The sequence below is a fragment of the Meles meles genome, chromosome 9, assembly GCF_922984935.1.
Source record: "Meles meles chromosome 9, mMelMel3.1 paternal haplotype, whole genome shotgun sequence".
NCBI classification, from domain to species: Eukaryota; Metazoa; Chordata; class Mammalia; order Carnivora; family Mustelidae; genus Meles; species Meles meles.
Genome location: NC_060074.1, coordinates 69316817 through 69380290, shown reverse-complemented (window position 1 = coordinate 69380290; position 63474 = coordinate 69316817). Strand labels below are relative to the sequence as shown.

Genomic DNA, 63474 nt, shown 5'->3' with positions numbered 1-63474 from the left:
ATATACTGGAGATTTTAAGGGTGACATTTACTAGCAATGAGCAATTAGAGAACAAAAAGATTTTTAAAGAATATTTATATTAGCTCTCAAAAATAAAATATGTAGATTTAAATCTAACAAAGTGTGTGCAGGATCTGTATGCTCAAAGCTACAAAGCTGATGAAAGGAATAAAAGATGATCTAAATAAATTGAGATTTATCGATTGAAAGACTCAGTGTTGTCAAGATGTGAATTCTCAAACTGATCTGCAGATTTAACATACCCCAATCAAAATCTCAGGAGGATTTTTCCACATATCGATTTGAATATTTTTTGCCTATTAATAGTGACAAGGATATCCACTGTTCCAGCCAGGTTATAAACTAAATCTTCACTATACCCTCAGAAGTCACCCACTCACAGGACAGTCATGTAATAGATTGTGCTCAATTACTTCATCATCTGCTAAATTATTGCAAAACATTACTTTCACAGGTATAAGAGTTCTTATCGGCTATTTCTTATGTGCCCTGTCAAGATCTATACCCTGGAGACTAGATCCACATGATGGAAAACCATCACTTAGACCTTCCTGTAAGGGGCCATACCAAATCCCGCCTATCTCACACTGCCATCGGTGCCAGCTCTTTAGGTCTTGGGCCTGTGCTTCCTACTACCAGAAGACTTTGCTTATTGCCTAGAGCAGACAATAAGGAGGCTAGTGAAACTATCATTGTCCACCAAAGTTTGCTGTCATCACCCATAACCTCCCATGAAATGATGAATATTACACATGGGCATCACTTCCTTGCATTAACCAGGACTTCCACTAGTCACATGTTCCACTAGGTAAGATCCTTATAACCCAGATTTTACCAGAGTTAACTATTGAGTTTGGATCTCAAGGTCATGGGGACACCTGCCAAGTACTCTGAGTATCAGGAATGGATCCAACCTAGCCCTTCTATGTACTTTTAACATCTTACCAGATCTATCTGGCTCCCCACTCACACTGCAACTGGTTTAATCTCTTCAGTTAGTCTCTTGGGATACTGATAGCAATTTATCCCAAGGTCTCTAAACCCTTGCTATTCAAAGTGTGATCCATGGACCAGCAGCAACGGTATCACCTGGAGACTTGTTAGCAATGCAGAATCTCAAACCCCACTTCAGACTTGCTGAATCAGAATCTGTGCCTTCTCAAGATCCCTAGGTGTGTCTTGTGCACATGGATGTCTGAGAAGCATTGCTTACAAGGACTTAACTGTAACTTCCATTTGTTAACTAAGGCTTTGTGAAAACATACCCTGACCCAAGAGCAAAAATCAGGTCAGCTGGGCCCTACAGAAAAAGCGTAATTGCCTGATGGTTCCTCAGTGGTGATTGTTCCTGTTGGGTGCTTTTGTTGGTCACTGAAGGTTGATTTTGAGATGAAAGGGAGATTTTTCTCCAAAATGAAGGTTTGCTATTACAGATTGAGAAAGGTTAAGTTTTATCAAACAAAAGTGCTTGTCAAAAACACTAGGCCTTTTTATAAACTTTATGTTTGCCCAAACACAAAGACATTGGATGTTTCTTTCTTCCATACTTCAAAGTATTGGATCAGAGTTAGGAGGAGGAAGCCCCAGGCGAGAGCTTCTGCCTGGCAAACGGTGAAGCTCTGGACTTGGTACTAATTACATTGTCCATGGCAGGGCTGACACGGACCCAACAGACAATTCCAGGGTATGTCTTACATCTGACTACCACCATCCAGTTGATTGTAACATCCAGCAGTGGCCTGTATCATGAGTCAAGCCATTGTAATTATGACTAAACTCTAATTCAAAATAATAAAATGGTATTGAATTTTCTGTCTGAATATTGAATTTTAACTTGTATGATAAATTATACAAATTTTTCAGATACTGAAACATCTTTGAATTCCTGGGAAGTGCCCCACTTAGTTTGTGATGTATTATTTTTTATACACTATCATGTCAGTTGGCTCCTATTTTACTGGAAAACTTTTCCTCTATGTTCATAAGATTAGTGTATAAATTGACTTTCCATACTGTGCATGATGAGGTTTAGCTTTGAGATTTTACAAAATTTATGAAATGGATTAGGTGGCTTTCTTTTTCTATTCCCTAGAAGTTTCTTAACATAGGTATTATTGGGGGCACCTGCGTGTCTCAGTCGGTTAAGCATCTGCCCTTGGTTTAGGTCATAATCCCAGGTTCCTGGAACCAAGTCCCACATGAGGCTCCATGTTCAGAGGGAAACCTGCTTCTCCCTCTCCCTCTCCTACTCCCCCTGCTTGTGTTCTCTCTCTCACTGCGTCTCTATCAAATAAATAAAAAAAAAACTTAAAAAAAAAAGGAATTATCGGCTTCTTGACTTTTTTTTTTGGATGTCATTTCCTTTTTCCTTTTTTTTTCATTTTATTTCTTTCCAGTGTTCCAAAATTCATTGTTTATGCACCATACCCCCTGCTCCATGCAATACGTGTTCTTCCAGGCTCACCCAAACCCCCACCCCTTTCCCCTCCACAACCCTGTTTATTTCTCAGAGTCCACAGTCTCTCATGGTTTGTCTCCCTCTCTGATTTCCCCCATCTCACTTCTCTTTGGTGAGGTGTCGTTATGATCACTAATTCTATTTCCTTAGTAATTATTGGTTGATTTAAATTGCCAAAATCTCTTAGGTGAATCCATTCCTTTTACATTTTCAAAATTTTGATCATAAAGTTAATGGTATTCTCCCATCCAAGTACTAACCAGGCCCGACCCTGCTTAGCTTCCGAGATCAGACGAGATCAGGCGCGTTCAGGGTGGTATGGCCGTAGACAAGTTAATGGTATTCTTATAATTATTTTCAATCTCTACTTGTAGTTATATTTTCTTGTTTTTATCTAAATACTGTTCATTTGGGCCTTTTTTCCCGATTAGTCCTTGCTACTGATTTCTCTGCACCACCCCCCTTCGTTTTTTGCTTTTACACAGAATGTTCTTTACATTTATTTTATTTGGTTATTATGTTATGTGAGTCACCATACAGTACTTCCTTAGTTTTTGATGTAGCGTTCCATGACTCATTACTGGCAGTAGCCCTTTTGATGCAGCTTATAAAGGCTCCCCAGAGGTACCGCCTCCTGCTCTTTGCTGCCACACCTACCCTAACAATGTTCGCTCATTTACTTTTTAAATTTTTATTTTTATATATTTAAAAAATTTTTTCAAGGATAGTGTTTATTTTTTAAAATTTCATTATCATATACAATGTATTATTTGTTTCAGGGGTACAGATCTGTGATTCATCAGTCTTACACAATACACAGTGCTCACCATAGCACATACCCTCCCCAATGTCCATCACCCAGCCACCCTATCCCTCCCCCCACCCTCCAGCAACCCTGTTTGTTTACTGAGATTAAGAGTCTCTTGTGGTTTGTCTCCCTCTCTGGTTTCATCTTGTTTCATTTTCCCCTCCCTTCCCCTACAATCTTCTGCCTTGTTTCTCAAATTCTTCGTATCAGTGAGATCATATGGTAATTGTCTCTGATTCACTTATTTCGTTTAGCATGGTGCCCTTTAGTTCCATCCACCTAGTTGCAAATGGTATAACTTCATTTTTGATAGCTGCATAATATTCCAGTGTGTATGTGGCACGCACACGCACGTGTGTACCATATCTTTATCCATTCATCTGTTGATGGACATCTGGGCTCTTTCCATAGTTTGGCTATTGTGGACATTGCTGCTATAAACATTGGGATGCATGTTCCCCTTCGGATCACTACATTTGTATCTTTGAGGTAAATAGTAGCACAATTACTGGGTCGTAGGGTAGCTCTATTTTCAACTCATTTACTTCTTTATACTTTAAAAGAAACCCATAGCTTTAATAGTACAGCTTTGCTATTCCTTCAACTTCTTTTCTTCTGTATTTTATCCTTTGGCTAGGTTTCTTGTGCTGGTTACTACTTAGAGTTTTCTTTATTACACTGATTGCTTTTTGTGTGAGTTATCATTTTGAGAAATGGCACATGTTGAATTCATGATTCATTATGCATTCACAGAACATACAGTTGTAAGTGCCTCCTATGTACTGGGCATTATGGGAGATACTGAAAGTAAACGATGAAAAGAAATAGTCTGTATCAAATCAGATGATATTTATACTGTAATAGGGGAAAATAAATGACAATTACTATTTCATTCTATTTCAGTTATGTAATCAGATGGACTTTTTAAAGTTTTTAGACAAATAGATATTTTTATGCAGTATTATAATTCTATAACCATTGTATTTTGAATTCTATAATGGAAGACATCAAAGTACAAAATCAAGGCAAGAATACTGTGGCCTTTTACATTTGAGGTAAACTTTTAAAATGTCCTGGCTTCATAAACTGTTTCTGAAAGGAAATTTTCACCACTTCGAATTTATTATAAACAGATGTCAACATTTCCATTCAAAACTACAGAATTCCTCACAATATTCTATGTAACAACTGCAGGAAGTACACTTGTAGACTTTGAGAAAATAATTCCCAAATGAATGTAACATTCAAAGGAAAGTTTCTCTAGTTTAACTTCCTGGAAAGAAAATTGTCTATTTTTGCTCAAAAATCTGTAATTTAATAGAGTAAAAGATAGCTGTTTACCATTCCCTAATAAAAATAACAGCTTCTGCAAGGTAAGAAAAAAGGGCTAATGTTTTGCAGGCAAAATGGGCCATTTTACACCAGAATGAAGGGACCTAGAAACATATTCCAAACCCATTAAAACACAACCTCACTGCTGAAAAACTTTAAAATTAGTTGGACTGTGTATAACTATGTATAATACTGTCCCCAGCGAGGAAAGAGTATTAATAAGAATCATAATATACACCTATATTATGTTCACTAAGCGACAAGCACTGTTCTTTTAAGATTTTATTTATCAGAGAGAGAGAGAGCGAGCTAGCGTACAAGCAGGCAGAGTGCAAGCAGAGGCAGAGAGAGAAGCAGGCTCCCCGCTGAGCAGGGGCCTCGATCCCAGCACCCTGGGATCATGACCCGAGCCGAAGGCAGACACTTAACCAAATCAGGCACCCAGGTGGCTCATTTTATATATACATATATATATACATATATATATTTGTATATATATATGTGGTTGGTTTCCCCACTTTTTCACCTATGGAGTTGGTTATGGAGCTTGCTGGATTTAACAATGATGGGAAGTTGCCATCATGTTCCATTATTCGGGAATAAAGACAGGAATCTACCTTTGACTAGATTTAGTTCTGACTCTTCAATTGAGGGTACAGAGGGTAATGCTAGTCAAATAAAGGCTTTCCTACATTACTTATATTGTGAAAAGTTATTCAAAGAGCACATTAATACAACTTTTCAAAAATCACACAACAGAAGATCTTCACTTAAACCATACAAATTCTACCTATATTCTACATATATATATACATATATATGTATATATGAAATATATATATACATATATATGTATATATAAAATATATATATACATATATATATGTATATATAAAATGAGCCACCTGGGTGGTTTTACAACATGAAATTTAATCTGTATATATATATATATACACAGAACATGAAATTTAATCTGTATTACAAAATTTCATGTTGTAAATTAAAGAAACAAAACGGCAATCTTGTCTCTTCCTGCTAAAATCCTATGGTTAGCAATTGGTAAAGAAATGTGAAGACTCTAAAAAAAAGTGTGGTGTTGTCTAATTCTTTCCAAACACATAAATAGAACAAAAGGGCAGTCTAGTTTTAGAATGCCTAAACTCAGCAAACCAGCGTGTGTTCTTTTTTGACATATATAGAATCCTTCACACCTTATTATTTTTTCAAGCATTGGGCTTGGCTGTAAGAAGATTAATCATTGGGGCCAGAAGTTAATCACATAGGATGTAAAGTTCCTCCAGCAGAAGCCCTATTTGCAAACCAGCTAGCTCAATCCCAATTACCCATTTGTGAAAACTTTACATTTATGACAAAGCAATTGAAGACACAAACTGAAACTGGTTGACTGATTTCTGGCTTCCTCTCTGATGAACCACTCACGGGCCACAAAGGAACAGGAACACTAGTGGTTGGTTTCCCCACTTTTTCACCTATGGAGTTGGTTATGGAGCTTGCTGGATTTAACAATGATGGGAAGTTGCCATCATGTTCCATTATTCGGGAATAAAGACAGGCATCTACCTTTGACTAGATTTAGTTCTGACTCTTCAATTGAGGGTACAGAGGGTAATGCTAGTCAAATAAAGGCCTTTCCTACATTACTTATATTGTGAAAAGTTATTCAAAGAGCACATTAATACAACTTTTCAAAAATCACACAACAGAAGATCTTCACTTAAACCATACAAATTCTACCTCTTGCCTTCTCCATTAGAATATACACATTAGAGACCTAAGTTCCAAACACTTTGTCTACTGAAGACAGTGAGACTCAGTGTGAGCCATCTAGGTGCAACCATTTGAATGGTTATGGAACACTGACACTTGGTAATGGAAGAGATTTTAATTTTAAAAATATAATTATATTAGAAAACCCTAAATTGACCCAATTAATTTTCAAAGTAAGAGTTGGTCCATGTTTTCAGTTTATTGCCACACACAAAACATTTTATAAAATCATATGGTAGACTTCCACTTCAACATCTTCATGTAAAAACTTCACAGTGCAAGAAAGTGATCACTATTAAGTATGAAGATATCTAAAGTCAGCCAGTATTTTAAGGATAGGGCAGAATATTTTTGCGAATCTTCCTAAAAAAATGTTGGCACATTTATTAAATGCCCAGGTTATAAAAAGAAATCACTTAGTATCCACTTCTCATCCTTCTATATACTTCTCTATCTACATGGCATCACACTAAATGCTGGTGGAGAAAATAGGTTAAGAATCTAAAAACTTTCCAGGTAGCACAATGATTTGAAACCACAGAGGAGAATGCTACCCCTCAAACACTTTTTTATGTAATTTTCTGTCCATTGCTATATAACAAAGTAAAAAAGAGGCTATAGATTAAAAAGAAGCTAAAGGAAAACATTTCACTTTTGCTTTAAAAACATTATTACTTAGCTCATAAATAGAGAAAAACTTTAATTTGGGGGAGGGAGGGAAAGTGTTTTATAAGTAGAACATCAAGTTTCTGTCAGTTATACAAATGTCTCATTTAGGAAAGAAAGTATTTTGATTCAAAGAATTCTAAAATATTTCATCATTACCAAAAAAGTGTAATTTAAAGCTAATAAACTGTAACACCTTGAACTAATATGTCATCCATTAGCATATTCTATTATTTTTCACAAAATCCATAATTAAGGAACGATAGATTGGGTAAAAGATCTCTTTTTCCAACATTTGGTCAAATTGGCTAAGAAGGCCCAGGCAGACCACTCACCCTGAGTCTTGGGACTATCACCTCTCACATAACGGTCCCGGACTCACTGCCCTCTTCCATCCCTTCTGATTTACAAATTTATACAGAATTGTTAAACTCACATAATCCTTTTGAGAATGAGGTGTTTCAGCCCAATGCATTCTTCAGATAAAGTTCCCGCCTTTAAGTAGTAAAGCTGTTTTTTAAATATTTAACTTTAAAATTCATTTTCAATATAGTTCCCTGTCACCTTAAAACTCGAGGTCTGACTAATAACATAGTCTCCTAATTTCACGGTTTCCCAGACCTGGCAGCCGGCAGTGATCAGCAGAGGCACTCAGGCCCTGACTCCAATTCTGTGCAACCTGGGCCACACTCTGAGTCTCCTAACAAGGATGATACCACCTGCTCTACATCTGTTGTAAAGCCTAGCAGAGTTATCATATTACACCAACGTATTTGTAAACTAGAAATCACCATATGAATGCAAAGAACTGTTGATAAGCCCTGGTTGAATTTTTCCTGATAACAAAGTCTAAATATTTCTTTAAAAATACATGTTCTTCATCAATACTTGTGCTTGTATGGTTCTGATTCTTCGGTTACCTGACTTTTCTCATGTAGTCACTTTGTCTACCTGCTTTTAATTGCACCAGGCCTGAGGGTATTGGTCTCTCTCCTGGAGTCTAGAAGCCTGACCTTGCAGTAAGTGAAAATCAATACCTAAAGATCTCTGTTACTTTATAACATTCACTTTAAAAGGGTGGTTTCCTAACTAGGTGAGGCAACAGACTCACCTGGGAAGCATTCTAAAAATTCAGATTTCTGGGCTCCAGACTTAGTTGAGAGTCTGATTCTGTATGTCTGGAGTCAGACCCAAAAAAACTGTCTCTCAAAAGCTCCCCTAGGTAATCTCAATAATCAATAGCTCAATTTTGTGGACTCACTGCTTCAACCTCAATTTCTTCTCTAGAATTTTAGCAGCTGCTAATTTGTTTTTAGTATAAAAATTTCTCCCTGCATTAATCACAAGCACATTCAGAGTAGATTGCTTACGATCTTGGCTTAGCTCCACAGGGAACCTATTACAATCCTCTGCAATGGAATTAAAAAATGAAAAATCAACTTCAGAGTGAAGGTGATGCATGTAGATGCTGAAGGGTGGCTGGTGCTACATTTACATGGCAACTGTTTTCTACTTACTCACTGGTACATCTGAAGACCATCTTATTATGGCTGTCATTACAGAGTAAGAAAGGATGGCAGAATTCCAAAAAACAGGTGGATGGCTAACTAGCTAATCAGAATCATTAAGGAAAGGTTTCTCACACATATAAATGAAAAGTTCTTTAAAAACCACACAGCTTTCTGCAGAAACCCAAAGACTCCCATGCTTCTGAAGTCTACCATAAAGTGGAAAGTTGACCAAAACTGCAGTTGTTTAAAAATATGTTCAATTAACTGTGAAAATATAAGTGCAAAATAGGTACAATTTCATTCTTTAGGCGGTTTAACAGATATAAATGGAATTCACTTTCCATTTATTCTACCCAAATAGTTAATTTTGAAAAAAACATGTGAAGTATTTGGTATAATGTAGTTCTGAACGTCATCCCTTCCAAATTTAATACAAAAGCCACATCTGGATTTGCCAGGTGTCCCAAGCGTATCTAGGCACTGCGAAATGTTGTCATGTCTTTTGGTTCTCTGCTGGGGACACACCAGTCATCAGCTTCATGGTTGGTGTTGTAATGTTTCCAGGCAGCTTTGTTATACACCGGGAGTCTCTCTATCGATTCTGTTGACAAAGCCTGAAAGAAAAAGTGGGACCTAAGTCTGGCATTTTTTTTTTTTTTTTAGAATCCACTATTTGAGAAAATGTATAGTGGCAAAAAGTTACTCCAAATTAAACAGTGCTTTATTGAATTTGTATTTTACTAATCATTCACACCATCTATATACATTTTTAAACAGTATACATATTTGCAATGCATTATTTACTAAGTCTATGGTACTGCCTGGTGTGCACATTGATTGAGTTTTTTGTTTGCAGTAATTGTCCAAACAACCTGGAAGCTGCTGGATTGAAATTTTACACAGGTATAGGAGACGCCTCTTACAAAAACATGACCCAGAACAGAAGTTGGTTAACTGAAAAAGCCATTTAAGTGTAAATGCATAAAAACTGACATATGCACCTTAATATACATAATTGTAAAATCATTTCATGAAATCTATTTCAATTATTTCTTAGAAGAAATACTATTTTTTCCAGCATAGTCACGGACTTTGAAAAGTCATCTTAACAACATTATCAATAAATACAAAACAATGTCTAAGGCTTTTGACTGACAAATTCTTGGCCTTGGGTTTGACCCTGTGTCTTCTCCGCCTGCCGTTCGAGCCACCAATTTCAGTTACAGTGGATGTGATATCTGCATTGTGCATCATTTCACATTTCAAATATACCATTACCATTGATTCACACTGTTCTATTTCAGTTTCCTGCAAATTGCTGGAACCCGAGATAAACCATGTTCCTCCTTATCTTCTTCAAGTTATGATATTTCAGTAGGATTCTGACCTTAGGTCATGGGTATTCCCAAGACGTAGAAAATATTGAACAGGAAATTTCATTCCAATAATGGTAAGGAAAGTTTTTGACATTGATTTTAATGATTTTTTTTTTTTTTTTTTTAAGTAGGCTCCACATCCAGTGTGGAGCCCAATAGGGGCTTGAACTCATTACCTGAAGATCACAACCTGAGCTGGTATCAAGAGTCAGACTGAGCCACTGAGGAGGCCCCTGATTTTAATGATTTTATAAGATTCCTGTCTTCTGTTTTTTTCCAAAGTGGAATTAAAAATCTTTCACCTACATACGCTCTTCAAATATACCAGAACTACCAGAACTTGATTTATGGGCTAGATCAAAAATGTTATGTTTGGTGATAAAAATGTTACCTTCATGTTGCCCTTTTCAAGTTATTCACAATTAAGACGGTTTAAAAGAAAAGAGAGAGAATTATTATCTTGAAAGAATTTAACCTTTTTGGATAAACTTATTTTTTACATTATACAGTCTTCACCATTTCCTATAAAACAGGTGCCATCTAGTGGCCGGAACAAGAAACTTGAGTCACTAAGTTAGGTACCAACTGCCCACTGCTTAACCAATCCAGGGGGCTGGTGGGGCTCGGTGGCTCTCCAATCCTGTAAAATATGCTGAACTCAGATAAACACATGGAACATCACAGGCCAGCAGGTTAAGTGCTTCTGCTCCCACCAGGTGAGCTATATGCCTGACAAGCGTCCCCTGTGCTTGTTTCCAAATATGTTCATGCACTCACATCTGCAAAATTTAATCAAGTATTGCTTAAACAAAATGCAAAATAAATAAATGGATGGATGGATGGTAGAGGGAGATGCTTTGAAAACTAAGATGAATGCTTTGGAAAGACTCATGAAGTAAAAGTTACAGACAGATTGCTGTCAGATCTGAGTCAGAAGACATCTGTAAAGGACTACATATAAATAAAAAGACTATGCAGTTGGTTGTTTCTTTATTTAAAGAAATCAAAACAATACATGGTAAGTAGGCTTCTGCAGGAGAGACAACTGAAACGTGAATCTGCAGACTCATGTATGGAGAAAATACCCTGGCAGTACATCAAAAGATTGGGGGATCAATGTCCATTCATGTGTTCTGCATTAACATTAAATTTGTGTGATATGTAACTTGTGATTTCCCACTTCAGCCCTACTTTTTTTCTGTTAACAGCTATAGTCCAGATGATCACAAGTCAGAGTGTGCCCTTTCCCCCAGTCAAGAAGATCATTTGTGAAAATACATGGGATCCTATGTAAAAACCATATTCTTATATTTTAACAGTGATGAGGTAGAAGAAAATTTCATTACAGCTAAATACTGGCATCTTTTCTTATAACCAAAAGAATTATCATTAAATCAAAAAGACTACAATTATTACCTTAATGTAGATGACTGCATCTGTCCCATAACCCTCTAGAGAGTATAGCTTTAGGTCTCCTTGGAAGTATTGGGCATAAAGACGTGATATGGGCAATCCATAACCAAAACCAGCCTGTTTGATGAGAAAAGTGAAATTCTATTCAGAAAGCCACACAGTGAAATACTTTTCTAGTTAAAATGAATGCTTCTGAGTATCCTGAAGCTATCAGAGCCTGCATCTAAGCTCATTAATACCTAACCACTAATACAGATCAAGCTGAAGCCTAGTTGGGGCACTACATTAGATGGCTCCCCTCTGGTCATTCAAAACTCATTTTCCTTTTTTCTATAAAATGACTCATGTAGACCTAGATCAGCACATTGCTCTTCTTCGCTGCCTTGCTCTAGGGTATCCCAATACTGCTTTTGGCAATATCATATTAAACATGTTCTCTCTTTTAGGAGCAAGAGAAGAAAAATCTTTGTTGGCAGTCTCAGAGATACATCTCTTGATTTTATACCATGAATTTCCAGCCTGTTTTCTGAACCTGGATAGATCAATAGTAAGTCCACTTTGTCACTCACTGACAAATCACTCCTGTTTAAAAACCTACAAAGCACATCACCACTAACACCATGACTACCGCCTACCATCCCCAACCCCCTGCCTTGAGATAAAAATTCAAGCTTCTAAAAAGAACTTTCAAGACCTCAGGTCTCTGCCTCTCACTTTAGAGTCCAGCTGGACTAAATCTCCAGCTCTTAAGTTCCTCAAAAAAATGTTATTTTTCATTTCTGTGTCTTTGCTCATCCTGTCTCCAGTACCTGGAATGGCCTTCTTTACTTGAATAAATCTTACAAATTCTTTAATACAAAGCAAAACATTTGGACAAGTGTAAAGAGTTTTTATCACCAAGCCAGACGTTCAATGATATTCCATGTAACACTTTAGTTAAGAGCTTACGCGGATTCAGGAATCAGAGTGCTGTTAACAAATGTAGGCTCTGGCTTCATCTACCTTTCCCATTTGTTTATTCCTTGGCTTTTCCGACCAGAGTTTCTGTTTACCCTTCCAAATCAACTACCCATTCTCTACATGGCTCCTTGTCCTGGGAGGATGCTATCAACGATTCCCCTGCCCTCTGCTTCCAGTGCGTCCAGACAATGGGGAACCCAGGAGGAGCTCAGAGGGAGTCCAGTCACAGAAGTCATTCCTGTTTCCTTCCGGCTGAGGGTAGCTTCTCTTGGGATTAGACCCCTTGAGTGTAAGCAGCTGCTTGGTTACTATCCTTTCTTCTGGGTTCTGCTAACAACTTCTCCCTTCGATTCAGGGTGGTGACAGCTCTCCTGCTCCCAGCCCTGGATCCCTTACCATCCCTATCCACAGCTCTGTGATTTATACAACCCTCCCTCCCTTACTTCTTACAGTAAAATCAGAATCTAAGAAGGGGCTCATGTTTGTTATTTGTGTCTATCTGCCAGTGCATGGAGGCATACACACCTTAGTGTGAGCAGCAGAGTCCCGGTGTAATCATTTTAAAAGTATGGTAAGACATGAACTAGATTACAGCTGAGCTACAGAATCTGTGCTGTGTAACAGGTACAACTCTAAGTCCTTCTAGCAACTTCTTAGGAAGAATCTAAAATAGATCCATTTATTTTATACTCATTTATACTGCATTTCATCTGTTCTAGCCTAACTCTAGCACATATGCCAGAGAAGTTTCAAAGCCCGGAAGAATAGTTCTCCTCAAGTTACAGGTCAAATATTTGGCAAAGCACTTTTCTAGGGGTTAGAGAGCAAGGAAACCCTAAAAAAGGTGATTTCACAATAAAAAATACCACAACAATTATAATTTGAGCCTTTTCCAGGTGGGCAATTAAGTGATGAGAACTCTAGTCTTTTTTCTGAGTCTAGATTATGAGATTTTTTTCTAATTATAAGTACATGAGGAAAAAAAATCAACACTGAAGATTCAATCAGTGTTGACCAAATGCTAGCAAAACTGGTAACTCAGTCTTCCTATTAGACATAGTATATCAAAATGTGGTTAACCACATGAAACTACTGACATATCACTATCCAGCTTGGCAGTAAGAACTATAAAACAATATTCGCTGTCTTGTGCTCTTTTCAATCAAACGAAGAAATGAGCCACAGGCTGTTTAAATTCAGAGGAAAGTGTTTTTTTTCTAATAGCTTCCTTTCTCCCTCATGGATAACCTACACAATTGCTTAACTGACTTATTTGGTAATTTATTTGGTATTCATTTGATTTTTTTTTTTTTTCAATTCACAGAAACACACTTAATTCTTTCTTCTTTTTTTACACTTTATTATTTCTTGATCACATACCAGGGGCACTGCTCGGGACGTCTCAACACGAGGCCGGGGTGCAGTTGAATACATGTAGTTGAAGAGTCTGTCAATTTTCCTCAAAGGAACACCACCTCCTCGGTCACTCATCTAAGGTGAGAAAGGATCATGCCTTATGACCAAGTCCCATAAACAGCAAAACACTAAGACACACTCACAGTTTAACTGCTGATGGGAAGGTATTGCTCTTCCTTTCCTTCTTCTTTCCTTCTCTCTCTCTTTCAGGATTGTTTATTTATTTTATTGAGAGAAGCACACAAGCAAGAGTAGGGGCAGAGGGAGAGAGACAAGCAGAGACCCTGCTGAGCAAGGAGCCAGAGAGGGGCTTGATCCCAGGACCCTGAGATCATGACCTGAGTCGAAGGCAGCTGCTTAACCACCTGAGCCACACAGGTGCCCAAAGAAAGTACTGATTTTCAACGCAATCCAAGTTGTGAGTGTAAACGTTTTCCTCACTGGTAGACTTCACAGAACTCCTCCAATGTGCACAATTCTAATGCACAATAGGCTCCATCCTAATACAGAGTCAGTGCTGTGGCTCTGCCTCTTATTGGCCACACATCCACAGGGCAGCGAGTACAGAACGGGGCATAAACTAAGTCTATCCCGGCTGTAACACTGAATTTGTTATTCCTTTCTGGCGGGTGGTTTGGCAATCAGATTCAAAATGCATGAACCCTCTGACCCAACAGTGTTTATCCTAAAAAAATAATCAAAGAAGTATGCTAAGTATGTATGAGAATATCCACCACAGCACTATGCAGAATAGCTAAAACTGGATTATAACCTAAATAGGGGACTACTGAAGTAAACTAAAGCACATTCTAAAATAGAAAACCACTGAGCCATGAAATATTGTGTAGAACTGTAGGTACCAGTGTGAAAGAGGTCCACACAATACTATTCAGCAGCACAGACCCCCAGACAACTTCCTTTTGAGTTTAGAGTACACTGGTCTTTGGATTGTTCTAATGTCATTTCTCAACTCAAATCATATGTTAGGCTGATTTAGTAATTTACTTAGAGACTATTTTCATTCTGTTTTCCTTTACAGTTAACTTGGTCTTATTTTCCAAATTATTGTACATTTTCCTTTGTCACAAAATCTAAATTGAGTCTACTATCTGTAACATTAATATACAAACAAATCTGGTTTAACGTGTGTGTGTACATGGGTGTATGTGTGTGTGGTACACATATATGTGAATGAATTAATAAATAGGTAGATGGATAGATAGTGCTGAATAGTTAAAAAGTCAGTAGGCTGGGGGTGCCTGGCTGGTTTACTCTTAATCTTGGGGTCATGAATTTGAACCCCAGATAGGGTATAGAGACTACCCCCCCAAAAAAAGAAATAAAAAATCAAAGACTTGATCACAAATAAGTTTAAAAGAGCTTTATAAAAAAAAGGTCAAGCCTGGATAGCTTATAGCTGAGTTTTTATATGAATATTAAATATCTTTACAGTATGCATATATATTACTTTCATAATGAAAACGACAGATAATTTTTAAAATAAAAATACGCTTTGAAATACCAGTTGAGGGCTTGCCTCTGATACATCTGTAATTAGAAAATTACAGTATAAAAATATACAAAGACTTTAGTTAGAACTTGAACATAAGCATGCTTGAAATTGTTTTTGGCTATGAATTCAAAGTCCAGTGAAGAGATTATTTTCATAAGATTAATAAAGTGCTCTGGGTATTTTCTGGAATCCATCAATTTGTTAATTACTCATCCTTTAATGTTCTGCTGCACATTTACTGGTAACATGAGTAAGAAGTGTGGGTGTTCTGTAAATATTAAGTAAGTAAGCAATATATTAGATATTAAGGTAAAAAGCAGACTTCAGCAAACACTTCCTGGTTTTCCTTAACCTTTGGCCAGAAAGATGATAACAATCTTATATGAAACAAAAAGTAATTTCTCGCTAGAGGCCAGTATGAGAAAAGCAGAGAGCTGAGTAGAAAGGACAGAGGTGACTTTGAGAAGCATCTTCTTCTTACAGGTGAAGGGGGTAACTAAGCCATAAGAATGTAACTAAAAACTGATAAAGCTAACCTCCTTTGCTTTGCAGCCAAAGACACAATAAACTGGAACCAGATTTTTAAAGTGGTCAAACGAGTTTCTAAGGGAATTGTAACAGATGATATTATGCCAGAAGATGTGAGTTCTTTGGAAAAAGGGGAGAGGGACAGACAGTTGGTCTGTACATATTTAAGAAGAATGGCAGTCTGATGAGAAATACATTGAGAAAGATATGTGAAAATTAAACTTCTGATCAAGATAATTTGAAGAAAAAATTGAGAATCACCAGAAGAAGCCTATGCCAAGGAAATGTAAAGATATTACGAAAGAGATGGGTGATGCGCAGTAATGTCAACAGAAAATCTGAGAAAGAGAAGTTTGCCAAAATTTTTATTTTTGAAGTTGTTTTTTTTTTAAAGATTATTTATTTATTTATTTGACAGAGAGAGACCACAAGCAGGCAGAGAGAGAGAGAGAGAGAGGGAAGCAGGCTCCCTGCTGAGCAGAGAGCCCGATGCGGGACTTGATCCCAGGACCCTGAGATCATGACCCGAGCCAAAGGCAGAGGCTTAACCCACTGAGCCACCCAGGTGCCCCTATTTTTGAAGTTTTCTTTTTGGTGTATGAAATCACCACTTCGCAATGTCATCTAACCAAGAGCTGCCATCCCTAACTTCCTGTTCCCCATAACACTGGCCTCCCTGGGTAATTTGTGTGAATTCCAGATCCAAGGGAAATGAACCACTAACGTGATGACAGCTCTAAAAGGAGGAGATTTACTAATCCTGAACTCACCCAGAGCTCCTGAAGTCTCCTCCTCAACAGTTTTCTCAATGTCTAGTTTGTAAAATCACCAACAGGGAATGAACCAAGACACTGACATTTTAATTCAAAAGACATGTGGCTGTTAACACTTATTTTATTTACTGAGTATAGCACAAACACCAAATCTAAAAGAGCAGCTAGAGCCATCGGCCAGAAAAAACCAACTCTCTCACAGGATTTTTAGCTAACGGAAAAAAGGTGAAAAATATCAAAAATTTGAATAAGCTAAAAGAATGGGAAGAAAGACTATATAAAGACCATTTAAAAACTATAAGCCATCCTGTTGACTTCTAATATATATCATTTAGTACTAGTTTTCTATGTTTCTATAGACAGATTAAAAGCAGACCTTGATCCTGAATCCAGTACTAGTGATGGGGATGAAAATTCTACTGAAGAAATTAAAGTACGCATTTATTTAACAGGAGCAGATTTGGTCATGTGACCTTGGATGTGTGGAGGAAGAGCCTAATATGGGTGGGTCCTTTACAGGGGCTTCTAGAACAGCCTTTTCAAGACCCTTCTGAGTCTTCCTTTCTTTTTTTTTTTTTTAAACAGCTTTATTAAAGTAATTCATGTACCATAAAATTCACCTATTTAAACTGTGAAACTCGATAGTTTTTAATATATAAGTAGATATGTACAACATTCACCACAAATTTTAGAATATTTTTATTACTTCAAAAAGAAACCCTGGACTCTTTATTGGTCAGACTCCTAAGCAACTACTAATCTGTTTCTTGTCCCTATACATTTGCCAATTCTGGACATTTCATATAAATAGAATTGTATGATATGATTGGTTTCTTTCACTTAGTGTAATCTTTTCAGTATTGTAGCTAGCAACCACACTGTAGTAGGTACCCATACTTCATCTCTTTTTATGGCCCAACAATACTCCATTAGATGGCTGTACCACATTTTACTGATCTGTTCATCAGTTGATGGACCTCTGGGACATTTCCAGTTTTCCGCTATTATGAAAAATGCTGCTATTATGAAAAATGCTGCTATGAACCTTCCTGTAAAAATTTTTGCTTGAATACCTGTTCTCATTTCTTTGGGCATATACCTAGGAATGGAATCGCTGGGTCATTATGAAACCTTCTTGACACTAAAGAGACAGATTCCCCAAACAAATCCTGCCCACCAGCACAGGCCAAGTCTCTGCTAAGTGTCTAAGAATTCAGTGAATCTTAATCCACGCTGTGATGGATAACCACAAGTAAAAGCAAACAGCTACAGGGGCGCCTGGGTGGCTCAGCGGGTTAAAGCCTCTGCCTTCGGCTCAGGTCATGATCCCGGGGTCCTGGGATCGAGCCCCGTATCGGGCTCTCTGCTCGGCTGGGAGCCTGCTTCCTCCTCTCTCTCTCTCTCTGCCTACTTGTAATCTCTATCTGTCAAATAAATAAATCTTAAAAAAAAAAAAAAAAAAGCAAACAGCTACAGAACAACATGCAAAAGCACATGAAAGACAAAACACCAAAAGGTTATGAGAAAGGCAACGCTGTATGTAGCACAACTGAGGTCCCCAAGCAGAAGACATGTGGGATTTATTTTGAATCAAGTAAACCTTAACGAGCAAGTAGCTGACACATAACCAACCAAAAAATTGACATACATTAGCATCTGGGCTGAAAAAAAGTGATGCATTCACATTACTTTTTTAGCAAACAGATGGTATTTGCCATACATTTATGTGTGCATCACTCTTTTTAAATGAACAGCCAAGAGAGATAAAGAAAAAAGAAACTCAGAGGAAATAGTGTAGAGAGTTATGGCATATTAATTTTTTAGAAAAAACAGCTATTATTATCCTCAGAGTGATAAAAGAAGGTAAAACTAAACAGAATACTATAAAAAAGGAATAATAAAAAATAAAAAGTTCCTGGAAATTTATAAGATAATAGAAACAAAAATTCAATACAATAATTGGGAATTCAAAGTTGAGGGCATCTCACAGAGTAGAATGAAAAGTTTAAAGAGATAAAAAGCAGCAGAAAAAAGATAAGAAAAATCAGAGGATCATTTCATGAAGTCCAACATCCTCCAAACAGGACTATCGGAAAATGAAGCAGTAGGGAAGAAAGCACCAAGGAAACAGTGGAAATTCTAAAGGGCCCAGCTCAATGAGTAAGAAAAGACCCATACCAAGTCACATCATTAAGAAATTTCAGAAGAGAGCTGAAGAAAAGATCTTAAAAGCTTTAGTTAAAAGAGACAAAACAACAAAACCTGACACTTAAAACTGGTCGTATACAAAAGAACAGGAATTGGAATAAGCAGAAGTCTTCTCAAAAGGAATAGCAGGAGTTAACATCAGCAAAAATAGTGGAAAAGGGAAAAGTGTCTCATCCATCAAAGCACCAAGAAAAAGGCAAATACTGTCAGAGTCAACTTTGATCAGAACTCTAGAAATTAACCAAAGGCTTGCAGCAACCTGGGCAGAATTTAGTCAAGAAAAACAACGGATTCTGTGGTGTTTTAACTTGGCTTATTCCCACCCCCATCACCCATCAATAACATGGAATCAGAGTGAAACCGGCAGCCCAGCAGCCACTGGGAAGGCTATCGTTCTTTGGCCTGATTTTGCATTCGCCAATGCAGAAAGCCTTGTGTGCACTCACGTCCCATTCTCAGAAACATTTTTCAAAAACAGAGATAATTAATTAATCTGAAGGCTGCCTAGGGCAGAGTACAACAGTTAAGGCAAACAACAGACTAAAAAAAAACCGTAACAGGAAATGTTAGCAAATCAGATGTCCTTAGGGGCTTAGAAAAGTTTGAGGATATCCTGGGAATCTAAAAGGTCATATGTATACCCAGGGCTCTGTTCGTGTTCAGGAAAGTTTTCATCTCTGCCGGACTGAGGTTCTGTACACGCAGGATGTAAAGGTTAAGTCAGAGTTGTCAAGTGCCTGGCTGACTGTTGAAGGTGTGCCCCAATATGCAGATGGAGACCCTTTACAAAGGCTGGGTGATGGCAGGCATTTAAGGAACTTTTGGTCCAATCATTAGTTCACCACTAAGCTAACAAAGTAAATTTTAGTGGCCATACAATTTAAAAAATAAAGACTTTAGAGAAATAGCTTAAAGACTCACTAAACAAACAAGTAACAACTAATCTTGGGGAGAGGGTAAGTATCTGATCTTCAGAGTTGTCACACTGTATTATTTTAAATGTCTAATTTTCAACAGAAACTGTAAGAGATGAGAGGAAACAAGAAAGTATGGCCTATGCAAAGGGGAAAAGACAGAATCAATAGATACTGTATCTGAGGAAACTTAGATTTACTAAACAAAATCTATATATTATTTAAAGAATTATTTATTTGACAGAGAGAGCGGAAAAGTGAGAGAGCAAGAGAGAATGAGTGGAGGAGGGGCAGAGGGAGAAGCAGACTCCCTGCTGAGCAAGGAGCCCAATATAGGATTCAATCCCAGGACCTTGGGTCATGACCTGAGCTGAAGGCAAATGCTTAACCAACTCAAACACCCAGGAGTCCCTAAACAAAGACTTTAAATCAGCTATTTGAAATATTTTGAAAGAACTAAAGGAAACCATTTTTAAAGAACTAAAGTACAAGGTTGATGCTTTCCCAAATAGAGATCAGCAATAAAAAAATACATAGAAATTATGTAAGAGAACCAAACTGAAATTCTAGAGTTGAGAAGGATAATAAGTGAAATAGAAATTCAGAAGGGCTCAACAGCACATTTGAACATGTGGAAGAAAGAACCAGTGATAGTGGAAACAAGTTAATTGGAATTATCCTGAGATAATTTCAGAAGAAATTATCTGAGTCTGAGAAACAGAAAGAAAAAAAATGAAAGAAAATGAAAATGAAGAAAAATGGGAAAAAAAATGAAGAAAAAGAGTGTCAGAGACCTGTGGGACTCCAACAAGTGTACCGACAAGTACAAGCTGGGAATCCCAGAAGAGGAGAGGGAAAAGGGGGCAGAAAGGATATCTGAAGAAATGAAAGATAAAAGTTTCCCAGTTTTGTTTTGTTTTTTTTATTTGAAAGAGAGATCACAAGTAGGCAGAGAGGCAGGCAGAGAGAGAGGAGGAAGCAGGCTCCCTGCTAAGCAGAGAGCCCGATGCGGGACTCGATCCCAGGACCCTGAGATCATGACCTGAGCTGAAGGCAGCCGCTTAACCCACTGAGCCACCCAGGCGCCCCTCCCAGTTTTGATTTAAAAGATGATGTTAATCAAACTCCAGGTATAAGCTCAAAGAGATCCGTATCTGGACAAATCATAAACTGTCAAAACCCAAGAAAAAAATCTTGAAAGCAGTAAGAGAAATGATTCATTACATACAAAGGATTCTATTCTGTTTAGATTAACAATTGATTTCTCTTTAGAAACCATAGACAGCAGAGGTGGTAGGATTCACATTTTCAAAGTGCTGAAAGAAGGACAATCAACTAAGAATTCTGTATCTAGCTAAACTGTCCTTTAAAAACGAAAGAGAAACCAAGACATTCTCAAATAAGCAAAACTTTAGAGTTCATTGCTGGTAAACCTCCCTAATAAAGAAAAACTAAAGGGAATCCTTTAGCCTGGAATGAAAGAACACAAGAGAGTAAAATCCACATAAAGAAATAAAGAGCACCAGGAAAAGTAATTACATAGGTAGATATAAAGGATGCTGTAAGTGTATTTTTTGTATTTTTTTCTCCTATCTTATTGAAAAGGCAGTTTCAGAGGACATAATTATAAATCAGTGTAGCTGAATATACAATGTTTAAAAATGTAGGTTTCACAACAGTAACAGTACAAAGGATGGGAAGGGAGAGAGAATGAACCTATATAGAACAAAGCCTGTGTATACTATTGTAATTAAGTTGGTATTGATCTGAACTAGGTTGTTATAGATAAATTAATGTTAATTGTAATCCTGGGACAACCACTAAGAAAATAACTCAAAGAAATATATTAAATGAAAGAAGGAAATGAAAATGGTAGAAAACATCATTTTAAGAAAAAAGGCATCAGTAATAGAGAAATAATCAAAAGAGACATAAGATACATACACAACAAATGCTAGAATGGCAAATATAAATTCAACATTAACAATAATTATGTTAAATGAAACTGACTTGAACCCTCTAATTAAAAGTTGGACACTGGCCGTCTGGATTTAAAAAAAAAAACATTCTTTAACCATGTGTTGTCTATAAGAGACACACTTTAGATTCAAAGACACAAACAGGTTGAAAGTAAAATCTTGGGGGGGCACCTGGCTGGCTCAGTTAGAAAAAGCATGTGACTTTGGATCTCAGGGTTATGAATTCAAACCCCACACTGGGCCTACAGATTACTTAAAAAATAGTAAAATCTTTAAAAAAAAAGTAGAATCTTGGAAAAAGATACACTATGGAAACAGAAACCAAAAAAAAAAAAAAAAAGCTGGGATGGTAATATAAAAATCAGATAAAAACACACTTTAAGACAAAAATTATTATCAGAGACAAAGAAGAGCATTTTACAATGATGAAAGGCAATATATTAAAAACTTTTATATAGTTTAACAGAACTCCAAAATACATGAAGCAAAAATGGACAGAATTAGAGGGAGAAATAGACAAGTCAAAATAATAGAGATTTTAATATCCCACTTTCAAAAAACGGATATGACAACTAGAAAGAAGATTAACAAGAGAATAGAAGATTTCAACAACACTACAGACCAACTAGGCTTAAGTACTATCTATAGAACACTCTATCCAAAAACAGCAGAATACAGATTTTTCTCAAGTACACATGAAACATTCTCCAGGATATGTAACATTCTCCATAGACCATATGTTAGCCATAAAACAAGTCTCAATAAATGTAAAAGGACTGAAATCATACAAACTACATTTCTGACCACAACAGAATGAAATTAGGAATCAATAACAGAAAAAAAAATGTGGGAATTAACAAATACACACAAATTAAACAATATACTGCTGAAGAACAGATGGGTCAAAGAAGAAATCACAAGAGAAATTAGAAAATACTTTGAGATAAATGAAAATGCACCATAAAAAAACTAATGGGATAGAGAGAAAGCAGTAGAGGGAAATTTATAGCTATAAAAGGTCTTAAATCAATAACCTAAATTTCCACCTTAAGAAACTAAAAAAAGAGCTGACTAACTCCAAAGCAAGCAAAAGAAAGAAATAACAAACATTAGAGGGGTAATCAATAAAATAAAGAATAGAAAACAATGGCAAAAAATCAACAAAATTTGGGTTTTTTTTTAAAGATTAATAAAATTTACAAGATTTTAGCTAGACTGACCAACATAGAAGGGATAAGACTCAAACTGGTAAAGTCAAAATGAAAGTAAAAAAAAAAAAAAGTAAAAAAAAAAAATTACTAGCAATCCTACAAAAATAAGGATTATGAGGGAACATTATGAACAATTCTATGCCAAAAAAATTAAACAATCTAGGTAAAACATACAAATTCTTAGAAAGACACAAACTAGAGAAATGACATCAGGAAGAAACAGAAAATCTGGGGTGCTTGGGTAGTTCAGTTGGTTAAGTGCACAACTATTTTTTTCAGCTCAGGTCATGATCTCAGGGTCATGAGATCAAGCCCTGCGTCAGGCTCCGCTGAGCGTGGAGTCTGCTTGAGTTTCTCTCCTTCCCCCTCTACTCCTCCTTCCTGCCAGCATAGTCCTCCCTCTCTGTCTCTTTCAAATAAATAAATAAATAAATAAATAAATAAAATCTTTAAAAGAAAAACAGAAAATCTGAACAGACTGATAATGATTGAACTAGTTATCATAATTTTCTCACAACACAAACTCAGGCCCAGATGGCTTCACTGGTGGATTCTACCAAACATTTAAAGAACAAAACTGGGGTGCCTGGGTGGCTCAGTTGGTTAAGCATCTGCCTTTGGCTCAGGTCACGATCTCAAGGAACTGGGATCGAGACCCCCCATCAGGCTCTCCACTCAGCGGGAGTCTGCTTCTCCCTCTCCATCTGCTCTTCCCCCTGCTCATGCGCTCTGTCTCTCTCTCCCTCTCTCCCCTTGCAGGCGGGCGCACTCTCTTCCTTCCTTTGAAATAAATTCTTTAAAAAAAAAAAAAAAAGAAAGAAAGTGAAAAGATAAGCCACAGAATAGAACACTTTCAAATCATACATCTTATCAGGAACTAGTATCTATGATAAAAAAAAATACAGGAAGAGAACTCTTCGCAACAATGAAAAGACAATCCATTTAAAAACCGAATGAACAAAGGATCTTGACTGACACTTTTTCAAAGATATACAAATGGCCAATTAGCACATGAAAAGATGCTCAAATTAGGACCCACACAAACCAAAACCAGTGAGATATCACTCATATCCATTGTATGGCTTTAATCAAAAAGACTGATTCTAACAAATGTTGACAATGATGTGGAAAAACTGGAACTTCTATATGTTGCTGGTGGAAATGTAAAATGGTATCATCACTTTGGGAAACAGTTCAGCAATTCCTCAAAACTTAAACACAGTTACCTATAACTGTGTATACATAAGAGAACTGTATGTGTATACATAAGGGAACTGAAAACCTATGTTCACACAAAGACTTTGACATGAATGGCAGCATTATTCGTAACACCCCCCAAATGGAAACCACCCAGATGTTCATCAACGTGATGAATGGATAAACAAAATGTGTCATACCCATACTGCAGAGTACCCTTCAAACACAAAAAGTAATGAAGTACTGATACCTGCTATAACATTATATTAAGTGGGAGAAGTCAGTCACAAAAGATCACATATTGCAGAATTTCATTTTTATGAAAAGTCCAGAATAGGGAGATCCATACACAGACAATACATTAGTAGTTGCCAAGGACTGGGGAGAAGGAAAAACTGAGGAGTGACTGCTAATGGGTATGGAGGTTTTTTGGGGAGTGATGAAAATATTCTGAAATAACACAGTGGTGAATATTCTTAAAAACCACTGAACTATACACATTTTAAATTTTTTTTCAAATTTTTGTTTAAATTCTAGTTAGTGAACATACAGTGCAATATTGGTTTCAGGAGTAGAATTCAGTGGTTCATCACTTACACACAACACCCAGTGCTCATCATAACAAGTGCTCTCCTTAATACTCATCTGCCATCTAGGCCACACCCCATCCACCTCCCTCCATCAAATCCCCTGCTTGTTCTCTATCATTAAGAGTCTGTTATGGTAAAAGAAAAAAAAAAAAAAAAAAGAGTCTGTTATGGTTTGTTTACCTCTCTTTTTTTCCCCCTCTCACACATGTTCATCCATTTTGTTCATTAAATTCCACATATGAGTGAAATCTTGCAGTATTTCTCTCTCTGACTGACTTGTTTCGCTTAGCATAATACACTCTAGCTCCATCCACATCATTGCAAATGGCAAAGATTTCATTCTTTTTTGATGGCTGAGGTACTGAATTATATGCTTTTGAAATAAGGAACAGTAGATGCCTTCAAAATTCTCCAAGATGATTATTTTCAATCTAGAATTTCAAGTATGAACTTAAATACTGGGAAAACAGCAGGGGAGGTGCTCTAAAAGAGCTAATTCCTCAGCTATTATAATAGAAAGCTAATATTTGCTGTTGAAAATTTTTATGTTTCAGAAATTGTGATATCAGGATACTACTGAAAAATATCCCAATAAATCCCAGAAAAAATAACTAAAAGATAGTAGTGACCCACAAATGGCCAGGAACTAATATATTTGATTTTTAAACTCTTTGCATTTATTACTTTAAAACAAAATTTACAATGATTATTTAAAAAAGAGAATCATCATACTCTAAGAAACTGGACTATCTGAACGATGAAGTAGAAAAACCCTGGAGTCTGAGCCTGATTTCATGTTCTGTGGCATTTATTTGCTCTGAAATTATGAGCTACTCACTGTATCTTAGTTTCCTCATCTGTAAAATCAACAATAAGATTACCTGTGCTCCTAAGTAGAGAGCTTTTATGAGAAGCAAATGAAACAACATAAAAGTAGACCGAAAAACATTGTTTAAAAATGAAACATTATATACTATCTATATAACACTGTAAACACTCAGATATTTTAGCTTTTACTTATCCAAGTGGATATTCAAGATCACTGCTAGTCTGTCTTCTGGATTTACTTTTCCTTGAATAATCTGGATTATGGACCAGAATAGAAACAGACTCAGGGGATAATTTCCAGACTCTGCCAGATAAATGAAGCAATGCAATTATTAACTATTAGAGGTAGGATTTCTTTTTCCCAAGAATAAGTTATGTCTTCAGGAAATTATGTACATGCCTGTGCATCAATTAAAACAAACAAACAAGCCAGAAAGCATTTACCTTCACAGTCAAATCCTCATTACCCAGTGTGATGTGGACTTGAATAGGAGGGTAAACACCTTTGTCAGCATGATGTTCCATCGTTGCTCTCATTGCATTCTGAAATATATTAGGGTTCCATTTAAAATACAACTTCAAAAAAAGACTAATTATAATTTTTAAATATATATATATACACACACACATACACGATTTGAAATTTAAAACATTTTAATTTGTTGGAAATAGGCCAAAGTATCTCAATTCTTATATTTGAAGAATTTTAAAAATTATTGTCAATTTTGGAGGACTTTTGAAATACTCTGACTTAAGGATTTCAACTAAATTCTGCACATTTTCCAAAACCAGACATCTCAACACTTTGACTAGTTTACACTGAAGCTGAAGATTCTATCCAAATACATCTATAATTTAGGAGGTAACAAGCAAACCTTATTTTTGAAAACAGTTTGTCCCTATTTTTAAGAACCATTTTAATGGCCATAAATTACTTTGAAGGAAAAAAAATTTTTTTCATGTAGTGCTCACAGCAGTGGTCTTATTATGATGTAGAAACTAATCCAATTCTCCACTAGTTTGAAACTAAGGATATTTACACTGTAAAACTGTTTTGATCAATTCCTAAAGGATACACGGTACACAATGCCAACATAGTATAAGCACGAAAAGATAACATGACATGTAGCATTGCAATAGAAACTGATAAAACTCGATACGGTTAAAAAGGCAAAAGATGGGACTGAATTTGGAAATAGGAGTGTGTGACCCAGGCGTACCCATCAGGGTTGAGTATCCCTGGGGAAAGATGCTATCGTCTGTACCAAAGGATATTTAAGATTTGGTTCCAAATGAAAGCCATTATTAATGACACTATGTAAAATCTATTATAGAATATGATATTTCTTTTTTTAAGCATCATGGGGAATAAGATCTCTAGTAACTTAAATTTTAAGGAAAAAATTAATTTTAATCCCTTAAGTGCCAATTGCTTATTTATTTAACCACTTGGATAGAAAGATTTTTTTGTAAGGTATTAGATACATTCTTGCTGTCCTAGGAACAAAAGAGCATTCTTGAACTCTTGTTGTTCTAAGAATTCAGTCAGATTTTCTGTGTTTCAGAGTATTTTTCTTTTTCATGATCAGACTTTTGAAAGTCACCTCTGCTCTCTACTAGTTGACTGCTGGCTCAAGACATGGTAACTAAGGTAAGAGAGACTGACTATATAGGCTTGATTTAGGGCAGTCATTTTCAGCTACAAGGACCTGTACCACTCCTCATCACTCACTTTTCTATATATCACCAAGTGTCACTGGTTGGTTACTGGGGGATAAAGTACTCAACATTTCTAGCATAATTTTATTCAGTTTTTGAAATTTGTTGTAAAGAGCAAATATAATAGCAAAAGCCCTGTAAGTCAATATAAATGACTTTCTCAAAACCTCCCACAAATATATAATACTGGGACTCTGGTCTTCTAAGGGTAGAAAATTGAGAATCATTCTTCTAAATATTCTATTTTGTAAAAACAGAACTTTATTGAACACTTAACACTGAGCTACCATTGTTGTGGACACTAAGTAAGCTACTCCCAATCTTCCTAACAACCTGGATAGTATTATCCTCATTTTACAGAAGAGGAAACATAGGCCCCAAAAGGTTGACTGATTTGTCCAATGTCTCACAGAGATTAAGTGGCAGAACTGGAATTCAGGCCCAATTCTTTCTGTCTTCCAATTACGAGCTTACCACTACACTAAAGTTCCCATCAGCGTGCATAAAACGCTGATCTCCAGCAACGTGACATGACACTGAGCATGAAATGACATCTTGAAATGCAAGGGAGGAAAACCTGGCAGAGCAGATCCCTAACCTCAGGAAAGGACTGATAAAGGTTATGTAATACTATTTTACAAACCTTGAAAAGTTCAAACACCATGTGATAGAGATGGGATGGTACATAAACCACTTGTATTGGCTGTCCTGGTGATTTTGCTACAGAGCAGAAGAGAAAAATATGAAAGTACAGAGAGATGTGCTTAAAGCATTTTCAAGAATATATCGTGTAGTGATGAAAAGAAAACATTTACTATGGAGGGTAGTATTATTTGGGGGAGAACTGTCATCCCAGTTCTTCACTGCGTTAGTGTTTGACCCCACATTCACATAGATTTATAACTGATGGTGACAACATGAGTTTGCAGTCATTCTCGTGACCCTGCATAACTGTCTAGCCAACCCAGCTTCCCATTTTCACTATGATGGTGAGACTTTTAAAAGGACTCTCGGCCTTAAGGTCAGAATTTTATTTTCCAAAACAAAAGAGTTAAAGTCTTATCTAAGTTCCATGATCCAACTCACATCAATATACTATTTTTTTAAAAAGTCATTTTTTAAACGTTTCACCATATGCAATGTTTTCTGTTTTATTTCAGGCATTTCTATGGATACAGATCTGAATTAAATTAAGCTAGCATCAATTTATCAAGGGATATGAATTCTACAGTCAAACATTTTATTAAATTTAGAAGCCCAATTGGAGATGCAGGGGCAGGGCAGGGGGAGGAGGGGCAGGAAGGAAGTATGTAAAACAGAACTTTAAGTAGAGCAAAGGAGTAAGACTCACCATACCTTAGAATTCTAATTGATCCAATAAATTGGACTCTCCTCTGAATAAACCGCCCCGTGGAAACATGGATGGGACACCTGGAAACTGCTCACAGTTCAGGTTCCTAAACTATCATTTGTGCATTGTGATTCTTTACTGAGTGGTATTGTTATGAAACAAAAGAGTTAATATGGCTTTAGAAAAACACCAAGCAATTCTATTTCCAAGTGAAGAACTTCTTCCACTGTTCTCCCACTGTAAGGTCCAGAATACAGTTTAAGAAAAGCCTATTTAATTGTATTCTTAAAGGGACATCTTAACTTAGTAACTGTTTTTCCCTCTACCAAACTACCCCACCCCCACAGAAACACAATCAGACTTATCAACCGCCTTCCAAGATATCAGAATTTTTTTTTTGTTCAAAAGGTACTAGTTAGGGTGAAAAAATCATCAAAGATAAACAGATTCTCAAACAGATGAGCGTTTTTTTTTCCTCTTTATACCTCCAGTCTTTTTACTTCCTCAACAATAAAAAATGATTCACTACTAAGGAAACAGAATTCTTAAAGGGTGAATTTTATATTATTGGAGTACATATAACAGTCAAATGTAATTTTCTTGGCATCATTTTTTCTACAACCAAAACAGAAACAAAAATAAGGAAAGAATGAACATCATCAATTAAATATAAACAAAATGGGGAAGAAGAGCCCAAAATGCTTTTCAAGCAGAATCCAACTAAATTACACACACACGTGCACACGCGCACGCGCACACATTAATTCTTAACATGATTGCTCTCCCTCAGCTTTCATCTTCAGTAAAGAAGTTGATGAAAAGTCCTTTTATATTAAGACACATTTAAATTCTTCTTATCATTGCTTCTCAGATAATCACAACACTAATCATTGAGGAAAAGACACCATCACGCTTACCATTTAGTTCTTCAAGTTCTAGTTCAGGAGAGTTAATATAATACAAATCACACAGACGCCTAGCATTTTCATAGCCATCTAGTGTGAATCAAAACAAAAAAAAGCATTAAAATAAATTTACTTCTATATCACGCATTAAGGTGGCAATAGCACTGATCAATGAAATTTTAAAACTATCTATAGATGAAAATATACTTCAATTATCTTATTTGGGGAAGGTCTTCTTAAGTATGACATGACAAAACCTAATACCCATGAAGGAAAAATGACCGATATGATTATATGAAAATAAAGACATCAGAATAGAAAAAGACACCATAAACAAAGTAAAAACAGCAAGGTGAAGGAACTGTTTACAATACATGTAACAAACATGTAGAATTGGTGAAAGTTTAGGATACAGACACTCTCATTCATTATTTGATACATTTTTGGAGGTATCAAAATCTTAAATGCATTTTAAATGTCTTGAATGTGAGAAATCTTTCCTTCTAAAATACTAGCAAAATCAGCAGATATCTAAAGATGTTCACTGCAGTACTGCTGGTAATAAAAAAAAAAAAATGAAAACCACGTAAACATGAAGCAACGGAAGGATGGATTAATACATTCTGATATACCCATGCAGCCATTCGAAACCCTGAAGTGTATTGATATATATTGAACATGGAATGATGGCTCTAAACTTGCAGAGAAATATACATATAGCACCCATTTTCCAAAACAAACAATGTAAGACTAACAATTACATATGTATAGGAGTATATGTGGCATAAGAGAAAAAAGTGTGGAAAGATGCAAACCAAACTATTATGAATTATGGCTCCTCGTATAGGGTGATATATACTTTTTGAAGTGAAACAGATACCCTCACAGTATCACTATACTTTGCCTAACAAAGCATATCAACAAATATTCATTCTGTATATAATGTACAATTAACATCATAAACTTATTTTCAAATCCATATATTTGCCCTAACACTTTATCTCAAGATATAAATAATTATTTTAATAGCAAGAAATAACACTCAACAATTACAATTTTTGCATCTTTCCTGAAAGGTGAAATAGAAGTATTTACCTTTAATAACTTCAACTACATTGCAGTTCGGATTTATGCTTCCAATGTGTTTTCGATGAGCTGGGCTTCCTTTGCCTTTTCCACCAAACAATAAAGCTATCAAAAAAAAAAAAAGAACAAAATAAGCTATAATTCTCTATAACTGCTTTTTCCAGATTTGAAGACTGCTTCTCTAAATGGTACCAAACAGTAGATATTTTCCTTAAATGTACACATAGTATTTTATATTCAATGAAAATACCTCCTTTCTTTGGTAATTTACTTAGTATACAAAAAAGCAAAATTAAATGTTTATTAAAGATTTTCTCAATCTTCTAAATAAGTTTTCTAAATAAGTTTAAAATATACGTACATAGTAATTTCATTTTGCTTCTTCTCTTGACTTCTGGATACTTACAGTGCTGATTAAGTAACATTCTAATTGAAATGCGACTCATGTAGAAACGATCCAAAAAGTACTGAACATTCTGGCTGGTGACAGGATCCACCCCGAAGCTCTCCTTGTATTCAATCACACCCTGGGCCATCGTGGGAATGACATCGTTGTGTCGGTTCCTGATCCCGATCACAGTATCTGTAAAGCTAAACAAATCTGACTTGTCAAAATTGCCAACTGTTTTGACAAGTGAATTTAATACTAAAATGTAAGCTTAACTAACCTATACTAGGCAAGAAATCCCCGATACAGTAAAAAAGACCATTGGTGTATGTTTTCTAATGCTTATTTAAATAAATTTCAGATCATAAATACACAAAATCAATGACAGTACAAAATTCTCCAAAATAAAACTTTTGAAACTTATTTTATTGGCTCTCCTAAAAAATAAGGCTGCCACAAAACACAATCCTAAAAATGTTAAGGGTTTTCTTTAACCATTATCAGCTCAGATCATCTAAGCACTCCCAATGAGGATAGTATTCCTGGGATGTTCAGCATTAAGAGAAGACAGAGCGCTTGCTTCTAGGGAACACATGCTCTGTAAGGAATAAAGATGAATGAACCAATAAAGCCTGCCTGTTTGGGGAACTATTCCCTATGGTTCCAAGAGAGAAAGAACCACTGAGAAAAGTAAAAGAAATCCTAATTTCATTGAATCTATTAAGTTTAAAAATGGGAGAGGAAGAGTCTACTGTTGTGTTAAAAGAAAAATTTCTGAGTCATCCAGCCTTCCCACTTCTGTCATTTAGAAGACATTATTGCATTTAAAGACCTAAATAAAAGAGAAAAGTCTTAATTATGAAATAACAAAATCCATCTTGTAACATACCCATCAGAATTTACACTTCTGAATGAGTGCTTTCCCATTCAAAGTCATCATCTTGAGTACTATTAACTTATTCCAATGATGCTCTCACGGCTCAAAATATTTTTGGAATTCCTAGTTGTAATCTGCTTCAAAACCAAACTGCTAATCTCAAATACAAACAAGAAAACTCCTCAAAAACAACAAACAACTCATCATTTCTAGTCACTTTTTATTTCACTTCTCTCTTTTCAAAACCCCAAACAGTGTTATTCTGCTTGATTGCTCTCCTTCTTTTTTAGCTTCAGCTCTAACCATTTTCAGAAGGTTTCGTAGCATAACATTTATTTTTAATTAAGAGGGCTTCAGTTCAAATCCTGATGCTACCACTAGTTGGCTATTTGAGTTCAATGCTACCTTAAGTTTCTTAACTTCTTTGTGCATAGACAGCATTAACTCAATAGCATTGTTTTAAAGATTTAATACACAGTGTGCTTCATACATAGGCACAGAGTGAATCCTTGATGTTATTTTCAGACCAAAACACATTTAAAAAGTGAAATGTTGCCATCATCTTTAAAGACAGTTAAAAAAAAAAGTGTAGTGAACTTTGAGGACAATGAAAGAAGTGGTCTTTTCTGAACAACGGTCATTGGAATAAGCAGGTAACTTCTTCGAGGACTACCTGGGTTTACCAATTCTGGTACCCTGTTATTAAATTCGTTATATTACTTTCATTATCTTACAGGCCAAAGGTCATAAAGTGAGACTCACAGACATGTTTTTATAGGCCTTCGGTATTTAAAAAAATTTTTTTTAATTAGTTCTATCTTCAAAATTGGGAGATTTTAAAAGTCTAAACTTAACTGCTTTTCTTTAAACATACGCACAAAAATCAGACAATCCGAATAGTATTTGTGCATTGGCAATGATCTGCCAGAGTTGAAGGTGGCATGCTCTCCAGGTTGAGTCCTCACCAGTTCCCTACCATCCGAATGGCTCCGAGGCCACATCTAGATTTCCAATGATGACCACACTTTAACTGTGTCTTTTCTTATATTTACTGACTTATGGTATTTGTCATACCTATATGAGCTGCTATAGACACATACTATCGTATATTCTGGAGTGGAGAGAAACTGAAAGTTAATTTCCCTAAAGTGACGCAATAGCAGGTTTAAGCTCAATACACTTATATTTTTTATATGACATTTAAAGAGTATAAAAATTGTATTCAGAATAGGATGAAAATAGTGAACTTACTCATATATAGTTTTAGCATCTTCAGCACTTTTATCTTTAAATTCAAGAAGCTCCTGAAGACTCTGGATATACCTAAAATGCAAATCGGTGGGGTAAATTTGTTCTTCTACATTTTGAAAGTTCAATATTGTAAAAATACTAAAAAGGTATTTTTAATTTTAACATCTTTCAATTTTTAATTTACAATACTGCTACAAATTATGGTTGAAGTAGGATTTTTAGACCCATTCACATTTAAGCAAAGTGCCTGGCACAAAGTAGTAGAAAGTGCCTTTTTCTCTAAAAACATAGGTTAAATTAAGAATTTCAGGATTTTGGGTGCCTGGGTGACACAGTTGGTTAAGTGACTGCTTCGGCTCAGGTTATGATCCCAGCATCCTGGGATCCAGTCCCACAATGGGCTCCCCCTACTTTGCAGGAAGCCTGCTTTTCCTTCTCCCTCCGCCTTCCACTCCCCCTGCTTGTGCTGTTTCTCTCTCTCTTTCTCTCTCTGTATCAAATAAATAAAATCTTAAAAAAAAAAAAAAAAGAAAAGAATTTCAAGATTTTGAGGCACCTGGGTGGCTCAATTGGTTAAGTGGCTTCCTTTGTCTCAGGTTATATCTCAGGGTCCTGGAATGGAGCCACTCCATCAGCAGGGAGTCTGCTTCTTCCTCCCCTTCTGCTCCTCCCCCTGCTTCTGTGCATGCTGGTGCGTGAGCAAATAAATTCAATCAATCAATCAATTAATAAAATCTTCTAAAATAATAATTTTAAGATTTCCCACTTTTTTTTAAAAGTTATATACTCTAAAATAGTTTTTCATTATCTTAAATTTAACACTCTACAGTATAAATGCTGATTGTCATGAGAACTGAGTTTGTTACCATGAACTATGTGATCTGGGGCAAATGACTTAACTTGTCTTAGTTTCAGTAAAATGTGCAAGCCTGCCTACCTCAGTCTATGAGTCTAACTTAACACCTGAGCTTTAAAACCCTATATACCTTACAGGACTTGAGTGTTTTTTAAAAAATGTTTAATAAGCTGCAATCTTTCAAAATTGGGAGATTTTCGATTAAAAATCTACACTTTTGACTCTTTAAATACACAAAAATCAGATGATCTGGACAGGGTTTCTGCGATGGCAATGATCACCTGGCGCTGAAAGCAGTTATCCTTTGGAAGCATGCACGCTCCAGGTTAATAGCTTATGTCAACATCCAGTCAACAAGCACTTGTTAAAATAATTTACCACACAGTTCTTTTAAATAGAGATGAACAAAAACAAAAGTCATGAAAATGTAGGTTTTTAATTTACCTAACAATTCAAGGTGGCAAATCACCTGTTAAGGACAGAGCAAAATGAGGAGAGCCAAGTAACTTCATCAAGGTCATGCTGCCAGGCACAATAGCGGTACAGGGCCAGAGGTGAAAACACTTCATTACTATTCAGTAACCTGCAAAGATACAGGGTCTGCTTCGGCTGCTCGGTTGGCACTTTATCTACAAATGTCTTCAGTAGGCATCCAGCAGGCAATGAAAGTGTTTTAAAAATCTGTGAATCCATATGTTGGTTTGGAAAGCTGTTCTTGACAAGCACGGCGTCTCTCTGCAGTCCAAAGCATTCCAAAGTCAAGTGATTCTGATATTTGCTTTAACCCTCACTTTCCTCTTCACTGGCAAGAAAAACTATGCTCTTTATTCAAGAGATAGTTGAGCACCTACAATGTTTTGAGTGCAGATTGATTTCAAAATGTAGCATATTCTATTTTTTTTAAGATTTTATTTATTTATTTGACAGAGAGCAATCACAAGTAGACAGAGAGGCAGGCAGAGAAGAGTGAGAGGGAAGCAGGCTCGCTGCTGAGCAGAGAGCCCAATGCGGGACTCGATTCCAGGACCCTGAGATCATGACCTGAGCCGAAGGCAGCGGCTTAACCCACTGAGCCACCCAGGCGCCCCTAGCATATTCTATTTTTAACAAAGAATTTTCAAAACAGGAATATGCTTCCATAGAAAACTACATGTTCTCACTTATATTCCATCATAGTTCCTAAACAAATGCCTCTTCTTTAAACCGTATTTGTAACTGTCCTGTATTTGAACTACAGATAGCAAGCATCTTGTTAACACATATTAGAACAATCATACTTCTTTTGCTTTTTTTTGTTTATATAAGATTTTATTTATTTGACAAGGAGAGAGACAGCGAGAGCAGGAGAGGGAGAAGCAGGCTTCCCGCCAGGCAAGGAGCCTGATGTGGGGCTTGATTCCAGGACCCTGGGACCGTAACCCGAGCTGAAGGCAGACGCTTAATGACTGAGCCACCCAGGTGCCCCACACTTGTCTTTTAAAATTGAAGTTCTATCAGTTTCTCCTACAAGCCATGATACCTACCAAAAAAGCTAAGATCTCCATGAATAATAACTGGGAAAAAATCTTGCAGCTACCTTTTTATTTTCCATCTAAGACTGAACACTGGTAAACTCATTCGTTTGAAATGTATAGTGCTTAAGAGACTAGTACTCTTAAATTAATAAGATTACCAAGAAAGGCTGTATTTAAGTGACCATATATGTATGCACCCCCACTGTCATATTTCAGAAGAGAGATCATAGTTTCTTATATGATTCCACTAACTTCTAATTATTTTTAAATGGTAGAAAAAAGATTTTAACTTTTGTATTCGATAAAGATATACTGCAATAAAATAAATTCAGTTTATTAAAAAATATATACATCCTTTAATACATTTTATCATTCTGACTATAACATGGTATAGTAGAAAGACACAAATCTGGTCTTGAATCTCAGCTCCACTATGATTGGTACTGCCTTTAGCAAAAGACCTGTAGGTGCCTCAGTTTCCTCATCTATAAAATGGCAATAAAAATGACTAATGAGCAGAGTTGTCTAAGAGATTAAAGGTAATATATATAAATCCCTAACCATCAACACATGGTAGATATTTTTTATTATAACATCCTGCATATTCAATAACACAAATCCTGAGTCTAGTATGTGTATTTCTGTGTAGTTCTGATTGGTTTTTTTTTTTCCAAAGCCACGGAATGGTAGAGTCTAGGATTCAGGGGACAAGCCCAGACATACCCATAAAAGGAGGGGGAATGCTCTTACTAACATAAAATTCCACTGAAGAGTAAAAAAAAAAAAGTATCTGCTTTCACCTTACATGAAGTCTACAAGTCCACCGAAATTGCAAACACAAGATGGGAATCTTACCAGCTTTGTACCAATTGAACTGATGGAGTCCTGAGAAGGTTATCTGGAAGAAGACTTATTTCTTTCATTATATTTGCCAATCTAACGGGCAGCTCTTGCCGCAGAAACATAAATGAAGTTTTTTCACAAGCATTCATAGATCCTAAAACCAAACACGGTGGGAACAGCAATAAGTAGAGGCCATAAGGCACAGAAGCCAAGAGTCAGGGAGAAACACAGAGTTACTGGGCAACGTCAGAGTGGCAGCATCACCATAATGAGAGGGAAAGGAAGAGGAGGCAAGGGACAAGATAACCCAGGGTTGTGAGACATCCTAAATGACCTCCTAATTCCCGACATTCCAATTGCTTTGTAGAGTGGTGAAGATACTTTCCTGTCCCCATCACTTGCATCCTTACTGGGAACATCTTAGAACCAAGGGAACCTTAGCAAGTCTGAGCAAGGCGTGGAATCTAATTAACAGTAGCACCTGCCAAAGCCTACTCTATGTAACCTGTTGCTGCTATTATTTAGAAAATCTGTTTCCTAAGCCCAGGTTTATAAGAAATGAATACCCATCTAAGATAAACAGAACCATGGGGAACCATGAAAAGCAAGACTCAATGTAGGGGAGGGCTTTCAGGCAGCAGAAAGCAAAAAATACCAATGCCTGTTCAGCAACAATCTTCAAGCTTTGAATTCCTGCACCACCTCTCCCCACCCTCTTACCCCCCCAACTGGGTTTTATTCAATTGTGTGATTCCTGGAAAGAAGCCGGCTCTTCTTCCACTCCCATCAAGATGCTAAGCAGAACAGTTGTAGAATGGCCTTTGGCAAGCAGATGCATTTGAAGTTAAACTAAAAAGTCATGTTTTAAACTCATGAATTTAATCTTGCTGTTTTAGCAAGAGGCAACCTTAGCAAAACTAGACTATACCAGGAATTGCCGAATTAAAGGAAAGCATTGTCTTGTGAAAATTTAATACGATACTGCGAACAAGACCAAACTCACCCTTAATCACACTACAATCGTTTTACGGTAAAAGCAAAAAACCCAGGGCTTTGCAAAAAAAAAAAAAAAAAAAAAATTGCCACTGTACACTACAATTTTAAGATAAAGCTGCCAGCTGTGCTGGTATCTTTTGAGCCCACTAATGATCCCTTACTGACTTACAGTCAGTACTCACAATGCAGAAGATAACTTTTTCTACCGAAATTTTACTTTATTGGTTTATTAGTTTTCCCTTCCCCCTCCAAACCCCCATATGAGAAGTCTAAGTTAAAAGCCTAACTTTGCAATCTGTTGCATCCTTTCCAGAGAAAATCATGAAGCGTCCACCAGAGGAAGAGCAAAGTGGATAGTGGCTTCTGCAAGGTGAAATGTGGCAGTCCCCACAGCACTAGTGTTCACGCACTTTACATGTGCTCAAGACTGCTGATGATGAAATGAATGTGCTGTTGGTGGAAACACTATTAGGCAAGCGGCAAGAAAACATTCTATCAAACAAACAGTCGGGCCAGTTATAACTTGCTTCTCCACTCATCACGTCAATTTTATGCAATCATCATTGTACAAAGCTGAGCATCTATCATCACCGTGAAGAATCCGAACACGACTCCCGGAGGTGTGCACACACTTGCTTCTAGCCGGAGCTCGGCTCTTCGGAAGGGACCTGGCAGAGAGCGCGGTTCTGCACACGTGCGCTGAAAGGCGGGAGGTCATTCCGCCCGCGGCCCTCCCCGTTTGTTTTTCAACAATACGCAGTCAAAAGGCACACGCCCCCAGTTATTTATCCCGCCCGCCTGCACCAGACCTGAGCTAGAGGACCTGTCCGCACCGGGGGAAGGAAACGTCTCAAGCGCTGGGGGAGAGACGTTACGAAGGAGGGGGTGCGCCGGAGGGGAGAGGGGACCCGCGTAGGCCGGGCCCGGCCCGGGTCAGGGGCCGCATTTCCCCCGCGCAGAGCCGCGCACAAAGGCCCGAGGCCCGGGCCGCACTCACCGAAGTCCAAGAACTGCTTCATGGAAAGCGGGGATGGCGAGAAGCGCGCGTAGAAGTCCACCTGGCCCGGAACGCCGCTCTCGGGCCCCGGCCCCGAACCCGAATCCGAGCTGAGGCTGCGGCTGCGGCTGGCGCCGGCGGGGCTAGCTACGCGCAGCCCGGAGCCCGGGCCGGCCGAGACAGCTCCGCGCAGTAGCCGCGCCAGCCTCATGCCGAGCCCCGCCGGAGGACCCGGAGCCGCGGCCGCCAGGTCGCCGCTCCGCGCCTGGGCCGGGCGGTACGTGAGGGACGTGGCGACCCTCAAGGGCGGGGAGCGGCTGTCACCGCCGCGGCCGCCGCCCCCCTCGCCGGAGCCCTGCCCCCTGCGCCGCTGGGCGGAACCCAGAGAGGGAGGCGGGGAGAGAGGCGGGACCGTGCGCGGGGTCCGCCCATGGGCCGAAGTCCAGCCCCCGCGCGCCGGGGCGGGGCGGGTGAGCCAAGGGGCAGCTAGTGTGTGTGCAGCTCTTGCGGGCGGGAAGCTGCGGGAGCCGGAGTGGGCCGGGTCTCCGCAGTCCCCGACCCGCCCCGCGGCGCAGCTGGGAAACCCGCAGGTGGCGGCAGCGCCGGGGCTGCTAAGCCGGGCTCGCGCTGTGGTGCGCCCCCTTCCCACGCTCTTTCGAAGCGAACCACACCTTCCTGCTCCCTGTACCTCCCCAGCCTCTGCCGAAAGCCTCAACGACCAGGCCGCGCGCTCCGCTTTCCACAACGGTGTGCTGCTGCGAGTCCGAGTGCGAGCCAGAAACTCCACTGGGATGCAAGCCCCACATTTCCCAGGTGAAGAAGCCAAGACCCAGAGAGCTTCAAGATCTGACCTTTGCCAAGCAGCGGTACAAAAATGCGAATGAAGCCAAGGGAACGTATCCCTAAATATTACCAGCGACTGCAGACCCAGGAGATGATTGGCAGCCCAACTTGAAGCTTCATGTGCAGGCCTTCTAGGCGCAGTCAGCAACCACTGTGGGGGGTTCCTCCCCTTGACTGACATTCTCTTAACGTCTTCTCAGCTTCACAGTTTGCCTGTTCCAGGTTTTCCTCTTCTCCAATTTCCTCAACTTATGATGGGGTTGGATATGGTAAGTTGAAATGCATTTAATACACGTATCCAGCATCATAGCTTAACCTAGCCGACCTTAAGCGTGCTCAGAACACTTCCGTTAGCCAGCAGCTGGGCAAAATCCTCTAAATCAAAGCCTATTTTGTAATAACACTTTATTGAAGAACTGCCCTTAAAGTGAAAAGCGGAATGGTTGTACGTGGTTTGTTTACCCTGGGGATTGTAGGGCTGAGTTGGAGCTGCTGCTGTTGCTGCAAGCATCACGAAAGAATATTGTAGCACATTTCAGCTTGCTTGGGAAAAGATCAAAATTCAAGGTATGATTTCCACTGAATGGGTATCGGTTTCTCACCATTGTAAAGCAGAAAAATCGTAAGTTGAACTGCTGAAAATCGGGAACTGTCTGTAGTGAATCCAGGACTAGACGATTTCTCGTATTGGTTTAACCCCAGAGAGCTGCAAAGGCAGCAATCTATGCTGAAAATCCCCACAGCTGTCCGTTCTCTCCAGGGCTACTTCCCCATATATCCATCCCCAGGGCTTGGGTATGTCTTAACTTTTGAAAAATTACTTTTTCATAGGTAGTTTATCAATAAAACATGTATATATCTATATCTCCAGCAGTTACTGGTGTAGAATAACAATTCATTTCTCCACAGTGGCCAGGTCTTGGGTTGTATAAAATATGTGTATAAAGAATGAGATGACAGTCTCTTTTTAGGCTGTATTAGCCCCACAAGTTTAGCTTGAAGGAGAAGAGTGCCCACCTGGAAACAGGTGTAGGTAGTTGAGGGAATGTGGTGGAAACAGCACCTGAACATAGTCTCTGAAAGTGGTGCCTCTAACAGTTTTTTCAGGTATCTATTAATATGGTTGTTGTTATGACTTTGGTGAAAATATCTAAGAGGAAGTAGTATGAACATAAGACGATGAGATATGTAGAGAAAGTAAGAGTGGTGATATCTCTTTCATACCTTTGCTGTTCCAGTGGAAATACTCTGTACCTCCAAAGTTGGCCTTGCTTCATCCATTCTGTGAATGCTTGTTGAATGCCTCCTGTAGGTACCAGGCAATGTTCTGGGCGGCTGGGAATAAAGCCGCATACAATTCAGATAGGATCCTATATTCAGATATGCCTGCTCTTAGAAAGCATATACTGTAGGGTCTGACATGGTAGAAGAATTTTATACCACATCTTCGAAATATTAGAGCGTCTGTTCCCTGGAAGAAGGATTAGAGTTCTTTTGAGTGGCTGAAACAGCTGATGGGAGTCTTAGGGGTAGAAACCATAGGAAACAGATCTGACTCACGTATGGGAAAACTTTGGATGGTTATCACCGTTTGACTATGAACTGGCAGCCTTAGAGTACCAGGGGGTTCTTGTCAGTTAGTGTCTAGAGCGGTTTTGTAATAACACTGCAGGGGGATTACAGGAAAGCAGTATGGTGTAATGAAAAGAACCTCGTGTCTGGTTTCAAATCCAGGCCCTGCCAAATACTAGCTCTGTAGCCTTGAGGGAGTTACTTAAACTGTCTGAGCTTCAGCCTCCTTACCTATAAAGGGGGGAAATTACTGTCTCCTTCAGTGACTGTGATATGCATACTGTAGCTGTCCGTGTTAGTGCAAAGTCCAGGACGTACCAGACCCTCAGTAAATGGCATCTATTTTTTTTAATCATTGTTGCTGTTTTGTTTTGTTTTTTAAGATTTTATTTATTTTATTTGACAGACAGAGATCACAAGTAGGCAGAGAGACAGGCAGAGAGAGAGGGGGAAGCAGGCTCCCTGCTAAGCAGAGAGCCCCATGCGGGGCTCCATCCCAGGACCTTGAGACCATGACCCGAGCCAAAGGCAGAGGCTTTAACCCACTGAGCCACCCAGGCGCCCCATTGTTGCTGTTATTATTATTATTTCCCGATTAGGATTTTATCCGAACCGCTCATACTTATGTTTTGCCTAAAGCCAACTTTACCAAAGGTTTGGGATAAAACAATTAAAATTTAAATATTAGTCATCCTTAAAATATTGTCTCTCAACCATTTCTACAACTCTGCTCCAGCCTCTGTTTGGTTACCTTCCTTTTCCTTCCTTCTGTACCACTCCCTGAACTCCAAAATCTTAACTAGTACCTACAGTATTATTCAGCTCCCTTGACCCCTGTTTGCAACTCTGCTGCTTTCCCCCTGAGCATGTCAAGGTGCTCAGCTGAACAGTAACTTCTGTAGAAGCACAAAGGCCCAGCAAATTCTTGAGGTTTATTTTAGCAACTTCATTCTCCCAGAAACCAATCCGACTGTGTGGTTTTTTTCTTTAAAGATTTATTTGTTTGTTTGTTTGAAGGAGAGAGTGAAAATGAGTGGGTGGGAGGGTGGACAGGGGAAGGACAGGGAGAGGGACAAGCAGACCAGGCCCTGAGCCCGAGCCTAATAAGGGGCCAGATCTCACCACCCTGAGATCATGACCTAAGCGGAAACCAAGGGCTGGACGCCACCACCCCGCCACCCTTCAACTGTTTAATGAAATGTTTTTTTTCTTTTTTCCAAAGTGATGTAGAAAAGAAGTTAGGGTTCAAAGCTGATGGACAAGAAAGAATTCTTGAGATGCCTTTGGTGCAAAAAGGTGGTTTTATTAAAGCACAGACAGGACCCCTGGGGCAGAAAGAGCTGTCCTGGAGTCATAAGGGATGGGTGATCCATTGTATACTTTAAAGTTGGGAGGGGGTTAGGAATAGTGTAAGCCTCCCAGGTATTTTGGAAATAGGGTTTCCAGGATACTGAGGGGGGTTGGTATTGTTAGGAAAGGTCACTTACTACTGTTTGGTAGAAACTTAGTCATGAGACCCTTCAGATGTATATTGGTGGGTCATATGCTTGAGGGATGATTGCCAACATGTATCTTGGCCTGGGTAGAGATAAAGTAAGTTTCCAAAGGAATTTTTATATGTTAAAGTAGACTTACAGGGTCTTGGGGGTTGGGTTAAGATTGCCTTAAAAAAAAATTGGGCAGACTAAGGATGGGGGAGGGCGTGAGGGTGTGGTCTCCTTTGGGCCACATATTTAACAGTTCTGTTGGCCTTCTGGTTTCTAAAGATATAGTATCGATTTCCTTTGTATGAACTAAATAGTGAATAATTATAATTTTAGAAGGGAGGTGAATAACTTTTACTAGGTCAGCAATTATGAGCCCTTTAGCAATGGGAGTATCCACCAAAGGTGAGAATCCATGAGATTTCCAAATTGTGCCAACAGCATGGCAACCTCCAGAATCAATGTAAATAGTAGCAGTTTTCCCCTCCCACCAGCGTGTAAACTCTGCTGGCCAGAGCTATGAGTTCAGCCACTCGGGCTGTTTTACAGTGAGCAAAGAATATGTCTCCGTTGTTTTGTGTGGGAAAATTATGGCACAACCAGTCATTATGTATCCCTGGAAATTTTGTTTACAGGAACCATGATAAAATAAAAGTTAGTCTGGATTATTTGGAGGGATGTCTGAGAGATGTTCTCGTGGTTTTGAGATCATACAGTTGTACGGTAGTGGGGAAGAGAGTGGGGCTTTCCATTATTAGAGGGGGAGTAAGGTAGCTGGATTTAAAGTTTCTCAATGATGTAAGATGACAAGTTAGTTAGAAGAGCTTATTTGTAAGTGGTCTGTCGTTGTGTCGAGAGATGCTGTGTCTTATGAACTTGTAAGCGCACAGGCATATCCTGGGGACGCACAAGTCAGCAGAGGAGCCTAACGTAAGAGTCCTCGTTTTGTCCAGCAAGGGGGCAGCCGTATGGAAGTATGGGGGCGCACCTGATGCCACCTGGTCCAGTTGGCATGAAAACTATGCTGTTGGCCTTCTTCTAGGAGGCAGAAGCTTGTCCTAAAATCCCCACAGCAAAGCTGTTATTTTCATGCAGTATGAATGGAAGGGCTTGTCGAAATTGGGAAGTGAGGAGTATGGACAGAGGTCATTTTAAAACTTCAAAAGAGGTTAATGCCTCTGAAGGCCAGAGTGGGGTGATACCTGAGAAAAGAGCACACAAACGACAAAAACTGTAGAATTAGGAATCTGTTGGTGGCAAAATCCAGCTGTCCGTAAAAATGGACTTAACTATTTTGGGGGAAAGGCTGGACAAAAGAGACTCAAGGCGTTTTGGAGTGAGCTTTTGAATGCCCTGCGATGTCTCGTGTCCTAAATAGGTAACAGTTGCATATACCCACTGATGTTTCAATTTAGAGGTTTTATGGCTTTGTTCAGCTACCAGCTTTAAGTGAATGAGGGAGCTATAAAAGTTCCCTGCTCAGTTTGATTACCGAGTAAAAGGGTCAGCATAGTGCACTAGGGTGGAAGCTTGGGTAAGGGTTATAGGGTCCAGGTTGGCTTGAAGGACTTGGAAATATTGAGAGAGACTCATAGTAGCCTCTTGGACTGGGAGTCTGTGGCAGTTGTCCCCCTCTACATGGAAATGCAAAAAGAAATTTCAAGTCTGGGTGGGATTGAAAAGAAAACTGAGGAAGGTGCCGAGGACTCCCAAAAGAGTTTATTTATGTCCCTCAGGCCCTTTGCAAATTAATAAATTCAGTTTCCCTCTAAGTCAACCTTTGCCTTCTTTCTTTACTGGCAAGATTGAAGTGTTAGAGGGTGAGGTGGTAAAGACAAGGACATACTGTTTTAAGAGAGGGTCCATTGTGCCTGGGTGGCTCTTGATTTCCACTCATGTCATGGTCTCAGGGTAATGGGATCAAGCCCCACATCAGGCTGCACACTCAGGATAGACTCTGCTTGACATTCCCTCTCCCTCTGCCCCCCGCCCCACCTCATGTGCATATGCTGGTGCTTTCTTGCTCTCTCTCTCTCTCTCTCTCAAATAAATAAATAAATAAGTCTTTAAAAAAAGAGAGAGAGGGCCTATTATAGGGTTAATTCCTTCCTCTGGTTTCTGGAGAGGTGGTTTTGAGCTACTGATTGAAATGGTTTATTCCTTTTCCAAGAAGTGAACCCGGGCTCTGCACCTTATGACAGTTCAACTTCATTTGCATGTGTAGCCCAAAGACAGATGGGACATCTTTTAAAGATTCATCCTTTTCTGAGGAATTTAGATTAAGATGAGTTTGACTAAAGTAGGAAACTTGGGATTTGGTCTAATGGTAAAGAAACAAAAATGCTTTTCTCACTAAGGTGTATAGTGGCATTAAATTAACAGAATTCGCTACCAAGAAGGTTTACTGGTGAGCAGCTGGAAACAAGAAAGGCATGATGAGAGTGAATAGGGCCTTGGGGTCTTGGGGTGGGCTGACACACAGGCAATAAAGTAGGTTGCCCTGAGAATCTGATAGCCTGAATAGAATCAGAAGTGACAAATAGAGATAAATCTTCTGAGCAGATAGATGGTAGAGGAAGTTGCACCGGTGTCAATTAGGAGATCCAGTTCCTGAGCCTCTGTTTTAAGTTTTGTGGTAGGTTTGGCTTGCTACTGAGGATCAGCTGTCACTTAAGGGAGAATTGTCGCCCAGGAGAAATAGGAATTTTTTGAGGGTGTGGGGTTTAGGAGGATTGCTTATTAAGCCCTCCTTCTTCTGAAGTGCAGGACAGATTCTCTTCCAGTATCTGCTTTTGTTTTGTGCATTATCAGCAGTTGCTTAGAGGCAAATAGGGAGATTTCTGATTGGGCTCTGAGTTATTCTCAGCGTCATGCTTCACCTTTCCAAAGACTGAAGTTGCAAGTCAAGAATTATTGCTTTTGGTTCCTTGTTCTCCCTGCTTTCCTGCAAAGTATTTTCAAAGAACTGGGTGGGTGCCTCCAGTCTTAGACTCCGAAGTTGCCCCGCCCAACTGACCACATTCTTGTGGATTTGTTTTTTCATATTGGGAGGAAATTTCCCATCACAGCAGAGATTAGAAGATTCTATATTGTGAGGCTTCTAGAATGAATGCAGTATGCCTTTGAAAAGGTTGTGTAAAATGTTCAACAAATGCTCTTTGGTGTTCCCCTCCTTTCTGAATGCATATTTCAACCTTAGACTGATTTGGGGAGGAAAGTGCTCCAGTGTTGCTCTGTTGAACCTTGAATATCATCCTCTAGCTGAGCCATCTTCTGGTCATTCGTAGGAGCCCTGGGGAGAGGCTCTGGCCATCCGTTTTCCTTGTCAGGGGACTTTTCTCCCAGGAGCCATTTGGCCTGTCTGAAAACCACCTGATAATCACAGGCTGGAAGAACCCCTGCAGCCGCCAGTCACGGTCTCTGTGAGGGAGGTGAGATTGTGGATAGTTGCTCGTCTTTGTAATTCCTCTCTAAATTTAGTAGAATTCTCTAAGAATAGAGGTAAAGGAGCTTTACAGTTTAGAAGGTCTGTTACTGTCCAGAGGACATGAACTCTTTGCAGTGGATGTCCAGGGTACATCCATAGACATTGCATAGGAGTGCTTGAAACTGGCAGAGCCTGATTACAAAGCCCTGGAAAATAGGAAGAATTATAAGGTACAGCAGAATGAGCTTTGTTGGACTTCCAGGTGTTCCTGCTAGATTTACTCCCTGAGGTCCAGCATTTACTCAAATAACCTGTTTTCCCTGGGCCTAGAGAAAGGCCAATGTGCTCTCTGTAAATCTTACAAGAAAGGGAAGATAGGCAGCTGGTTGTTTAAGGGTTCTTCTTGGGGGAAATTGGAGTTCTAGGATTTAAAGAAATTGGTTGAGGAGATGGCACCAGGTTTTGAAGGGAGGAGATCCAAAAGATCTTCTGGAAGGTCAGTGATAGAGACTGGGGGATAAAAGAAGGGCATAAGAAGGACTTATGTCCGGGGCACCTGGGTGGCTCAGTGGGTTAAGCCGCTGCCTTCGGCTCAGGTCATGATCTCAGGGTCCTGGGATCGAGTCCCGCATCGGGCTCTCTACTCAACAGAGAGCCTGCTTCCCTCTCTCTCTCTGCCTGCCTCTCTGCCTACTTGTGATCTCTTTCTGTCAAGTAAATAAATAAAATCTTTAAAAAAAAAAAAGGACATGTCCGATTTGATTTCTAATTCTTGTTTTATTTATTTATTTTTTAAGATTTTTTTTTTTTTAATTTGACAGACAGAGATCACAAGCAGGCAGAGAGAGAGGAGAAAGCAGGCTTTCCAAGGAGCAGAGAGCCGGCTGTGGGGCTCAATCCCAGGACTCTGGGATCATGGCCTGAGCCAAAGGCGGAGGCTTCAACCCACTGAGCCACCCAGACGCCCCTCTAATTCTTGTTTTAAATCTGACTTTGGCTCTTTAATTTTATTAAGGGATTCTCTAAGGTTATCTGCTGTACTTTCATGTTTTCCTTTCAGTTTGATACTCCCACAAATCCCAGTAAGGCAACTGTTTGCAGTCAGAGCTTTGGAGGGGGGTGGAGACAGCAGGTGGTGTGGACAAAAAACCACCACAACAACAAAAAGCAATTTAAATGTAGAAGTTTTTCCAGTTGAAAAGATCTGTTGTTTGGCCATAAACATGTGGGATCGCCATTAACGTATTAATTCCAATACTAAATATATAGAACCCAGAGGCAACTTTACAGGCTTAGAATAAATCTTTACCTTGGATGTAAGAGGTGACCCTGGAGAGGGCATAGATGATGCAATACTCCATGATCCAAAGTTTACTCCCAAAATAATCCAAGAAAGCAAAAACTTTGTTGCGCAGGTGGTAAAAATGATGTGGTGTGTAGGTGTCTCTGGCCTCCCACAAATGTGTGACATATCTAGTCACAGACCCATTAATCTGTGATTAATGTAGGCAAGAATGGATTTGGAATGGGATCTGGAATGGGATTTCTCCAGCTTCGATAAGCAAGGAAGCTAGTCTCATACCACTGGACCCTGCAGAGATTCCACTAGGCTGACATGGTAAGAAATCTTACCTTCCACTAGCCGTATGTCACATGTCCCACAGTCTCTCAGCTGAGGCAGAGTGAGCAATCTCCAGCAAGTTAGAGTATCCTGCTGACTGTGCCAACTGTAGGGGAGGAAAAAATTTGCTTTTCTTTCCAAGATCCTTCCAGCTGTTTTAGAAATTAAATTGACATGAGACAGACTAAAAAGAGAAAAAGCCCAAAGTTTTACTATGTGTACATGGAGGCCCAGTAATGAAATTGAGACCCAAAGAAATGACCAAGGCAGGCAGTTTTTATGCATTTTAGACAGAGACAATACGTTTGTAAGGAATTGATGAGATAAATGAAGCAGATGTTTGGGAGCTTTAACTAGTAAGGAATTCTAAGCAGAATTTGGGCTGAGGTTGTAGATTCGTAAACAGTAACAAGCTTTGTTTCTGCAGCTCTCTCAACTTTAAAGTCTCTACTCTGGTGATAAGGGTGTCTTTTTATTTCTTAATCCAGGAAAGGTAACTTTCATGTGGGAGATTTATTTCCTACCCAAAGCAGATATGGAGGAGGATCTGAGTGTTCTTGCCCTAGCTCTTTCCCAGGTAGCTTCAATTCAAAGTAACCAATATTATTTTGGAGTGGCCTTCCCTGGACCCCTATACAACATGAACATAAGACATGAGATATAGAGAAAGTGATCAAAACAGGGCTCTTTTATATGAGCTTTACCAAAGGGCCATATTATTTAACCATGTAGATATAAACCATACTTACATTCCAAGGTTCTGTAAAAGTCTTTGTATATCACATATTTGGGCTAGAGCTTCTCAATTCACTGAGAATTTATGATTCATGTTGGCTGGTTTGACTGAAAAAACGTCGAAACAGCAATGAATAAGCTAACTGTATCAACCTGTTGCTGATCCATTACTCTCTGGCTTCCTAGGGCTCAGAGAAGAAGAGGAGAGAAAAGTTGTATTTATTTTCTTGTCCCCTCCTGCCAGGCCTTGATTGTATCCCTCTTTAGTGTGGCCACAGCTCTCTCCCCATGCCCAATAGGCCCTAGAGGTGGTACCAATTTCCCTGTGTTGTTAATTGGGATGCTTCAGCATCCTGGCTATTTAGCTCTGCCAACACCTCTGTTAATAGTCCCTTCAAGAACTTTTCAGTCTCCTTTTCCAGTGTACTGCCATTTCCTGCCCCACAACAGTGACTGATACATCAAAAGAGCTAATTTTTGAAAAAGGTAAAATCATGGCTTTGAAAGTAGCTCTAAAATGAACATGTCATTATTACATCATGTGCATTAAATATCTTACAGTTTTATCCATTTTATTTCAGTTAAGCTGAAAAAAAAAATGAACATGCCAAAAATTTAATTAACGAGATGTGGTCCATATACACGATGGAGTATTATGCCTCCATCAGAAAGGATGAATACCCAACTTTTGTAGCAACATGGACGGGACTGGAAGAGATTATTCTGAGCAAAATAAGTCAAGCAGAGAGAGTCAAGTATCATATGGTCTCACTTATTTGTGGAGCATAACAAAGAACACGGAGGACATGGGGATATGGAGAGGAGAGGGAGTTAAGGGAAACTGGAAGGGGACATGAACCATGAGAGACTATGGACTCTGGAAAACAACCAGAGGGTTTTGAAGGGCCGGGGGGCGGGGGGGGGTGAGAGGTTGAGGAACCAGGTGGTGGGTAATAGGGAGGGCACGTATTGCATGGAGCGCTGGGTGTGGTGCAAAAACAATGAACACTGTTACGCTGAAAATAAACAAATGAAAAAAAAAATATACCAAAAAAAAAAAAATGAACATGCCAAAAATTTAATTAACATATCAATTAGTTGAGGGGACCAGAAAAAATGTTATCAGTTCAAAGGAGAACTAAAAAAATAGGAAAAGAGAAGTGAATTAGCAAAGGGCATCAAAATTGCCTTTTAACCCCTTAGGAATCAGAAACTCTCCATCTGACAGTTTGTTTTCATGGATATAGGCAAGAATTATTTACATTATCAGTTATCTACAATTTACAGAGTTATAGCTCAAAGAGAATGAATCAGAATCAGACACCTTAGAAAGTCATGCTGTAAGCAGAGCTTTGTATTCTACTGGGGCATGATTTTTTTTTCCTACATACAGTTGCCTTCTTTCCTTAAGGAGAACAAAAATACAATTTTTTAAATTTTTAAAAATTTGTTATTATTGAAGTATAGTTGGCATACAACGTTATTAGTTTCAGGTATACAACATAGCAGATCAGCAGTTCCATACATTATGCAGTGCTCACCACAGTGAGTGTAGTTACCATATATTACCATACAATGTTATTACAGTATTGTTGACTGTATTCCTTATTCTGTACTTTCATCTCAGTAATTTTATCTCAGTTATTTTATAACCAGAAGTTTGTACCACCCCCCCTTTTTTTTTTGAAGATTTTATTTATTTATTGTGAGAGAAAGAGAGCACAGGCAGAGGGGAGGGGCAGAGGGAGAGGGAGAAGCAGTCACTCCTCCCACCCCCGCTGAGTAAGGAGCCTGATGCAGGGCTCCATCTCAGGTCCCTGGGATCATGACCTGAGACAAAGGCGGACACTTCACCAACTGAGCCATCAGGCGCCCAGCAGTTTGTACCTCTTAATCTCCTTTGCCTGTTTTGCCCATCCTGCAATCCCTATCTCATCTGGCAAGCAAGAGTTTGTTCTCTGTATCTGTGAATAGTTTCTGTTTTGTTTTTGTTTGTTCGGTTTTTTTTTTTTAATATTCAAATAAAAGATGTTTTTTATATTTTTATATTTGTTTTTTATATTCAAATACCATCATATGGTATTTGTCTTTGTCTTTCTGACTTATTTCACTTGTCATAATGCTCTCTAGGTCCATCCATGTTGTCACAAAGGCAAGATCTCACTCACTTTTTATGGCTGAGTAATATTCCATTGGATATATACACCACATCTTTATTCATTTATTGAGAGACACTAAGGTTGCTTCCATATCTTGGTTAATGTAAATAATGCTACAGTAAACATAGGGGTGTATATATCTTTTTGAATTAGTATTTTTGCTTTCTTTGGGTAAATACCCAGTAGCAGAATTACTGGATCATATGGTATTTATATGTCAGTTTTCTTGTCAAATCTCCATACTGTTTCCACCAGTATACCCACCAATAGTGCATGAGGGTTGTGTTTTCCACATCCTCACTAACACTTGTGATTGTGAGTCTTTTGTTACTAACCATTCTCACTGGTATGAGGTGATAATCTTGTGGTTTGATTTGCATTTCCCTGATGATTAGTCATATTGAGCATCTTTTTATGTATCTATTGGTCATCTGTGTCTTCTTTGGAAAAATGTTCAGGTTTTCTCATTTTTTAATTGAGTTATTCGTATTTTTGGTGTTGAATTGTATATTTTCTTTATATATTTCATATATTAACCCCTTATTGGATATGTCATTTGCAAATATCTTCTCTCATTCAGTAGGTTGCCTTTTCATCTTGTTGATGGTTTCCTTTACTATAAAAGTTATTTTGTTGTAGTCCTAATAGTATAATTCTGCTTTTTGTTTCTTTTGCCTGAGGAGACATATCTATAAATATGTTGCTAAGGTTGATATACAGAAGATTACTGCTTATTTTGTCCTAGGAGTTTTATGGTTCCAGGTCTCACATTTAGGTCTTTAATTCATTTTAAGCTTATCTTTTTTTTTGGGGGGGGGGAGATTTTATTTATTTATTTATTTGACAGAGAGGGAGAGATCACAAGTAGGCAGAGAGGCAGGCAGAGAGAGAAGGGGAAGCAGGCTCCCCACTGAGCAGAGAGCCCAATGTGGGGCTCGATCCCAGGATCCTGGGATCATGACCTGAGCCAAAGGCAGAGGCTTTAACCCACTGAGCCACCCAGGTGCCCCTTGAGCTTATCTTTACGTGTTCTGAGAAAGTGGACCAGTTTTTTGTTTTCTTTTTTTTAGATTTATTTATTTATTTATTTTTGTGGGGGAGAGAGAGAGAGTAGAGGAGTGGGGCAGAGGGAGAGGGAGAGTCGTAAGCAGATTCCAGACAGCACAGAGCCTGACCGTGGAGCTCCATCTCGTGATCCTGAGATTACAACCTGAGTCAAAACCAAGAGTCCAGTACCTAACCAAAGAAGCCACCCAGGCACCGTCAGTTGTATTCTTTTGCACATACCTGTCCAGTTCTCCCAACATCTTTTATTGATGAGACTATCTTTTCCCCATTGTATATTCTTGCCACCTTTGTCATAGATTAACTGGCCATATTAGTATGGGTTTATATTTGGGCTCCCCATCCTGTTCTATTGATATATGTGTCTGTTTTTGTGCCAGTACCATACTGTTTTGATTACTATAGCTTTGTAGGATAGCTTGAAATTTGGGACTGTGATACCCAGCTTTGTTCCTTCTCAAGATTGTTTTAGCTATTTGGGAGGTCTTTTATAGTTCCATACAAATTTGTTCTTGTTCTATGGAAAATATTATTGTTATTTTGATAGGAATTATACTGAATCTGTAGATTGTTTTGGGTAGTATGGACATTTTAACAATATTAATTCATTTAGTCCATGAACATGGTATATCTTTCTATTTGGTTGTGTTCTCTTCATTTTCTTTCATCAGTGTCTTACAGTTTCCAGAGTATAGGTCTTTTACCTCCTTGGTTAAATTGATCTCTAGGTATTTTATTCTTTTTTGCACAATTGTAAAGGGGATTATTTTGTTAATTTCTTTTTTCGTACTTTATTATTACTGTATAGAAAAACAGTAGATTTCTGTATATTAAATTTGTACCCTGAAACTTTATTGCATTCATTTATTAGGTTTAATGGTTTTTTGGTAGAGTCTTTAGGGATATATATAGTATCATGTCATCAAATAGTGACAGTGTTACATTTTCCTTAACTAATTTGGATACCTTTGATTTCTTTTTCTTGTCTGATTGCTATGATAAAATTTCCAGTACTCTGTTGAACAAAAGGGTGAGAGTGGATATCCTTGTCTTGTTCCTGACCTTAGGGGAAAAGCTTTCAATTTTCATCATGGAGTATAATGTTAGCTTTGGCTTTGTCATATATGGCATTTATCATTTTGAGGTATGTTTTCTCTGTGCCAACTTTGTTGAAAGCTTTTTTCATGAATGGATGTTGTATTATGTCAAATGCTTTTTGTGCATCTGTTTGGATGATCATATGGTTTTTATTTTTCATTTTTGAATGGGATGTACTATGTTGAGTGATACGCAGATATTGAACCATCCTTGCATCCCTGGAATAAATCCCCCTTGATTGTGGTGAAGGATCCTTTTATTTATTTATTTGTTTACTTACCATATCATATATTATTTGCCCCTGGGTACAAGTCTGTGAATCATCTTACACATTTCACAGCATTCACCATAACACATACCTTCCCCACTGTCCATAACACAGCCACCCTATCTCTACCCTCCACCCCCAGCAACCCTTAGTTTGTTTTGTGAGATTAAGAGTCTCTTAAGGTTTGTCTCCTTCCTGATCCCATCTTGTTTCATTTTTTTCCTTTCCCTCACCCCAAACTCCCTATGCTACCTCTCAGATTCCTCATATGAAGATCATATAACAATTGTTTTTCTCTGATTGACTTATTTCACTTAACATAATACCCTCTAGTTCCATCCACATCATTGCAAATGGCAAGATTTCATTTCTTTTGAAGGCTGCATAGTATTCCACAGTATATATATGCCACATCTTTTTTTTTTAAGTTTTTTATTTATTTATTTGATAGAGATCACAAGTAGGCAGAGAGGCAGGCAGAGAGAGAGGGCAGAGGAAGCAGGCTCCAGGCTGAGCAGAGAGCCCGATTAGGCCACATCTTCTTTATCCATTCATCTGTTGATGAACACCTTGGTTCCTTCCATAGTTTGACTGTTGTAGACATTGCTGCTATAAACATTCGGGTACGTGTGCCCCTTTGAATCACCACATTTGTATCTTTAGGGTAAATACCCAGTAGTGCTATTGCTGGGTCGTAGGGTAACTCTATTTTCAACTCTTTGAGGAACCTTCATACTGTTTTCCAGAGTGGCTACACCAGCTTGCATTCCCACCAACAGTGAAGGAGGGTTCCCCTTTCTCCTCATCCTTGCCAACATCTGTCATTTCCTGACTGGTTAATTTTAGCCATTCTGACTGGCGTGAGGTGGTATCTTCTTGTGGTTTGATTTGTATTTCCCTGATGCCGAGTGATGTGGAGCACTTTTTCATGTGTCTGTTGGCCATTTGGATGTCTTCTTTGGAAAAATGTCTGTTCACGTCTTCTGCCCATTTCTTGATTGGATTATTTGTTCTTTGGGTATTGAGTTTGATAAGTTCTTTATAGATTTTGGATACTAGCTCTTTATCTGATATGCCATTTCCAAATATCTTCTCCCATTCTGTTGACTGTCTTTTGATTTTGTTCACTGTTTCCTTTGTTGTGCAGAAGCTTTTGATCTTGATGAAGTTCCAATAGTTCATTTGTGCCCTTGCTTCCCTTGCCTTTGGGAATGTTTCTAGGAAGAAGTTGCTGCGGCTTGAGATTGAAGAGGTTGCTGCTTGTGTGAGGATTCCTGTCTCACATGGAGGTCTTTCATTCATTTTCAGTCTATTTTTGTGTGTGGTGTAAGGAAATGGTCCAGTTTCATTCTTTTGCATGTGGCTGTCCAATTTTCCCAACACCATTTGTTGAAGACACTGTCTTTTTTCCATTGGACATTCTTTCCTGCTTTGTCCCAGATTAGTTGACCGTAAAGTTGAGGGTCTATTTCTGGGCTCTCTATTCTGTTCCATTGATCTGTGTGTCTGTTTTTATGCCAGTACCATACTGTCTCGATGATTACAGCTTTGTAATAGAGCTTGAAGTCTGGAATTATAATGCCACCAACTATGGCTTTCTTTTTCAACATTCCTCTGGCTATTTGGGGCCTTTTCTGGTTCCATATAAATTTTAGGATTATTTGTTCCATTTTGTTGAAAAAATTTGATGGTATTTTGATAGAGATTGCATTAAATGCATAGATTGCTTTAGGTAGCATATACATTTTCACAATATTTGTTCTTCCAATCCAGGAGCATGGAACGTTTTTCTATTTCTTTGTGTCTTCCTCCATTTCTTTTCATGAGTACTTTATAGTTTTCTGAGTACAGATTCTTTGCCTCTTTGGTTAGGTTTATTCCTAGGTATCTTATGGTTTTGGGTGCAATTGTAAATGGGATCAACTCCTTAATTTCTCTTTGTTCTGTCTTGCTGTTGATGTATAGAAATGCATCTGGTTTCTGTGCATTGATTGTATATCCTGACACTTAACTGAATTCCTGTATGAGTTCTAGCAGTTTTGGAGTGGAGTCTTTTGGGTTTTCCACATAAAGTATCATATCATCTGCAAAGAGTGAGAGTTTGACTTCTTTGCCAATTCAGATGTCTTTTATTTATTTTTTTGTTGTTGTCTGATTGCTAAGGCTAGGACTTCTAGTACTGCGTTGAATAGCAGTGGTGATAGTGGATATCCCTGCTGTGTTCTGACCTAGGAGAAAAGCTCTCAGTTTTTCCCCATTGAGAATGATATTCACTGTGGGTTTTTCATAGACGGCTTTGATGATATGAGGTATGTACCCTCTGTGCCTACACTGTGAAGAGTTTTGATCAAGAAAGTGTGCTATACTTTGTCAAATGCTTTTTCAGCATCTATTGAGAGTATCATATGGTTCTTGTTCTTTCTTTTATTAATGTATTGTATCACATTGATTGATTTGTGGATGTTGAACTAACCCGGCAGCCCAGGAATAATTCCCACTTGGTCGTAGTGAATAATCCTTTTAATGTACTGTTGGTGAATGATTCTTTTAATGTGTTGTTGAATTGGTTTGCTAATTTTTGTTAAGGATTTTTTTTTTTTTTTTTTTTTGCAACTGTGTTCATTAGGGATATTGACCTATAGTTTTCTTTTCTTTTTTTTTTTTTTTAAAAATGTCTTTGGTTCTGTATCAGAGTAATGATGGCCCTTAATTTACAAATTCTCCTTTTTCATTTTTTTTGTTTGTTTTGTTTTGTTTTTGGAATGAGTTGAGAAGAATAGGTATTAACTCTTTAAATGTTTGGTAAAATTCACCTGTGAAGTTATCTGGTCCTGGACTTTTGTTTGTTTGGAGTTTTTGATTACTGATTGAATTTTGTTACTAGTAATCAATCTATTCAAATCTTCTGTTTCTCTGTGATTCAGTCTTGAAGAGTATATGTTTCTAGGAACTTACCATTTCTTTTAAGTTGTCCAACTTGTTGGACAATATGTATATATTTTAGTAGTCTCTTAGAATGCTCTGTATTTCTTGGTGTCACTTGTTATTTCTCTTCTTTCATTTCTGATTTAACTTATTTGAGTCCTCTATCTTTTATTGTTGATTAGCCTGGCTAAAGATTTAACAAAAGTTTTGTTTATATTTCAAAAAAATCCAGCTCCTGGTTTCATTAATATATTCTATTAATTTAAATCTTTAGTTTTGCTCTTCTTCCTCCTACTATTATTGGGCTTTGTTTGTTCTTTTTCTAGTTCCTTCACGTGGAAGGTTGGATTACTTAAGATTTTACTTGTTTCTTGAGGTAGGCCTGTATTGCTATAAACCTTCTTCTTTGAATTGCTTTTGCTATGTCTCAAAGACTTTAGACCATCCTGTTTCCATTTTCATTTTCCTACAGGTATTATTTTATTTCTTGTTTGATTTCTTCATTGGCCCATTGGTTATTTAGTAACATCTTGTTTACCCTCCATGTGTTTGTACTTTTACTAATTTTTTTAAACTGATTTCTAGTTTCATACCATCATGGTTAGAAAAGGTGCTTGATATAATTTTGGTGTTCTTAAATTTATTGAGACTTGTTTCATGGTCTAACATGTGATCTCTCCTTGAGACGGTTCCTTGGTCACTTGGGGCACCTGGGTGGCTCAGTGGATTAAGCCGCTGCCTTCGGCTCAGGTCATGATCTCAGGGTCCTGGGATCCAGCCCCGCATCGGGCTCTCTGCTCCGCTGGGAGCCTGCTTCCTCCTCTCTCTCTGCCTGCCTCTCTGCCTACTTGTGATCTCTCTCTCTGTCAAATAAACACAGTTGTATAAGCAACACAAGTGGGGAAGCTTATTAAAGCTGGAGAGAGAGAGAGCTGTATACCCTGAGGGTTGGTTTTCTTTTATTGGCCCTTGCTAATTAGGGGTGGACTATTCATTACTCAGGGTAGAAATTTCTTGGAAGCAAGGTTTCATGCCTTTTCTTCCTTATTTGACCAGAAGTTTCCTGTCATGCCACTGGCCATTTTGAGCCTGTCTGGTTTGAGCTGACGTTTTGTGGAGTGCTGCCAGGACATGCCTCTGACTTTCCCAAGAGCTGGACAGGACTTCTGCTTTCCTATTAGAACCTGTCTACTTTTAACAGCCCTCCATCAAGGACTCTGGGCTCTAAAAACCTTTTAAGGAAAAGTTGGGTGATGGTGCATCTCCTTTAAGTACTTTGTGATGGTGTGGGATGTTGACCTTGCCTGAGGGCTCCAGAAATCCTTGCTATCTAAGTTTTAGGAAACCTGGATGGATAGGGAGTAGAAGGAAGTCTTGGTTGGACTAGTGGGTGTTAATAGTCATTTGTTTCTGGGTTTCTTTCAGGATTGTTGCAGACCAACATCTGGAGATCCACCTGGCATAGGCAAAAGGAAATCAATTTTGTTAGTAACTTTAGAATACAGATGTAAACATCAGAATAAGGAGTATGGTTATTAGGGTCCAAGAAGAGGGTATAACCGCAAAAGGCCTGGAAACCAGGAGAGAAAAAAGTCCCACCAGGAGAAGGAGGTGGAGAAGGTCAGGTGGATTTATAGAGCACTGTGGTCCAGTTAGCTACTGCCCTGGTGATCTGGAGGCTTTTAACTTCTCCAGATGAATTGGTTCATACACAGCATGCTGTGGTTGCCATTGTGCAGACTTTCCCAATTTTTGTAAGAATGTCGTCAAGGGCATCTTGTAGCCAGGTGGCTTATTGCCTTATTTTATCTATGTGCATTCTTTCTTCCCAGGAGTAATACAGGTGCAGCAGGCTGTGTTAGCCATCATAAACTGTGCCTTGTTTAGCAAACAATCACGTAATTAATAAGAGGCATTTCTTTGAAAACAAGAGGAAAATAAATAAATGAGTAGAGCAAATTACAAACCCAGTGTCTAAGTCCTGCGTGCTGCCAATGAGAAAGTTTAAGTGTCAGGCTCAAAACGTCCTCAGCTAGAGTGGGAACAGGCAGTGGCAATCTGATAGGTCCTTCTGGTTTGTAGTTTAAATGTTTCTGGTGATCCTTTTGAGTGGCGCATAGAGCAACAGGCACTAAGATGATCTATACATGAATTATGTGGCCGTTTCTCTGAAGTTTTCCTCAAGTCTCCAGCTTCCATTTGCAGGCTTTGGGAAAAGGGCAGTTTTTGTTTTTAATGACTTTAAGTCAAGAGAATGGGCAAAGGTTGGAAACCTTAGTTTGGAAAGTCATAGTCAGATGGCCGAGGAAATCCAAATTATTCAGGGTCCAGCCAGTCTTAAAGGCAAACAGCAAATGCTAAAAGACAATCAGAACTGGAATCTAACATCTACAAAGATGTGTTACTGAAACATAATTTTTCTCTAAAAGTACCCACTTTTCCATCAAAGATAGCAAAATCGGGACTAACCCGTTTGTAGAATAAGTCCAGTTTTAACAACCTTCGCTTGTTGATTTTATGTAAATAATTAAGTATAGTGATTGACCGTGTTAAGTTTTCTTTTAATCTACTTTGCTGGAATTTTTTTTTTTAAGATTTAATTTATTTATTTGACAGGCAGAGATCACAAGCAGGTAGAGAGGCAGGCAAAGAGTGAGGAGGAAGCAGGCTCCCCCCTGAGCAGAGAGTCCGACGCGGGGCTCAATCCCAGGACCCTGAGATCATGACCTGAGCCGAAGGCAGAGGCTTTAACCCACTGAGCCACCCAGGCGCCCCTTTGCTAGAAATTTTATAAGGAATTTCAGATTGAGTCTCTAATGGCATTTCAAGGCCAGAAGCTGAGCCAAATATTTACCATCAGATTTGCCTGCAATGCCTGTAGATTTGAATGAATTCCACTTACAGTCCCCAAAATATCCTGAGGTTTCCTGCACCTGTGATGAAGTGACATTCTTTACTCACCTGGTAAGGCTGCTGGGAACTCTGTAAGCAAAAGTCTTAATATTTAGTGTTTCTAAGGGGCTCTGTTGGCTCCATGAAGTCAACCGTAGTTCCTTAATGCTGTCTGGTCATGTCTGAGTCTGTGCATGACTCTATGACATTCCAGTCAAAGCTTTGGTAATATAACCAGTGCTTCTAGTGGTGTCTTGTTACAAGGAGAACAGATTCTCATTGAACTTATGCAAATAATTGTAACTGCCAGAAAAGAATACTCACAGAGATACACTTACTGTACGGTATCCTGGTTATAAGGGCCTGTTTAGCCAGAGCGACTCCATCTCGGTTGAACAGCCATTTTGTTGTTTATGCAGTAACACTTAAACTGACCTTGCCCTCCCCCGCCCAGGGGACTTACTTAAAAGCAAGTCCGGGAAACTAGTAAAATATGGTCGACCAGTCCCGGATAACAGAGCCCAAATTCAAGGGCTGGTCAGGCCAGGTGGAGACATCCAATCACTATCTCCCTAAAAAAAAATGTGGGCCCTGCCTTTTGGACGCCAATTCTGGCCAAGGTGATAGGCTAGTTCAAATAGCTACTATGGGGTGAGTTGCAATTCAATTGGTCACCTGTGTGTGACCTAGCATGACTGTGCAGCTTTCTCTGTGTGTTACAATCTCATTGGCCACCTGTGTGTGGCCAGGCTCAACCACATGGCCTTGCTCTATAAAAATTAGTCTGTGAGGCTGGGAGGGGTCGTGCTCTCTCTCTCTAAGAGCCAGCCTGGACCCGTCAGTTTGATTCTCGGTGCTGGCGCGAAATAAAGCTTTGCTTGACTTTAAATTTGTATCAGTCTCCCTCCTTTGATCACGGACCCTAACGCTGGAGGGTTCAGAGAGGGAGAAAAGATAGAATATTCCTTTGTGAACAAATTAAAACATTTATCATATTTCTATAAGTCATAGATAACTTCAGAGGAACTTAAGGGAAACTTAAATCTGTAAGAGCAAATATTAGAGAACCAGCAATGTTTGAAATAAGTCATAAAAACTATCTCATCTTCTTCAGTTCATTTAGTCCCATGTTGTTAATTTAGTTCTATTTGAATGCAGCTTTCTCATTAGTTCAGAAGTTCTTACCAAGTTTAGTTTTATGATCTTAAACATATCAAAAACCTGTGTTTGTTAGAAAGTTCTTTTCATGAATCTCCTTGAAGACAAAACACATTTCTCAAGAACATCAGGACAATAACTATAAATGACAAAAAACTAACAAATGGCCATGGTTAGTGGTCTGATAAGAGTTCATTATGATGCAGTTGACGAGGAAATCCAGTTATTTCTGTGACACACAACATTTCAGTAATTAGAATGTCAAATGATGACCTTACACCAGAGCATATTAAAAGCCTTAGGAATTTCGAGTAATTTGTAAAACAGTTATAACTTTTACCTATTCAATAGAACCTAAGGTTTTTCATCATTTGTTTGATAGTGCTTGCAATGTAACTTATGCCATATAAATAAGACTAATTAGTCAAAAAGATTTCATTTAGATTTTGAATCTTGGGAATTTTGTTAAAAACCTCAAAGTTTTAAAGCACATACCTGGATTAAGAATGTATATTATTAACACAATGTAATATTTAATTATCTAATTAACCAAGGTGACAAAAAGAGATTCTACAGAAGTTTATACAGCTGCTAGCAAAACTTAGCTCCTTAAATATTAAAAAGTTTCAGAATATTCAGAGAAGTTTCAGAAATATTCAGAAGTTTCTCTTGTAATCAAAGACCTGATAAAGATAAAACATAGAAACTTCGGTTTTCTGGAAAGATAAAGGAAAAAGAAAAAACTTTGTTTACAATTTCTTATCGAGAGCAGACCAACAATCCAAGAAGACTTTGTCTTTAATTGAGAGAAGAGCTGTATCTCAGTCTTAGACCAGTGTACTTTTAAAAATCTGTTCATTAAAGTCTTAGTTCTGATCACATATAAAATTCTTTTCCTAAACTTGCCCATCACAAACCTTCTACAGTTTTCTTTTTCACTGAGATTTTGTCCTAAACCTTCTCTCTCTGGATAACCAGTCTCATTGTAGGACAAAATTACTTCCTTTTGCCTCAATAAAACTGTATTCCCGTTCCTCATACTAGTTTTGTTTTGTTTTGTTTTACATATCTCCTACTTTCCTGCATATGAGTTGCTTTCTTTATCATTTCTATCAATCTTAATTATATTTGGCAGAATTTTAACTTTTAGAAACCTTAGTTTCCAGTGAATATTAAGTAGTAAGCAAATTTGAGCTATTGAACTGTTAAACCAGAATTCTTTATATCTAAAATTTATGAGTACCTTTTATGGTTTTGGGAATCCTCAGTTTCTCTGTAATAACACGCCAAAAGCAGACAAATCTGCATTCAGTGATTAATGTTTTAGCATTTTATCTTACTTGGAAAAGACTTAAATATCCAATGAATTTGATCTAATGTATCACCTAACTTAGCAAAACTTCGAAGTTTTAGGCTGCCAAAGATTTTGAAAGCTATTTAAAAGTTTACCTATAAGCCTTTTTTTTTTTTAATCTATTCAACCTACTCATTCTTAACAATTACCCATGAAAAGTTTTCTGAGACAAAGTCAACCCTCATTTTAAGTCATCCTTTGCTGACAAATTGCAGCAGATACTGAGGAGGTTGGTTCTGTGTCCACTAAAAAATCGATCAGTTTGTTCCCTGCTGTCACTTGTGCTTGGGGCTCCTGTGGGGAAATCTGAAGTGGGTATTTTAAGTCCAGGGAAGTCCCTGAGCCCCCTCATGCTGATTTAGGAGGTGCTCCAGTTTGAACCTCATAAGGAGGTGGCCCAACAGCTCAGGGTGCTGTTGGCTCCTTGGTGAGTGTAAGAGAAGCAGGAGCCACTGGCACCAGAGGCACCCAGGGTGGTAGAGAAGCTGGTTCTGGAAGCCACAGCTATGGTGATGCAGAACAGAAGGAAGGGAAGGTGGTGGCCAAGGAGGTGCGGAGCCCAGAGGGCAGAGAAAGAGGCTTACCGGTCCTGTAGCTCATCAGCTCGTGTAGGTGAACAGACGCTTGTTTTCGTTCCACCAGCAGGAAAGAGAAAACCGGCAGTCCACATTGGGCCAAGAGAAGACTGGGAACCTCCTTGTAAGGAGTTTTGGAAGCTGCTTCGGGACTATTCCTCAAAGTCCCAGGCCTGAGGTAGACTAACCACAGACAGTTGGCCCTACTTAGAGCCATTAACCCAGGAAATGAATGAGGGAGCAGTCCCCACATCCAGCAAGAGTCAGGCAACGACCCTCCAGTCCTCTCAACATACAGTTCAGATATGACACACAAAAGAAGCAAACAAAGAGGACTGAGACTCAGGAGAAACGGAGAGAGAAACACGATCTTGGCACAACCTGTTTACAAGACAAAAGGGGGCACATAGAGAATATGACAGAACTCAGGTGAGGTGGCAGATTAATAAGTATAAGGACCTGAGGCAGCTGAGCTGATGGTGGATTGAGGGGTAGAGGAGGAGAAGAGGGGTGTCTTCAGGCCCCCTAAAGGAGTATGGACTGAGCATAGGGTATAGGGCCATAAAGTCCTGACCATATGGAGTTTTGGTTCATTTCCTTGCCTTTTACAGAGGAGATCAAGCTGTAATATGGGATTATAGTTAAGACTAGCATTTTCCTTGAAACAGGATGAAACCAGAGAGGGAGACAAACAATAAGAGACTCTTAATCTCAGGAAACAAACTGAGGGTTGCTGGAGATTGGGGGGGATCAACAGGGTGGGTGGCTGATGATGGACATTGGGGAGGGTATGTGCTATGGTGAGTGCTGTGAGTTGTGTAAGACTGACAATTGACATAGGCGTACCCCTGAAACAAATAATATGTTATAGGTTAATAATAATAATTTTTTAAAAAAACTAGCCTCTTCCTATCAGACTTCCCCATCCTCTAGTTTATATTGGGGCCAAGCAGTGTTACAAAAGAAGGTAAGTACTTTTTCTTTTTAAGCTTTCTAGTGGAAGGTGGTCCCAGTTCCCAGTGTATGAAGATCCATCTGAGGGGAGAATCTTTGGAGACAGAGGTGGAATTTCCTGTTGTCTTCAGGGAGGGAGTTGACTCATGTCATGAGAAAAGGAGCAACTAAACATGGCCTCCTGTTGTTCCCAAGAGGGGCCTCTGATCCTCTCCTGGGAACCTCAGTAGAAGCTCAGAGTCCTCTATTACCCTGAGGAGAGCCAATTCCCCCTAGAATCTCGATAGGACCCTAATTAGGAACCCTCCCAGGGAGTTCTGGTGGCAAGTGGATCCAGTAGTCCATTTGCCCCCTGTCATTACAGCAGTGGCCAGCATGCTGGGTGGGGACCTGCCCAGCCTTGGCATTACAGGGCCCGTGCCTCATCCTGGTGCCTTCAGTCACAGGAGCGACAGTCTTCTTGAAGACCCCAGTAGGAACAATAAGGACAGTGTTTACTAAGTGATAATGCTGATGTCCTGGGGTGGACATCATCATGATTCTATGATCTCTAAGTATCTCCTTCCCCTCATTCTGTTAGGCCCCTCAACAACCAGAGGCAAACAGTAGCTGTCAGGGCTGGGAGTCCCTTTGATGGTCTAAATGTTTCTTATCTGACCCACAGAAATATTTTGATCCCTTCTACTTTGTGACCAGTGCAGGTAGAATTAACCTCTTTTATCCAGTTCTCTCCTGAACCTGTGAATTGCTTGGGTCAGATGATATTCAGTTAAATGGCGAATAAGGTAAACCTAGAGGGAAAATTATGGTTGGGCAGGGTCCCTTGTTAGGGAGTACAGTGGCTTATAGCCTATATTATGGTGTGCTTGCAAATACAACAGTGTGAGTTACAGGATCTCTGCGATAGGCAGCAGAACATCCCACAGGTCTCTCTCCCTAGCCATCAACAGAGAACATGGAAGTAGGTTTAAGAGAAAGTTGCTGAAACTAAATGAGGGATCAGACCGGGGAGGTGTGAAATAGACCTTTCAGACGCTGCACAGCACGTGGATGAGCCTCTGCCACTCTCAG

The 63474-nt window shown here is 38.7% G+C and overlaps 1 protein-coding gene across 1 annotated transcript; it reads right to left on the bottom strand.

The window, feature by feature from the left end:
* Positions 1-6586: 6586 nt before the first annotated feature.
* On the bottom strand, positions 6587-39383 carry PDK1 (pyruvate dehydrogenase kinase 1). The gene is made up of 11 exons (XM_046019046.1): positions 38274-39383; positions 36293-36434; positions 33068-33139; positions 30958-31142; positions 30561-30656; positions 29478-29555; positions 27853-27929; positions 25935-26033; positions 13714-13824; positions 11377-11490; positions 6587-9198 (listed from the first exon to the last, which is right to left on the bottom strand). Exons 1-11 carry the CDS (start codon positions 39295-39297, stop codon positions 9058-9060), a joined length of 2139 nt encoding a protein of 712 aa, XP_045875002.1. The 5' UTR covers positions 39298-39383; the 3' UTR covers positions 6587-9057.
* Between the last annotated feature and the right edge of the window lie 24091 nt (positions 39384-63474).

What these genes read in the sequence shown, in the direction of transcription:
- PDK1 (XM_046019046.1), bottom strand. Translation starts at nt 39,297, where the DNA reads ATGTCAGTCAAGGGGAGGAACCCCCCACAGTGGTTGCTGACTGCGCCT. An exon ending in TGGTGTTTGAACTTTTCAAG is followed by an intron (nt 26,034 to 27,852) that starts GTTTGTAAAATA and finishes AATATATTTCAG; the next exon opens with AATGCAATGAGAGCAACGAT. An exon ending in ATGCAGTCATCTACATTAAG is followed by an intron (nt 9,199 to 11,376) that starts GTAATAATTGTA and finishes TTTTTCTTTCAG; the next exon opens with GCTTTGTCAACAGAATCGAT.